General features: G+C 39.0%; 2 protein-coding genes across 3 annotated transcripts; one reads left to right on the top strand and one right to left on the bottom strand.

Moving 5' to 3' along the window:
* Positions 1–16869: 16869 nt before the first annotated feature.
* masp1 (MBL associated serine protease 1) lies at positions 16870–38108 on the top strand. 2 transcript variants are annotated; one of them, XM_072691302.1, is made up of 12 exons: positions 16870–16983; positions 18928–19159; positions 22577–22754; positions 24727–24858; positions 27232–27428; positions 29417–29564; positions 31489–31607; positions 31722–31800; positions 34392–34511; positions 34660–34731; positions 35334–35402; positions 36003–38108. In XM_072691302.1, exons 1-12 carry the CDS (start codon positions 16958–16960, stop codon positions 36902–36904), a joined length of 2274 nt encoding a protein of 757 aa, XP_072547403.1. In that variant the 5' UTR covers positions 16870–16957; the 3' UTR covers positions 36905–38108. The 2 variants fall into 2 exon arrangements, with proteins under 2 accessions (XP_072547403.1, XP_072547402.1); XM_072691301.1 differs by lacking the exons at positions 34392–34511; positions 34660–34731; positions 35334–35402; positions 36003–38108 and adding an exon at positions 32690–34265.
* Positions 38109–39020: 912 nt separating this feature from the next.
* On the bottom strand, positions 39021–48487 carry ostn (osteocrin). Its single transcript, XM_072691300.1, has 5 exons — positions 48402–48487; positions 45753–45851; positions 42507–42721; positions 39958–40071; positions 39021–39649 (listed from the first exon to the last, which is right to left on the bottom strand). The coding sequence occupies exons 2-4, from the start codon at positions 45849–45851 to the stop codon at positions 39987–39989; spliced, it is 399 nt and encodes a 132-aa protein (XP_072547401.1). The 5' UTR covers positions 48402–48487; the 3' UTR covers positions 39021–39649; positions 39958–39986.
* Between the last annotated feature and the right edge of the window lie 12461 nt (positions 48488–60948).

Here is a 60948-nt window from a genome sequence, read left to right as displayed (position 1 = left end):
TTGTTTTTTTCACCCTTTTCCAGTCAGAGAAACCACGTCGTGATTTGTGATTATGCGCATACGCCTTATTTTCATCCTTGAGTGATGATCACGCTAATGTTGTTGTTTTGGGTAAACAAAGACATTAGCATATTTAGCCATCATTTTACAACAGCACACATCTTTTTTCAATTTACTCTCGCTGTCTTACTTCCACAAAACTCTTAACTTTCATTAAACTACAGTAGGTTAATACGCTCTCACTTAATGTCATAAACACACACACACACACACACACACACACACACACACACACACACACACAGTGTATCTGTCTTCTGTAGAAGCTGATGTTCTTTGAGTCCCAAGAGCACATAGAGAATCACTTGCTTCATAATCTAATGCTATTCTTTCTTCTCGCATTCTGCTCTTAAACATACCCCAAATCTCTTTGATCCATGTGTGATTCATTCTTGTCACAATGTTGTCATCCGTCTGCACTTCTTTTTTCCATTTCATACAGAAGCAATGGGCAGCTGCTTCAGTGAAAGTATACCAGTTCATCTTAAATTCTGTAGATGTGAGTTAGCAATATGACAAAACAAAAATGTAGTCTGTAGTATAGATTTGGAGTTTCAAAACACACCGTTCACTGCAAAGTCAATAAAACACCAAATTTTTTATACATGCTGTAATTGCCTTCCACATACAGTCACGTCTATTCATATTTACAGGTATACAATGTTTGTCATTTTGCATCTGGATGTAAAATCAATACAAAATAAAAATATCAAAACATAATTACCGTGTACATATTCAGCTTTAATTCAAAGGATTTTGTAAAAAAAAATTAACTCAGGAATTAAAGCCATTGTCTGTACAGTTCCTATATAGTCCCACAGGTTCAAAAGAAATTAGACAACTGACCAATAAACCATTTCATGACAAGGTGTGGCCTGATCCCTCATTATTTCATAAGGCATTAAAGTCTGTAGGTATGGAGATTATTTCAGGTGTTGAATTTTTATTTGAAAGCTTTTCATTAGTCAGTAGTCATTAGTCAAAGTTCAAAGAGATGATGATACAGGCATAGAAGGCCATCATTAGGCTGAAAATACAAAAATTGGAAAGATGGCAAAAACTTTTAAAGGGCCAAATCAACAACTTACCCCTTAACGACTTACAAAAGTAGACCTGGAAAAAAGGAATGCACTGTCAAGCTCCGTAGCACCAAAAAGCCTCCCGAGGACAACTGATGTGAACACAGAATTAGTTCCTTGTTGGAACACTTTACAGCATCTAGGTAGGTGTATTACTGTCAAAGTCTACAATCAAGAGATTTATAGCATTTATATAAAAGTAAATACAGAGGGTTTACTTTAATATGCAAACTATTGGTAACATGCAGAAACTCAGGTAACAGTCAGACTGAAGTCTTCTCAGTTCTGGAACAAGATTCTTTGGACTGATGAAACATGGAGCATGGAGAAGGAAAGGAAGAGTTCATGATCTGAAGCATACTTCCGCATCTGTCAAACATGGTGGAGGCATTATTATGGCATTGACTTTGTATGGCTGCTAATGGAACTGAACCAATGTTGTTGATACAACTGCAGATGAAAAACTAAACCTTCTGCTCAGATTCAATTAAATGCTGCAAAGTACTGCAAAGGTGCTTCACAGTACAGATGGATATTGCTCAACACAGGTCTGCATGACTTTACTTACTGAACACTTTGTGTTTTTCTTCTGTTGCATTTGAGTTGGGTGGGACTCTGATAGAGGCTGTTTTTGTGACCAATCAATAAGTAGGGAAAACAAATCACATCTGCATAAATATGGCCATTCCATTAAAACAATGCACAGCACAACCACATCTTTTTTATTCTAAACACATATTAATAATTCTAAACATATTAAGACCAATGCTGACTTGCTTACTCACCTACAAAGACAAAAATATTCGCTTTATCAATCCACTTTCCAGCTTCTGAAACATCCACTCAGTACTAATCCGTTTTTCTTGTTTTATAATTTTTATTATACATTAGATGAATAGATGATCAAGTCTCATCTTTTCAAAGTGATTGAGATATTGTAATATTAAAATAAAGTGCTACCGAACTGACTGCTCCTTTAGAAGCACTGTAACAAAAACAACACTGTTTCTTTATTAATAATTGCCCTAAACACACAAAACAGTGAAGTAGTGATTAAGTTGAATATACTTTACACCGATCAACCACAACATTAGCAACACCTGCCTAATATTGAGTAGGTGCTCTTTGTGCCACCCCAAGAGATCTGACCAGTAAAGGCACAGACTCCACAAGACCTCTGAAGGTCTTAGGTGCCTATGATCAATCACTGGTTCACTGATTATTCTTGCTTGGAGCACTTTTGAAAGGTACTGACCCCTGCGTACAAGAAACAACCCACAAAACCTGCCCAATGTTTTAGATATGCTCTGATCCAGTGATCTAGTCATTAAAATTTGTCCCTTGTCAAAGTGTCTCAGATTCTTGTGTTTGCCCATTTCTTCGCAAAGTGATGTTGATACACTGTTGATTTTTGATCAGAATAATAATTTTGGTTGAGGTTGAAATTTTGATATCAGTATGGATGAAAGTAGCTGGTTCCTACCCTTGGCAGCAATGGCACTGAATATACATTTCTAAATGTAAAAAAAGTTTTTAATCTGGTAGTAATAATTTTGCAGCAAACAACTTTTAATTAGTAGTTCAAGTATTGAGAGAAGTTCAAAGCTTTATTAAGATTAAAAATTGTTTGTTTGGGACAAGTGTGTATACATAATGTCTGTATTTATTTACAGAAATGTATTTATGCATATATTAAGGCAAATTCTATTCCACTACTGATATTTCTGAAAAATAAAAATTCTACATTTCACTTTTCACTCCCTATTCTGCTTTTCACAAAATGACCCTTGCTACACATAAAACAGGGCTCATTGAACAGGTTTCACTGCATTAATAGGATTTTTATATGGTTTAAAGATGATTGAAGTAGTGTTGGTTTTATGTTGATGCTGTGTTACATTTTCAATATTTTTTCAATAATAATTAAGGGTGCAAAAGTGATGATGATTGAACATTAGATTGTACTGTTGATTGAAGGTAATGTTGACAGTTGAACATTAAATGATCTATTCAATGATTGCTTTCTGAGAACACCAAAGGCCAAAGGCAGATATGTAAACTCGGTCGGTCAATCCAACAATTGTACAGGTGTTGTGCTGAATTCCGACTCCCCTTCACATGCTCTCACATGGGAACATGGGTAAAAATAATTGTGCTCACATTATTGTTCATTTGCTTCATCATTTTCTATGTGTTGTGAACACAAGAAAACTAATTCATTCTCTCCTTTTCTTTTACATGTATCCATATGAAAAAAGAATCGTAATTTGTTGTTTAGTACGAGGAATGATGCCATTCTTTCTATACCTGGGTCCTGACGCTGGTCTGAGGATGTCCTAAAATGTACACCAATTTGTAAAATTTGTCATGCATCTAGACAAAACCACTGTATTTTTAAAAGGACCTATAAAGAACCCCTTGTTAAAGGGTGATATGAAGGTATGATGCTGCCCTGGGTTGTTTTTATATATGAACAATGTTTAAATTTGTTATTTTCATACTCATTACACCATTCAGTAACCCTTTGTGCCATGTGGATTGCATTTACATTACATTTATAGCATTTAGCAGACGCTCTTATCCAGAGCGACAAAGTGCTTCACTGTTTACCCAAGAATAACCTCAGCTAGTTAGCATAGACTAATAGTTCAAAGATACCTCTAAGCTTAGACATTACTAAACACAAGTGAATAAGGTGACCATAGTACTCTTCTATTCGTCCAAGTATTCTCGGAAGAGGTGGGTCTTCAGTCTGCATTTGAAGACAGCGAGCGACTCGGCTGTTCGGACACCCAGGGGAAGTTCGTTCCACCACTTTGGTGCCAGGACAGAAAAAAGCCTGGATTGGTAGAATTGTCTTCCTGACAGAAACCATTACAATTACAATCAGAAATGTTTCATCACAGGAAAATGGTGATTAGTCAGAGGGACTTTGTATTGATCGCCAGTGACAATCTAATAAGGGAAAAGGGAACTCAAACTATGTCAGTAAAATGCTCCCGGTACCATATTGTTGCATGAGTTCTGCTCTCCACACTGTTCTCTTGGTGTGTACTAGTGGTCACAAACCTTCCTGCTGGAGATCTACCTTCTTGCAGGTTTCACCTCCAACCCAAATTCAGAACCTTATTCAGCTAATATCTAACATCTGAAGGCACTAAAGCGATGGATCAGGTGAGATAGCTTAGAGTTGGAACTACAATCTGAAACATTTCCAGAAACAAGATCGATCACTCATCCACTCGCCCATTCACTCCCTCACATACCTTGTGTCATCAGCTGCCCCAGCACTTACTTGTGGAAAATATGGTGAGGAGTGACATATTGAACTGTACCACTTGTTTCCCCATCTTTATAATTCAGTGGCAGACGTTTTTACACCACTGAACTCTCAAATGTGCATTTGTATTTGTAATGAGGTATTTGTGCTCTGAAGTCCTGCTATAATAATTATGGATGTACTGTTCTTGCTGACACAGTCTGATCACGTCCTGCATTTGACAACCTTAGTCACTTGCAGATTATATATCACACGAACGCATAATCATCACACTCACTTAATCTCTGCCATTGACCTCAATTTATAACCAATTTACTGATGTCTCTCCCATAGATCTAAATGCAGATGTCACAAAAATATCTGTCCCTATGGAAACCATGGCCAGTTGAGCAGATTTAGTGACTGTAGCTCCTGCCATCTATTGCCCAGTAACGTAGCTTTTTCCTAATGGCATCGTGACACAAACTAGCGTGGATCCCCATATGCTCCATCTGGCTTTCATTTCATTGTATGCCGAGTTTGAGCTCCCCTTCTTTGGACACAGACAAAGTAAAAAGCCTGGATCATAAGGCCTATTACCATATCTAGCATTTTCCGCTTCCCACTTCTCACTTCACTAGTGGTCCATAAATATTAAGATTCAAGACTCTTTCACAATAGTGTTGTGATTTTGGAATGGGCCTGTTTTCAAGCCGCTTTCGTTATGCTGCTTTAGCTTATAGCTTTTTGAAGGAGACCACCACCTTTATTTTAAGGTTGACAGTATGCCAGTACTGAACTCCCATTATTTAACTTATTTAACTATGCCAAAGAAAATATGATAATGTTGGCATTCTGGTCCACCTATAATTTGTCACCACCCTCTACATATAATAGTTATAGGATGTGTTATTATTACATTGCACATACAGTAAATGAAGGCAATCTTTGTGTTTGTCTTGTATGTATGCATTTAATCATACCATTACTACCATTTTCATAGAGTGACCTTAGAGATGGAATGTGTTAGTGTGTGTGATTGTTTGCTATCTGTCTCAGCAGGTAGCAACCCTCTGGCTTAGCCCTAAAGCTATGTTTCCTCTTCGGCTCATTAAATCTGTGTATGTGTTTGTGTGCATCTGTGACACAGCACCTGGGACTATACACAATTTATTCTGTCACCAGTCCAATAATACTAAAAAATGTACATAACACATACCAAAACTATACAAAAATTAAAAGCTAAATATGGGGTGTATCATGCTATAAGATTACTACTGCGTGTCAAATATGTTACTATGGAAAACCAGTCCTGTCATGCTTCCATGCTCTGTGGAGGAATGTATATTTTTGCATAAATGTCTACATATGTAGACTGTTGTTAATTATAAGTAAGTTAACAGCTGATTATTATAAGTTTGAAATTACACGTTGAAGTTACAAAAACTAAAGAAATATTTATTTGAATATTGAACAGGCCTATTGACAGATTTAACAGATAATGTGGAACTATGCTAAATTTGGAAGCAATGCTAAAGTGCAGTTTGTCATTTTGGTGCATTTCTGTTCAGCATAAACTTTTGACACAATATACAACCTACAAGATTCAAATTATGGAAAAAATTAAACACCACAGACATGATAGGGCTATTTAAATTTGTAATGTGTATACCAATGTCTTGATATGGCCTCGATAAAGCTCTGCCCTTTGCAAGAAAACCACTTACAAAAGAGAAAACACAAATATAAAAGAGAGAATGCAAATACAAAAGAGAGAGTCGAAATACAATAGAGAGAACACAAATATATACAAAAGAGAAAACGTAAAAACAAAAGCAAGAATGCAAAAACGAGAAAAAGAGAAATAGAGAAAAGGAGAATGCAAATACAATGCAAATATAAAAGAGATCCAAAAAGCAAATCCAAAAAGCAGAATGCATATATGAAAATAGGCACACAAATGGGAAACAGAGATCACCAATAGGAAAGAAAAACACACAATTGTGTCTATTGTAACAGCACACTTACGAATAAGAAAACACGCTTACAAAAGAGAAAACACAAACATGAAAGAGAGAACGCAAATATGAATGAGAAAACACACTTACAAAAGAGAAAACACAAATTCAAAATAGAGAACTCAAACACAAAACAGAGAACACAAGTACGAAAGTGAGACTGCAAACATAAGAGCAAACGCACTTACAAAAGAGAGACTGCTAACTCAAAGTGCATGTTTGTGCATTCACCTTCATATTTGTTTGCGTTTTCGCTGTTTGCTTTTGTGTTCTATATGTTCTGTATGTGTTTTGTCTGCTTCGTTTGTTGTGGTATGAATTTGACCACCATTTTCATAGCTATTAAATGCTATTTCAAGTTTAAAATGATGAAACTACTGCATGACATACAAGGCAATATCAAAGGTGCTGGTTTAGCATATCTTTGTGCACATATCGCCAGTCAGTGATTTGACACGAAATTATGTACTAAGACCTAATTTCGCTACAACAATGAAAAACTGTCACTCTCTCTATCTCTGACTCTTCCTAATTTGTCATGTTGACGATACCCAGACTAGTCTAAAACTCACCGAATTAAACACATCCATTAGCTGTATTTACATATGATTTACATAACCCATTATCATAGTAGATTGGCAAGGCATCATGGGTGATGAGAGGAAGCAGGAGGAGAGCAGTGAGCGCTGAAAGCCTCATTTCAGCACAGTGTGTGTTTAACGGCTGACGATGGGAGTGATTTTCTGTGTGTGTTTAACTGATATATCCAGAGATTAAGGAAGCGATTTCTGCAGTAAAGTAATGAAGTTTCTATTTGCTCTGATATCTCCTCTCAGAAAATGATTATTACAATGCATTACTGACCCACTAGCCAGCTGCACCCACTCCAAAAACAGACTCACACTCACACCACCCTCCATTTACATTATAAAAAGAGGAATATGCTCACTTCACCAGTTTGTTGAGAAGAAGTAATACCCAAAGCTTCCTTCAAAATTAGAAGATTTTTTTTTCTGAGTGCGAAGTCTCTGCTACCCTAATCCCATGAAAAAGCATCCATAACACTCCTGGTCTTTACATGATATTGCTAATGCTTAATGGATCGAGTTGGCTTCAGTGGTATAGCAGTTTTTATTCTGTTTAGTTCTCTCAAGTGACCACCAGGGATCACCAGGGAACCCAAAATCATATATAAAAACAACACAGGGCAGCATCATTCCTTCATATCCCCCTTTAACAAGGGGTTCTGTGGGTCAAGTTAAGTCAAGTCAAGTCAAATTGGCGACAGTGGCAAGGAAAAACTCCCTCAGAGCTGGAGGAAGAAACCTCGGGAGGAACCAAGACTCACAAGGGGGTCCCATCCTCCTCTGGTCAGAACTATTTACAAATTATTGATAAAAGTTACCAAACCATCTAGACTGTTGAACTGTTCTGATCATAATCATAATATAATAATCATGGTGTAGTAGAACTTAATATAGTCATGGCAGTGGTAAGAGTAATGAGAGTAATGATAGATAATAGTGGTAACATTAATAGTGGCAGATAGTTAAGACTCCATTTAGGTTTTAACATGGTCATTAGGCAGGTAGCAGTGGTAGGAGGGTGTGCCGCTTGTCTGTCATGGGTGTTTGTGGGGGCAAGGCCTGCTGGTTGTACTGGTAGGTGGCAGCCGGTCTGATGCAGGTAGAGGGCACCTCAGCGAGCAATCTTTTAGCAGGTTGGGCTGGGTGACCATTTACTCTGAGAAAATAAAGAATTAGTTCTGAGAGGATTCTATGGAGAGCATAGAAGGGCTCAAGGGCTCTTTTTAAAAAAAATGGTTTTATCTAGATACATGACAAGTCAAAGAACCCTTTGAATTGTTCAATAACACTTTTACATTACTATATAAAACATTTTATACTGCTCAGAAAATGTAATTGGAGAAATATTGATCTTTCAGTATTCCAGATGACTCCTGTTATCCTGTTATATTACCCTACAACATCAGTCCATGTTTCTGTGTCTCTTAGCTTGTCCAAAAAAACATGAAGTGAGTCCTTAACTGGTGGCTCAACACGAGAATTACATTTCCCAACTGGGAGCCCAGGAGCAAGAAATATCAATTCTTGTGTAATAATGCTTTGACATTTTAAAACAGTATGAAATAGTGAATTAGACTGCAGATACCATGTAGGTTACGTGATCACAATAAAGCAGCATTATGCAAGAACTGAAGAAGAGAATTTTTTTGCCCCGGGATCTCCATACATTTGGCAAATATATTTACTTTTTAATTGAATTGTTAAAAAGCAAAGCTTCTATTGCATTGTCTATTCTATGTTTTATAGAACCTTTTAAACAGGGTTCCACCGTTATTTCAAGCACTATTTTGTTTAGAATGCACTTCACATTTACAAACTATGACAAACAGTTGCAGACTATAGCTTTTCAATACATGGTAAAAAAAATGAAACATGAAAGGGAATAATTTGTGTTTCTGAGATTTTTAATTGATGTAAAATATTGTTTTTGTTCATCTAATCTAATTTTGTTTTCATTCAAAGTATTTATTGAATAAAGTAAGACTAAGTAACTTGCTGTTGTGGCCACATGAATTCCTTTTTTAGGTTAAAGTCAACAAAAAGTAGATTGAATGGGATGAATGGGACAATGTGTAACATGAACAGGTCAATTCTCAAACACCCAGTGCCTGATTCTCAAATATTTTATCACATAACATTGTTCCTCCTAATGTTCTTATGACCCTTTTAACCTAGAACCACTTTGTCTGTTCAGCCTAAAAAAAATTTAATGACTTCATGTGGTAACAGGCAATTCAACCAGGTCTGTTCAACTCAAATGGCTACTTTGAAGAAATCAATAGCCCATTCAAAGTATTTACTTAATCTCAGGGATTCACAAACACCACAGTAGAAGGCTGTGCTTTTTTAACCACTCATCTGACCCCTGCATTACCTTGTACCTGCATCAACACACAAGTGCCAATTTGAAGCTGAGGCCAATCAATTGCCTGCTTATCCTGGCCCATCTGATTATTGTCTCAAATTACCACAGCAATGATTTGCTCTGTAACACTGGTGAAACACATTATGAGATGCAGATAAAGATCGGATCCTGCCTCACTCAGGACTTTATCTTCATATGCTTGAGGATAAGATTAGTAGATACTCTTCCTCCCCACCCTCCACATCCCATCTTCTTACGGGGTAATTCACAGTGAGGTGAAGGGAGTCCAACCAGGTGTCCTTGAAGGGGTATTAGAAGCTGGAGAAGAGTCTTGAAGGGGTAATGGCATCTGGGGAAGTTAAATGGACAGACGAAAAGACACATGTAATGCTCTCAAAATTGGTGGACATTCCATCTAAATCAAACACAGTATGCACATTCAAATCTCAATGTCAATCAGTGAGTTAAAAAAGACCAAATAATAAAAATGCACACTATATATTCCCTTTAATATAACCTCATAAATATTCTCAAAGAAGCTGCCTAACACTGAACAATATAACAGTTAAAGCTCATAAAGCATGATAATGCTATTACGAACAATCTCAGTTCGTAATGTAGAGAAAGGAAAAGGTCTGGAAGATAATGAACACTTTTAGAGAAAACTGCTTGTGGGATTGCTTGAAAGGCAAATGAAACCCCTTGTTTATCTGCAAAATACATTCGAGAATCTTCAGTAGATTCCTTCCTTGATTATCAATACAAAATTCAGCATCAAAGGAACATCTCAACAAGACAGATATATTCTTTAAAAGTCAGATGAAGTTAAAAATACAACTTTGAATAGGACATTTTTAAAGAAAAAAAGAGTTTCATGAAAAGAACCCCCCGTCAAATGTTATCCACAGGGTGGGTCGATCATGCTTTGGGCTTGTGTTGGAGCCAGTGGCACTGGGAACACTTAACTAGGAGTCTATACCAACAAATTGCAGAAGCTATTGTCTATGAAAAAGAAGAAAAGAGGATGCTTATACAGCAGGATAATGATCTAAAACACACCCAACATCCACAATGGACCACGCCAAGATGCACAAGCTGAAGATTTTGCCATGGTCCTCACAGTCTCTTGACTGAAATATCATCAAATCAATAAAAATCTGTAATTAGACCTCAAAAGAGCAGTGCATACAGGATGGCCCAAGAAGCTCATGGAACTAGAAGCCTTTTACAAAACAAAAAACAAAACAAGAACTGTAAGGAGATCAGGAGAGTCAGAAGAGCGTCCATAAGCTATAAAGTGTTGTTAAATACTGACCATGCTGGGTGTCCAAACTTTAGCTTTGGGCCCTTGTCCTTTTTGTGATTTATTAAAAAGACAATAAGAAAAGTTGATTTGCTTAAAATGTTAAAGAAATGTATCATCTTTAACTTTATGCCTCTTGGATAATTAGATTATCGTTTACTAGATTGTCTTTTAAACAGTACAAGAAATTTTGCCCACATTTTCGCATGCCACTGTGTGTGGGGGGGGGCATCATGTTTTCCTACAGGGTGAAAAATTGCCCAGTGTAGTGAGGGATGAAAGATGAGTGAGAAAGGGAGTGGGAGAGAATGAGGGAGGGGATGAAGGGATGGGTGTCCATTGTTGAGCTGTCTGTGTGAAGGAGGCCATTACCCTCACAAAGGAGACAAAGTCCTTTAATTCGGCTATTCACAAGACAATGCGGCCACTGCACGGACGGAACAGATAGCAAAGCCTTTTAACCCAAGTGCCTCCCTCCCTCACAGTCACACAAACACGCACAAACCCGCACACACACACACCACTGCTGCACACGGAACATCATCAATATCATCTCATGGTTATAATTTCAAGTCCCAAACAACATGCTAGTGCATTTGTGTATGTGTGAGGGTGTGTGTGTGTATGTGTTTTTGACACACAGTGCCAATCATTCTGTTTACAGCCATGGACTCACTCACGCTACAGTAATCCATGTCACTCAAGTGCCACATCGGCTCTTTATTGCAGCAAAACAATTATTGTCAACACCATTCTTACACCTGCAAAACAATTACGGGCAGCTTGGCCAGCACGACAGCAGTAAGTGAGAGTATGCCCTCGCCTTTCAGACGAGTATTGACCGACGGGCGGGCCGCTCAGGCTGAACGATCACTGGCCTGATACTGTTGGACAGCATTGAATATGTGACTAACATCTGATTCATAGCCCTCAAGTCATCCATGACTCATAATTAGTAGAGTAAAACAGATTTTGGCCTGCAATGTGTGTGTAAGAGTGTGTGCCCATTACTGAATCATTTATTTTAGCGATGCACTTATTAAAGGAGCTAGCTAATGAGGTAAACACTGCTTGCTGTAAACTTGAGCAATGGATAGTTATCATTATTGTTATTACCAAAGTTCTGCAGTCCGTAGCAATACGCACACACACAGCCTCTAAGCCATTTAAATGTAATCTAAACTTTAGAGTTTTAATGAGAATAATTAACTTAATTTCAGGTGAGGTTTTATGAGGTCTTAATGTGAAAGACAAGAAGAGAGAAATGCTGTGAAGTGTGTGAGAGGAATCTTGAGTGAATCTCAAGTGAACGAGAGAGAGACAGAGACTTTTTCCTTTTCTTTATTGTACAATTGTGTACTGTACTATTGCATATTTGTGAATGGTTTTAGATCTTTGAACAAAATGTAATATTAGACAAAGCCTGGGCCCCGAGGCTCCAGGATGGGTAGATATCACTTCAGTGGAATGCTGGCACATGACGCTTTTCTCAGAGCGCGTCGGCAGTAGTTCGGAAAACGGGACGAAGGAGGTGTGCACGTGTTGAAGGAGGTGTGTGTTGGTCTTCACCCTCCCAGTGTAGGAAGCATTGCATGTGATCGCAGGAAAATAACAGCTTCACTGACTTGTTCAAAATAAGAATAGCGTCTCTATAGTTGTAACTTTGGGCTCGGCATGCTGCCAACTGCACTATGTGATTACGAAGCGGGCAAGGCAAAGCTACAAAAACTGCATAACACTGCGAAAATCGTCATATTGGTGAAAAATCCTGTAATATTACTCTTTCACATGAGGTGCTGGTTCCGTCTCTTTCAGTTTTTACAGATGCATGTATAAGGTGTGTCCTTTAGGGAGACCCAAATCATGAATTACACTTCCTTTCTGTAAGGGGAGCCCATGAGCAAGAAATACCAATTTACCAATCAGTTTTTTTCTTGAACCATGCTTTTTATTATGTAGCTAAGATCCTCATCATTCACTCACAATTACACAAATGTCTGATTCCAATACTTAGAAGATATCATAATAGTACATACAGTAAAGTATAATAGTACATTCTCTGTCCTGGTCCTGCTCGACCATGCCAGTCCTTAGAAATGGATCTTAAAAATCAGTAAAAAGTGTATCAGTAGCATCAGGTGTGTTGGAAACAGAGGAAACGAATATGTTCAGGGCAGCGGTATCCAAGGACCTAAACTAAGGTTTTCGGAAAGCATGGCTCTTTGGTGGCAGTCAACATCTCCCTCTAGTGGTTAACAAAGTGCTAGCAGCTTGTGACACATGCAGAGATGCAGAGTAAAATAACCATTATTCCCTAAAACAGCTGTTTCTGATATCCAGATGCTACAATCCAATGTGGAACATGAGAACTAGATTCTAGATGTACATTTGTCACTGTATGATATAGAATGGAATTACACATGCCTACATTTGTACAGGTAGGTTAGTGGGACAGTACACAAAATAAGAACATACTGCACTATTTGAGTATACGGTGTGTTGTCTACTTTAAAATGCCTATTAAATTTAAACATAAAATGTGTATATCAGTTGGATATGGCAATACTACTAATATAATATAGTATATATAATAAACTATATAATAATAATAATAATAATAATAACACCAAGCCTCAGGCTTTAGGCCTTCTAACACACAATACTAACACATGCATCTGCTGACAGTATGTCTGTTGAATTTATCTCTCTGTGTCCCTCACACTCTGACCCTCACTATCTTTCACTCTCTATCAATCAGCCCACTCTCACACACATGCCAAACCACCTATGGCCAACAAAGATGTTATGTTGATAGACCAATTAGCACTTTGTGCCTGCCCCACAGTGAGACACATCTGTGAACCATGATGTATTGACCAAATAAAAGGACTTTTGAAGGTCTAAAGTGATCCCACCTCTTGAGTCCCCCACCAATCATGTTTGTGTTTTTCACTGCTAAAACTTGACAGCCAATTCACAAGCCCTTCGTGAGCGTAACATGAGTGTTCGTACTGGGAAAACACAAAAATGTGCATGCAATGCAGTACAACTCCAGGAACAGCAATCAGGAAACACTGGTGTAAAATATCCCTCTCTGGACGCCAGACATTCCTTCTCCCCCTTAATGATAAGAGCACTCATCCCAAGCTGCCCTATACAGCACCACAGCCCAAACACAATGACTATTAAAAAAGGACTAATATAAAGAAAGAATTTCCATCACTTTTTTAAAGCAGTAGTGTGAGGTGGCATGTAAACAGCATGTTTTGTATGCTCCATGCCAGGTTATCCAAGCTGAGGTCTGAAAACCAATAAATCCATCCAATTGAATGGCTAAATTTTTTTATGTAAAGGCACAAACCTGCAAAAGTCTTTTGTTTTAGTAACTGTAATATGTAATTTCAAATAAAATATTTTCAAAGGACAAACGGTGCTTGTAAAGGAAAGACCAATGAAATAAAACTGTATAAAAAGCAATAAGTCTTTTATTTTTTTAATGTCAGTAAATCATCTGGTGTACACACTTGCTAAAGCCTTGTCAAAAAAGGTAAATATAAATAATAAAAAAGGTTCTGAATTATTGGCAGCACTTTTCCTTAATAAGTGACCCCTTCCTGTTTCTTTATAGCATTTATTAAAAATTAAATAGGGAATTAAAACTTTTGATTAAAGCTTGATTGCACTTGAACAATGGTATTTGCACAGTTTCCATTAAAGAGATAGCAGTGTCTTCACCAAGGCACCTTAGAGTTCCTTTTATTGTGTAATTAAACACTGCACCCTTTTTTGCTCCACACCACTAGGTGGCGCACATCCAAAACTTTGGCACCTGAAACCAGTTTACTGGCTGAAACCGCTGGTCTCAGAACATCTAAACACAAATATATTGTGGAAACAAGCCCTGTGGACTGATGAAGTTCATATAGAACCTTTTGTCTGCAATGAGCAGAGTTAAGTTTGGAGAAAATATGATGCAGAGTTTAATGAAAAGAATACCTCTCCAACTGTTAAACTCATGGGTGCTTTGGACTTGTATTGCAGCCAGTGGCATGAGGAACATTTCACTGTGAGAGAGAAGAATGGACTCAGCCATATTCTGGAAATTCTGAAAGAAAACAAGCTGAATATAAAAAAGAATGTGGCCTCTACAGCAGGAGAATGAACCTAAACACACTTCACAATTCACAATGAGCTACCTAAAGAGAAGGAAGCTGAAAGTTTTGACCCTCATAATCTTTGACCTAAACATAATCAAAAATCTATTAATAGACTTCAAAAAAGCAGTGCATGCAAGATGGTCCAAGAATCTTGCAGAACTAGAAGCTATTTGCTAGAAGGAATAGGCAAAAATCACCTAAACAAGAACTGAAAATGTGTGTTTTTTAAATTATTATTATATTTTAAAAATACAAAAGTGTTACTGCTTGAAATGTTAAAAAAATGTCATCTTTGTACCTTTTGGAAATCATATAATTTTTACTCACTTACTATTGACAGCCGTAACACTAGTAGAGTAGAGTTCTGAGAGGATGTATCTCTGTGCTTTGGAGATACTTCTGTCCTCCACTTACATTACAATCATCTCTCTGTAATTCTTTGAGAAAGCATCCCATCAGTACCAAAACTAATGAGTTACAGGAATCATCTTTCAGGGATACATAGACATTAGGGATATATAGAGTGATCCATAATATAGCTTCAGATTGTTATTACACACAATGCACTATAATGCCAGAAGATATGATCTGCTGAGATGTCTTGCTATTAGATAATGGTGGGATAATGGTGGGCATAGTGGGATTAAGTGGTTCAGCAGTGAATTTATTTGATTGATAACTTGTTGCCAGGTGTTTAATGAGTGCACAATACCTTATGGTATGTATGTAGCTCTCTGGGGTGTTGAATAATGCGAGCGGATGTCCCTGAAGCTCATTTTTAATCACCTGTGCAACATGTCATGTGCTCTGTGACTAATTTTATATTGTTCCAGGTTTTTACACTAACCAGTTAAGGAACGCTATTTTGGGCTTGGAACACAACAGTAATGATGCAATTCTGATTCTGCTTGGAGCAATCTGATCTTGGCTAGATTCCTCGACAGCATCTTAAGACAAAAGTGATTGTCAAATGCTACACAGAGCATCACAGGGAGCATTCTCTCTGCCAGTTAAGATGATCTTAACATTAAGCTTTACATCATACGTTTTGGAAGCTGGTCTCGTTTAACATTCCAGTAAGACCCAGTTCATGCCCACCGTGCAGTGCACATAACTTATGCAGGGACGGGACCTCCACAGACTAGTCCTGGGATTTGTGTTGCTTCTGTTTCCAAGACAATAATGCATTCTTGGTCATGGATGGCTGTTGCATCTGTAAGGATTGAGGTCAGTACCTCCTAATGACAGGGTAACCCTTTCATAAGGCCCTCAACTTTTTAAGTTTTGTCTGTTTTTCATAATTCTCATACATACTGCACCCAAACCCATTTACTTTTCACATGGCTCTTTATCTGATTTATTTAAACATGTATTTAAATGGAAATGATCTTGTTTCTATTGCAGCTTGGGTTATTTACATTTATGGCATTTAGCTGGCGCTCTTATCCAGAGCAACTTACAAGGTTACTCGTATTACAGAGGTGGGCCAACCAAGTGTTAGGAATCTTGCCCAAGGACTTACTTATTGGTGTAGCGCAGCATAGTCACAGAGACTGGAAATGGAACCCCAGTCTCCCACGTGGTGTGGTAGTTTACTGGCAGGTGGTGGTGTTATCTGTTGCACCACACCGACCACACAAAGCCACTTTGTGGTTATATAGGCCTCTATATATAGGCCTCATGCTTAGCCACATGCAGCATCCAAAATGGAATTATTCACATTCAGTTACATCCAATTATCATAAAAAAAACCCACAACAGGTACAGGCATTATGAATATTGCATTAATGTGCAGACCTGACGTGCTCTGATGCAGCTCAGGCTGATGTAAAAACTGCCTAACTGCAAATGGGTTAAGGCTCTATTCTTCATTTTTATTCGTCATAAAAAAAGGTGTAAAAGAGGTTCATTCTCACTTCACAAGCCAAAAAGCCCTTGAAAATGTCATGCTGCACTTTGGTCTCTCTCTCGGTCTCTCTCTCTCTCTCTCTCTCTCTCTCTCTCTCTCTCTCTCTCAGCCCTCGTGGGGGAGACCGCGTCTTTTGTAAACAGTTGCAATGTGACGTGCATAGAAAGTGAGTGAGCGCCAGTGTGAATGCCACTACACTATACACTCCTCGGCAGCTGAAATGGGGCTAAACTTGGATCCGGCGTGGTGAGAAAGCTACATTCTTTCTGATTTCTGCCTTTTATTACTCCCTCTTCCTCTAACCTGTATCTGTGTCACTTTTGCTGTCTTTCTTGTGGCTGTGTTTAAGATTTGTGCAGTCTGTAGAGTTGCTACGAGTGCTCTGATTTATTAAACTCCTGTCTAGGAGCTCCGCAGGAACATCGGTCAGGATTTTAAGTCTTTTCAAGACTTATTTTTTTTTTTGTACAGCAACGACGAAGCATAAAGCCCCAGCAAAGAGGTTTGAGAGGCCACTTGTGACTTGTGGCCTTTGCTCGCTTTGCCAAATCTGTGCGCATTTTCCACTGCACTAAGCTAATATCTCTGAAGCGGGCAGATTAAGCATTGTTTTTACACACGAGCTCTACATCAAAGCTTGAGCACTTGAGTTAAGTGTAAAAACACTGTTCTGAAGTTTACAGTCACTGGTATTCAGCAGCAGGAACGCAGTGTTGCTGTAAATGTATGTCATTATTATAATAGTGTACAACAATGAGTAGCTGTCACAAAAAGAGCTGTAGATGTAGATGATGAGGTAGAGGACACTCATCAGATAACACTGATATTCAAAATATGAACCGTGCAAAGTGCTATTTCATTTCTCTTTAAGTACAGTCCATGAAAACCTAGGTAATCTAACTAAACACACACAACTGAAGAAATGCCCTTTACTAATGAATGAATGAATTAATTAATGAATAGAAATACTATTTTTCTGTGAGGACACCCACACATTTACTACTACTAAAAAAATGGAATCAGCTACAGATGAGTAGAACATGGTTAGAGAGGAACCTCAGATATTTAGTTTGGTTTGCTCTTAATTAGTGAGATCCAAAGAGCTTTCAGAGGTAGTAGATGCAGATGAGTCTGGGAAGGAGTTTAAGAAGATCTCAGAACACTGAGACCAAAAATCAACCGCTCCACTGTCTGCTGAACCATTTACAAGTGCAACAACTGCCAGCAGGGCCAGGTCAGGCCGTCTTAGCATGTTCAGTCCAACAGCAGACCACAAAATGCATAAAGAAGTCTCCAACAATCCTAACATTTCCTCACGGGATCTACAGGTAGCTCTTACCACAGCTAAAGCCAAAGAACAGCATCTACCATCAGAAACCATCAGAGACCACACACGTTAGATTTTCATGGGAGGTGTGCAAGCAGGAAACTCTTGCTGTAAAAGAAAAAACTCATCAAGACAAGACTAAAGACCAAGAGCAGGACATATGGACTTATATGGACATATGCTTTATAAAAATGAATGCAAAGTTTCAGAGGGCACTTGAGAAAAATGAGAGACCGGTGTAAAAACTAAAGCTAAAATCTCATGCAGCTGAAAGAATTCTAGTCTAACCAAAGTTATTTCAGCCAAGGGGGGAATATCAGCTGTTAGGGCATAGTGTGTCCACACTGTTTCCTCACAAAAATATTCTTCTATAAATTATATTTTACAAAAAAGACATTGCTTGTTCATTGTTTAAATGATGATTAAATGTCAATATGCTTTTATTGGGTGTCCAAACCTTTTCACATGACTGTAATTGGTCAGATGGTGAAATAACCACCATCACCATAAACACAACTACAATTTTTTTTCCAAATATTCCCAAAGCAGATAACCTGGCAAGTAGAATTTTAATAGGTAATTAGAATGGCAACTTAACAACTACCAAAATAGTTTTTAAAAAATGATGCACAAACAAGATAAGATAAGATAGTCCTTTATTAGTCCCGCAGTGGGGAAATTCTCAAAACTGGCCACTCAGCAATGACTTTACATCAAATTCAAATTATGATAAAATATCTCTTCTGCATACAAACACAAGCATGGCTGTACATACTTCTAATAGCTTTGTGTTTTTACATACAAGAAGTAGTTCCGTTATTCGAATGTGTTCCACTTGTGAATGTTTCCACTTGTTTCCCCAGTGTTCTGCTACCTGTGCTCTTCTCCTACCTGTGTGTAAGCCTTGTGGGGGCTGAAGTCTTGCTGCTGAATGACATGTATGGGAGTGTGCAGTCGCCAAACTTTCCAGAGCCCTACCCGAAGGAGAGTGAGATCCAATGGAATATCAGTGTTCCGGACGGCCATCAGATTCGCCTGTACTTCATGCACTTTGACGTTGAGCCATCATACCTGTGCGAGTATGACTATGTGAAGGTAAGTCGCCCCCCCCCCACACACCCATACACATACTTTGTAACAGACAAATGGCTGCAATAATGGTGCATGATATAACATTTACAGAAAAATGGGTCAATTAAATTACTGTTATTGGCCCAACGTTGGTAGCATAGCCATTAATACCAACAGAAGGTTAAGCAGACCACTGCTATATAAAATATTAGAAAAAGTTTAGTCTTTTAGCGAACTGTCTACATTTTTACACCGGTCTTGCAGTCAATGCAATTGGGTGGGTTAGAGTCTGAACCTCTGTTGAAACTGCTTGTTTGACTTTTAAAAAGTTAATCGTAGGCCTAATTTCTGTAGCACTGAAATCCTTAACTTGGAGGACAAACACACTCCTGATATTCACATCACTTTAAAATACCACAGTCCAAAAGCATGCATAATACCATTATGTGAAGAAAGTGAACACTTACTGAAAGCTTTGAAGTAGAATTTCAGGATTTCCGGGACCCAGCTGAGCGCCAGAGGGAGGTTGGCATCCACTGCTAATGTTGGCACAACATGCAGTGCAGTAGATTCTGGTGCCAGCATGACAGTCTGCCAGGATTTGTCTGCCACCCTGGTGCCCATTTTAAAACCCAGGGTGTGTACTCTAGCTTTACCATACCAATAATGACTTCTGCATTTTTGTAGCCGCATTTTGTCCCAGGTTCCTCACTGGAAGGAATTTCACCACAGTTTCCAGTGCATAATTAAATGGTTAAGATGTAAGCAATCATTGAGAGTGATGAAATGCCTTGTTCTAGAGCAACCTACCAAGTCAGAATTGTACACTGTGGTGGTCATAAGAGCAGTGAAGGTTATTGGGTCTGAAAGCTGCTTCACAGATAATTATTACATGCAATAGTTTATGCAAAAACTGTACAATTAAAAAAATGGGATGGGGCTAAGTAATGTGACTACACAAGCAATAGTATGTTATTAGGGGGCAGTACATGATCACACAGTGAGGAAAGTAAAATATATACATATAAAAAACAAACAAACAAACAAAAAAAAAACAATAACTGACATGAGCAAAATGGCATCAATTAGAGGTTCTGATTGTCAGATTCAATTAATTGCCCATCCCTAGGTTAAAACCACCCTGTGGTCATTTAGTATCACAGAGTTAAAGCTGTGAGATAACTGTGACTGCTCTTGTTCAGTCTAGGGACGCCTTGTTTAGGTTGTTGGCCATCATTGTAAGCCACAGGAGTTCTGCTTGCATTGTATTGTATTTTCTGTTAGATGGTTTTGATGGACAGATGAAGCAGATGTCTTGGTGCCCTGCCGATAGAGTTAATAGCGTTTATTTCACAGCAGCCAGTGGGCTCCCTGGACCACAGGGGGCATATTCATATTCAAATGCCCTGGTGGGTGCCACGGCAACCCGCCACCTCATTGCGCTGTGGCAATGGAACCGAGTCAGCTGCCAGACAAAAAGGTCACGGAACCCAGCCCTGCCCCCGCCGCACACATACAGCACACATACAGCACACATACAGCACACACAAACAGAAAGCATTTAACTTCTTATAATAAAAATGTATGCAACAAGTTTCTCTTGTGCATTCACAGGTACAGATTCATACAGTACATACACTGCACATATTGTTACAGGCATATCCACAGGAAGGTAAACAGACACACAGAAATCACATCTGTTTCATTTATCATGCAACCACTTCTGACGTTATCCAAGTTATCTAAGAAAATAATTGCATGTCACATTTAGTATTCGCATTCTAAAAAAACGATTAAATGGCAGTGAAGAATGTTACACAGGGATAATAGGAAATGTGAATGCTGTAGATGCTGCACCACCATTTACTTTCAGAAGTGTTTAATGATTATGTAACTGTAATATAAATAAATAAATAAATACATAATAATACTAACAATAATAAAATATAATATTTTTATTGCATATATACTATGTGATGCCATGTTGTCAGGTGGGTGTTTCTTCCTGTGAGGTAGTAACAAGTATTTTGAGCTTGATTAATATAGGACTGTGTAACGCTGTGTAACTAGAGTCATATTTGTGTACAAACCTTTAGTAGTTGTCTACCTGCTTGGACCACATGCTTCTTTTACTTTCAGTGATGGCTTTGTATATCTCAGAAGTCCAGAAATGCATGTAAGCATTCCTGCACAGCGCAATGAGATTAGGGATGCACCATGTGGGATAGACTTATGGCATCAGGATTGACTTAAACCTTACTTTACTAGATATAAATGTAGTAAATTGCTATTCATAACAATGGGGCAGGACCTTGGCACAGCATTCAAATTCAAAATGAAAAAGAAGTCAAACTTCTTAAAAAAAATATATTCAAATAAATAAATTGTTTCAGCCTAAACTGAAAATAAGTAGCTTCACTTTGTCAAACACACAAACAGTAATCAATCTTATTTTTAAATATTTAGTGTGAACAGTCATTCAAAATAAGATGAAGTAGTTAAACCTGAGAATAAATAAGTAACTTGACCAAACATACGAGCAGTAATCAAACATTGCAAACATGTAAACACTTAGTGCAGTCTCAAATAAAAGTGAAAGGATCAGTTCCATGTATCTGCCTAATTATCTGTTACCCGATCCGACAAATTTTGTTAATATCGTGCATCCCTAGATGAGATTCAATATACTGAAATATATTGCGATACTGTAAGCTAAATAATGTCACAATTAAAAAAAATACATTTTAGGAAAAGAAAGAAGTAAAGTTGGGACCTGAAGACAGAATACAACATCTAAAGGTCAATATTTAAACACTACACAAAATAAACCACAGTCTGCCACCAATCCTTGCATGTAAACTACTCTTAAAAAATTTTAATTGCTACAGGATAGCAAAACATAATATTGCAGTTTATTGATACTGAACACCCTTTGTCTGTGTGTGTAGTAATGTTTTTCTGCATCTTCCAATTGCATGTACCTAACTTTCCCCATAGAACATGGGTTTATGGATTGGACTTGCCTTCATTCATATAGTTCTTCTTTTATGTAGACTTCTTTTTGTCTACAAGAAATAGTAGAACTCATTCTTGTGTGGTTTTGGTGCCTGAAAAGAGCTTAACATACATAGCATTATTGCAGTTTTCTTAAGCTCTTTACATCATACGTCGCTGAAGTCTTACCCTTACTTCTCCTTTGCTACTTAGTGATGGTGTGTGTGTGTTTTTTCTGATAGTAGCACATGACCCATCGTTCACTGACATGTAGTGTAAACACCCAAACTAGGAGGCAGATAAGAGAAATGTTTGTCTGTGTATGCAAACAGCTATACTTAAAGGTAAGAAGCAAAATACCATTTGTTCTGAGCAGTTAAGAACTGTGTGTGTGTGTGTGTGTGTGTGTGTGTGTGTGTGTGTGTGTGTGTGTGTGTGTGCGCACAGGTGTACTCAGAGATGGAGGAGCTGGCAGTGTTTTGTGGCAGAGAAAGCACAGATACTGAAAGGGTTCCGGCTGATGAGGTTATCTTTTCTCCAGGGAGCTTGCTCAGTGTTACATTCCACTCAGACTTTTCTAATGAGGAGCGCTACTCTGGTTTTGAAGCACACTACAGTGCAGTAGGTAAAATTCACACACACACACACAGTCACAAAACCACATTTACATATATCCACCCAACCCTGTCCATTTTTGTTGAAATAATAGGGAGAGTTTCAGCCTTTGCTGCTTAAATAAGTAACACAGGGTAGTCATACAGATGATGTAAATACAGTTAGGCCTCAGTAGATTTGAAGCACTCAAGATGTGACTAAGGAGTAGACTTTTAGCTTTCATTTAAGAAATGTAAATAAATAAATAAATGTTGAGGAATTACAGCCATTCCCTCCACCTTTTTTTTTTGCAACTGTGGGGGCAGCACAGGAGTGTGAAATACAGCATCTGCATTAACTGATACTCAGGTTTGCTGACATAAAAGAATACCATTGCAAGTTCTACACACTAGATACAGGCTACTCTTCCTGCGCTGTTTGGGAGCCCTCTGCCATCTCTAATTTTGAATGTAGAAAAGGCCTACTTTATTTTCACAAACAAATGTTTGTTGTCATTTGTCACTGTGGTTGATGCATTCATGCACTGTTAAAGTTATCTGAGAAAGGCTAAGTAAAAGCATTACATTTTAGATTTAGGGCATTTAGCAGACGCTCTTCTCCAGAGCGACTTACAAAAGTGCTGTGCTATTTACCCAAGGATAACCTCAGCTAGTTTAAATAGACTAAAAATGTTAAGATACCTCTAAGTTTAGACACTACTAAACACACGTCAATAAGGTGACCACTCTGCTATTTGCCCAAGTATTCTCGGAAGAGGTGGGTCTTCAGTCTGGTTTTGAAGACAGCGAGCGACTCCGCCATTCGGACACCCAGGGGAAGCTCGTTCCACCACTTTCATGCCAGGACAGAAAAAAAGCCTGGGCGCTTGTCTTCCGTGGATTTTCCATGGATCAAGCTGTATTTAAAGCTCAAAGGGCTCTTGGTGCAGATCGGCTTTTGACCATTGCCATCAAGTATGGAGGGGCTGGTCCGTTCTTGGCTTCATAGGCCAGAGTCAAGGTTTTGAATCTGATGAGGGCAGCAGCTACAGGAAGCCAGTGAAGAGAGCGCAGCAGTGGAGAGACATTGCTGAATTTAGGAACGTTGAAGACGACCTGTGCCGCTGCATTCTGGATAAGTTGCAGGGGTCTGATGGTGCGCAGAGGGAGACCAGCCAGAAGAGAGTTGCAGTAGTTAAGTCTTGAAGTAACGAGAGACTGAACGAGCACCTGGGCGGCCTCTCTAAAGAGAAAGGGTCGAATTCTCCGGATGTTGTACAGGAGAAATCTGCATGACGAGTTACGTTTGCGACATGACTTGAGAACGATAACTGATCATCCATCACTACACCAAGAGCTTCTGTAGAAGGAGTGACCAGTGAGTTCTCAAAGGAGGTTCTCAAATGAACTTGTAAGCAGTTGCATGGCCTGTTGTTTCATTACAAATGAAGGAGAGTGCTGATGTTATACGCTAAAAGACCCTGTTACACGTTGCAGAAAAAGCCTGGCAAAGCGTCCCAAGAGAGGGAAAAGGATTAAGACTTCAGGCACTTGTAGATGGCAAAGATTTTGCATCCCAGTATTAACAATGTTCTGTTGTTACTAATTTGCACATCCTTAGTTTTAAAATTGGACAGGGAAAATAGATTGGAGTTTTATTTATTAATAGTTTATTTATTTCTTATATTAGCAGAAAAAGTCATTAACAGTCAAATGTCATTACATAAAATGTTCATTAAAAGTCATTACACAAGTCCTTTCAGCACTGTGTGATCTGACTAGTGACGTCTGAATGTGCACATTATGTGGTTTTGAGAACTTGAACTGTGTCCCACACAAGAACCACTATGGTTAAAATGATTTCAAAAAAGGTTACAGAACCCTGTTCTATCATTTTCTCATTTGCAAAGCCTTTAACCACCAGTAGTTGTCAGAACCTTCTATTCATATCTTCTTTCTTTGTCTGTTTGTTCTCTTTGTCTTTGTACCGCCCAACACCTGAAGATATAGACGAGTGTAGGGACAGAAATGATGAGGATCTAGCCTGTGATCACTTCTGTCATAACTACATCGGAGGCTACTACTGCTCCTGTCGCTATGGATACCAGCTTCATTCTGACAACAGAACCTGCAAAGGTACAAGCACAGCAAAGAGCAAAAAAACAAAACAAAAAACAAAAAACAAAAGAAGAAGCTTTGGCTTTGAGAAAATGCTGATGTGGTGTTGGTGTAATGATTTGCTGTTTTATTATTTTTTTAATGAACTGATAATTGGAGCAACATTTTTTCATGGGATTATAGTGTGACTTTCTTGTAGAATTTTGACTACGACAGGTGCTCTAATCAAAGCATGACACAAAGCTAAGCAAAACATTCACAGACAGAACAAAGTGGACGGGACAAAGCAAAAGAATTGTTAACGCAGACGTGTTTCTGCCTTTTGAAATCCTCACTAATCAAGAGCAAATATAGCTAAAAGTCTTTTTTTCAATTTTATGCATTGTTGGACTACAAACTACAAACCTAATGATGCTTTATGCCTAAGGCAGCACATCCTAGAACATGTCACATTTCCATTGCATTGATACTGGTGTTGTCACAAAGCAGCTTTACAGAATCTGTTATTAGTAAAAAGACAAGAAATCAACAACATAAAAAGACATAAAAACCTAAATCCCCCAGTGAGCAAGCCAATGGTGACAGTGGCAAAGAAAACACTCCCTCACAGCTGGAGAAAGAAACCTTGGGAGGAACAAGGGGGACCCATCCTCCTCTGGTCAGAACTGTTCAGAAATTATTGATAAAAGATTTAAAAAATAAATAAAAAAACACCAAGGCTGTTTTACTGTTCATGTGTGCAACATATTCTTAATCATAATATAATAATCATGGTCTAGTATAACTTCATATAGTCGTGGCAGTGATGGTAAGAGTAATGAGAGTACTGATAGTTAATAGTGGTAATATTAATAGTGGCAGATAGTTAAGAGTCCATTTAGGTTTGGTCATTAGGCAGGTAGCATTGGTAAGAGGGTATGCCGCTGGTCTGGCATTGGTGGTGGAGGAATCTGGTGGTTGGACCGGTGGATTGCAGCTGGTCTGATGCAGGTAGAGGGGACCCCAGAGGTCAGTCCTCCAGCAGGTCGGGCTGGATGAGTGGGCGACCAGTAATCAGATACATTAGCCTTAGTAATTAGCCTTACAAATGAATTAGCTTGTATTACTGCATTTGACTGTTCAAATATAGGTAACACCACCGTGACTCATGAATTTCATTGTAAACAAAATGAAAAATACATTAACTAAATAGTATAGCAAGTCTTGCTTCATTTTGTATGTAAGTACAGTTGTTCTACTTTTCATCTCACAAGGCAGACCTCTTACTATTGCCATGTTTGATTAGTCTTAAATATTCATGTCAGAAATATTCCTACAGACTGAGTGTATAAACTGTGATAATTTCCAGTGCAAATGTGAGTCTAGAGAAATGTTGCAACAAATATGTTTTTAATTTTAAAGTGTATGTTCCCTACCCAGTCTAAAGGAGTTTCCTCTTTAAAACGGGCCATTTATTATGAGCTCAGAGACATTGATAAGCTGGGATTAGAGGCTGGAATTCCTAACCAGAGTCAGTTGATTAAGGAAAGTCTTGCGGCAGACCAGATCAGCTAGGTTCTCTTGTGTAATTCAGACTGAGTATTTAAACCTGATTTACAGAAATGAATAGGAAGTAGGTAACAGGGCTTGAGAACTTTGCTCTCATTATGTGATTTGAATGTGGGGTCTGCACTGATTGTGTGTGTATGTGTGAGCGAGTGTGGGAGTCTGTTGACTACATGCAATATGCCCATACTGAAAAACAGCCCATACTGAGTACATTCACAAAGCAAGCATTATATGAAATCAGTATTATACTTTGTATACATGTGAAGAGATAGAGAGAGAGAATTTGCATGTGTGTGTGTGTGTGTGTGTGCGCGCGCGCAGTGTGATCAAATGTGTGTCTGTTTTATGTCCACTCTTTGCCCCTTCCATGATGATGGTAACTGAAAGCTGACTGGTAAATATTTATATTCGAGCTGCCAGTGATATCTGAGCAATGCTCAGGGACAGGGAAGCTGTGTGACTCACTGCTCAGCTTTTTGTTACAGTATGTGAGTTTTGTGTATGCAGAGGATTTGTTATAAACCATTCCTGTTACACAAAAACCTTCACTATCTATATTTTTCCCATTATGTTATTTTGTTTTATCATTTGAATCTGGCTGTTCTTTTTTCATGATGAATGCTCCAAAATGGAAATATTCATTAGCTGCAGCTGTCTAACATTAAACATTAATGTTACACATGCAACTTTATCCTTCAATCACAAAACTACCTTTTTGGGTTTAGGCATTTCTGATATGCCAACAAGCCTGGATAGTTCTGTAATCGGTGTATACCCTTCTCTCTTTCTGTGTGTGTGTGTGTGTGTGTGTGTGTGTGTGTGTGTGTGTGTGTGAGATTACAGTAGAGTGCAGTGATAGTGTGTACACAGAGCGTTCTGGAGAGTTCACCAGTGCAGATTTTCCAAAGCCATACCCTAAAAGCTCAGACTGTCTGTACCGGATTGAGCTGGAGAATGGCTTTCTGGTCACTCTGGACTTTGATGATAGCTTTGACATAGAAGACCACCCGGAAGTCAAGTGTCCATATGACCACATTAAGGTAAGGGTTCATTGCACGCAATTACAGAACTAAATGTTTTGGTCTTTGGTAATGTCCATCAGCATCTTTCAGTCCGGAAGGTCAGTAATCTACACACTGGTTAGGCTTGTCCATTATTGCTTTTAACCAGTCCTGGAGATAACAGTGGCCTTTTTGTTTGTTGACTATTTAGCTGAAACTACAGATATAGATGCATATTTTAGTGCTATATAGCGAATGACCACATGCTATGCGAGCGACTGTATATGGGAATTACAGATAATCGTTGTTTTTAATTAAACCGGCTGCTCTTTTATCTTTATATCTTTCATATCACTTCATAATAATAATTTCCTAACTTGATTTTAGAAGAGGATTGATGTGTTTTAGGCGCCGACACTGTGTTTGTTTGCTACTGGGAGAGTTCACCGGCTGTAAAAAGAAAAATAGCAAGTTTGGGGAGACCAGGATTAGCTTAAAGGAAAATCCCCCAAATGACTGTGAAGTGTTACAACATGGGCTCAGTAGAGCATAGCAACACAAACACACAGACAGACACACACACAAGGCCATGATCTTATTGCTAAGCTCCCAGACAAACAGGAATTAGGAGTATTAATGTGGAACTGCCTCAGTTTAGCTACTCCTCACTAAAAATAATGCATTATCATTTATACTTGATGGAAAAACTTTCTCCGCGCTGTGTCTAGACCGGAAAGGTCAACAGTAGCCTGTATTTGCCACGACTCTGGCCAACACAACACTGCTCCAACACACCTGATTTAGGACATGATTGGTTTGAATCACATTACTCCGGTATGGATGATGTAGACTATGTTTTAGCTATCACTATTGACTGGCTTAATAAAATGAGAATATACACTATCATCATGCAACTTACAAATCATTGCCAATTTATTGATGTGTGAGCTATTACAAATCCCTTTCAGGTTCTAGTTTTCATCACCAATACCCAGTGATAGAAACAATTATTGCAACCAACCAATATCCACCCCAATCTAAAGTTTGGGCACCCTGTTTTAGTAACACCACCTTTGGCAAGTATCATAGTTTGTGGACACTTTTTGTAACAGCCGAGATTCTTTCAATTCTTGTCTGAGGGATTTCACCCATTCTTCCTTGCTAAAGGCATTTAGTACTTTAAGATTCTCTGCTGAAGTCTATCTACAGATTTACATGACATTTAGTTTGAGGGACTGTGAGGGACTTGACAAATTTTTCAGCTTGCACCTCTTGTAATAGTCCATTATGGATTTTGAAGTGTATTTAGGATCATCATCCTGCTGTAGAAGCAGTTCTTTAGCCTTTTTCAGCCTTTTCTAACCCATCATTCCATGAAGGTCATATTTGTGGAGGTCCTGCTGCACAATAGAAAAGTGCACCATCATTCCAGAGTGTACCTGATTTGAAGTCAAACAGGAGTTTGAGGATTTGCTTTTTCTTTAGTACTCTCATGAGCAGTTCCCTCAAAATGTTCTTGGTCTAGACAGCTGTGGCTTATTAGAGTATTAGAGTTCAAAGTGTTTCTAAAGTAGTTATAGGACTTCAGTTTGTTCATCAATTGGTAATAATGATTCTAAAGAAGCCTTAGCCCTTACAAGCTAATTAAGGTCACAGACCTTGATAAACATATGTAATAGCACAAATTTTTGGGGGGTACCCAAACTTTTGCATTGTGGTTGCTCCTGAGAAAACATCTAGCTTTCCACTTTGCTTTCGCTAGTTGCTAGTTTGTTAGTTGCTGCTGGTTGATTTGTCCATAAGTCTTTCCGTAAGCACGGACAAATGGACTTCACAGAAGATGCCAAGAATGTTGCGCTTTGAGATGTTTAATAGCTGAATTTGAACTTAAGGGGAAACCGTGTACAGTGATGGAAAATACTGTAATATGACAATGATTATGAAGTACATGAGGATGATAATGCTGACAAACAATAATGATGAAAATGATGATGACTGTGGTAATGATAGTGATGTGTTCTCTTCAGATTCAGGCGGGAGAAAGAGAGCTTGGCCCGTTCTGTGGGGATCGCTCCCCAGGCAGGATCCAGACAGGAAGTAACATTGTGAGCATCTTGTTCCACAGTGACAACTCAGGAGAGAACCTGGGCTGGAAACTCACCTACACTACTACAAGTAAGAGCAATGAAAAATGGGTGCAGAAAAAAAGTGATGAGAGCCCTTTTCTTTTATGATATTGAAAATTAAAATGCTGGATTGGATATAAAAGGAAAAATCTAGACTATTGGTCTTCCAGACTTACAGATCTTTTTAGCTTCAGGCAGAATTGTACAGTAGCCACATAAAGTCAACATTAACATAATAATAAGATACTTACAGTGGTGGAAAAAAAGTATTTAGTCACTCACCAATTGTGCAAGTTCTCCCACTTAATAAAATGAGAGAGGCCTGTAATTGATACCATGACCTCAACTATGAGAGACAAAATGAGAAAAAAAAATCTGAAAATCACATTTGTCTGATTTTTAAAGAATTTATTTGCAAATAATGGTGGAAAATAAGTATTTGGTCACCTACAAACAAGCAAGATTTCCTGTATTAATGGCACCTGTTTGAACTCGTTAACAGTATAAAAGACACCTGCCCACAATCTCAAACAGTCACACTCCAAACTCCACTATGGTGAAGACCAAAGAGCTGTTGACGGACACCAGAAACAAAATTGTAGACCTGCACCAGGCTGGGAAGACTGAATCTGCAATAGGCAAGCAGCTTGTTGTGAAGAAATCTACTGTGGGAGAAATAATCAGAAAATGGAAGACCTACAAGACTGCTAATCTCCCTCAATCAGGGGCTCCACCCAAGATCTCAGCCCGTGGGGTCAAAATGATCACAAGAACGGTGAGCAAAAATCCCAGAACCACACAGGGGGACCTAGTGAATGACCTGCAGAAAGCTGGGAACAACGTTACAAAGGCTACCGTCAGTAACACACTACGCCGCCAGGGACTCAGATTTTGCAGTGCCAGACGTGTTCCCCTGCTTAAGCCAGTACATATCCGGGCGCGTCTGAAGTTCGCTAGAGAGCATTTGGATGTTCCGGAAGAGTATTGGGAGAATGTCTTATGGTCAGATGAAACCAAAGTACCACTGTTTGGTACAAACACAACTCGTTGTGTTTGGAGGAGAGTGAATGCTGAGTTGCATCCACAGAACACCATACCAACTGTGAAGCATGGGGGTGGCAACATCATGCTTTGGGGCTGTTTCTCTGCAAAGGGACTAGGACGACTGGTCCGTGTACATGAAAGAATGAATGGGGCCATGTATTGTGAGATTTTGAGTGCAAACCTCCTTCCATCAGCAAGGGCATTGAAGATGAAACGTGGCTGGGTCTTTCAGCATGACAATGATCCCGAGCACACTGCCAGGGCAACAAAGGAGTGGCTTCGTAAGAAGCATTTCAAGGTCCTGGAGTGGCCTAGCCAGTCTCCAGATCTCAACCCCATAGAAAACCTTTGGAGGGAGTTGAAAGTCTGTGTTGCCCGCCGACAGCCCCAAAACATCACTGCTCTAGAGGAGATCTGCATGGAGGAATGGGCCAACATACCAGCAATGGTGTGTGCCAACCTTGTGAAGACTTACAGAAAACGTTTGACCTCTGTCATTGCCAACAAAGGATATGTAACAAAGTATTAAGGTGAACTTTTGTTATTGACCAAATATTTATTTTCCACCATTATTTGCAAATACATTCTTTAAAAATCAGACAATGTGATTTTCAGAATTTTTTTTTTCTCATTTTGTCTCTCATAGTTGAGGTCTACCTATGATATCAATTACAGGCCTCTCTCATCTTTTTAAGTGGGAGAACTTGCACAATTGGTGACTGACTAAATACTTTTTTCCCCCACTGTATTGCACTGGAATTCTAAGTCATTTATTTTGAATAGTCCCTTTTTGCACAAATGTGTGCTGTAAATGATATTGCTAGTTTCTGTGCTTCAGTTAACATTAGCTAGTTTTAAATTACACAAGTTAGACTGGTATTCTCTGTTGCTGAAAATGTAAATGGCACTGTAACTTCTCTTGTCTGCAGGCAGCGAATGCCCAGTGCTTGTGGTGCCTCCAAATGGTCATTTTGAGCCACTGCAGTCTCAGTACTTTTTCAAAGAGCACATCACAGTGACTTGTGACCCTGGATATTCACTACAAAAGGTCAGCAACAGGCACTAATACATACAGTGGCAGTTCTTGTATCCTTTTGTTCGCTATTTTTATCACATTTGTCTTCTCCTTTTATGTCTCTATGTGTGTCTGATTGTTTTTAAGGACGGAGAAGAGTTTGAGCATTATCAGCTACAGTGTCAGACAGATGGAACTTGGAGCAGTAGTGTACCCCTTTGTAAAGGTAAGGGCTTTTAAATGTGCAGTCAAAACTAGATTTTTGTATTATAATATCTATCATTTATATGCCAGCAAAGTAAAAAAAATACAAATAAAATAATAATAATAATAATAATAATAATAAATAAAAATAAAATAGTGCACTATGTTTTACTCCACAGCTCTGCAGTCTGAGTATCTTGCATCAGGTCTCATCCATTGATAAGGAAACTCATGTAATTGGCTCTTATCTCATGCCACACTTGCTTGTTTCTCAGTCAAAACAAGCCCTTAATGACTCAGATACTCAGAATGTTTCCTGCCACTGCAGTTTAGGTACACAGATTTCATCCATTTCCTACATTCTCATACTTCTAACATTCTCGATCAACAACTTTTGGAAACAAATGCAAGAGAAGGAGCACAGCCTGTAGCTTTCTGGAGTACTTTTGTGACTACACATAGGTGCACCACTAACAAACTTCATCTATTTACTAGCTACTCAGTGGAATAAATGTTTCTTTGGCAGGAAAACATTCAGTATTGGCCTGATATCAAATATATATAAAAAATATAGGGGTTTATTTGTATTCTTTACATGAGTCGAATCGTAATAATGAATACATATTGAACATGTTTACCATTAAGTTTTAATTGATTTACATTATACACTAGGACAAATCTGATCTGATTTGTCCATGAGCTTTTTTTATCAGGCAGGCATCTGTGCACCCTAATTTAAAATGGCTATTGAGCAGACACCTGAGCTTTGGATTGAAACATAGGACTGAATTGCTCAGTTGTTTTTTTTCTCACTTTCTTCCTCCTCTCTTTTCTTGCACTTCCCTTCTTCCTGTGTCACCCAATTCTTTCTCCCTTGTGTCTGTTTCTTTTTTCTCTCCACTGTCCACCAGAGAAGGAATCTCAAAGGAGCCGCCATTCCCTAGCCGTTCCAACTGATTTGATAATGCATTAGTGATCTATAGGATTAGCAGTGAGGCGAACACGGTTGTTTCTGGCCATGTGAATGTGCATTTGTGATACAGTAAATTCCAATATTGACAACCGTTTGTCTCTCTGGATTGTTTGTACAGTTTGGGTTGGTGTGTTTAGCCTATGGAGTCTACTGTGAAAAACTGTGAATTCTAACCATATCTAAATTCTAAAATAATGCCAGCAAGTTGGGCATCACAAAAAAAGCTTTGTCTCCCTCTGCTGGTCAGGGAATTTTGTGACCGCATCAATAATGCTATTACTTTCTGCTGTCTTTTAAAACAGTTTTCTCTGTTAATTTGCTTTAACGTAAATGTGCATAATGCTAGTTCTAGGTTTAAAACACATATACAGCGGACATGCTTAAAAGCACAGGCATGATGCACTGCAAATTGATGCACTTCTCATGCACAGAAGATTCATTTGGAGATATGGAGGTACAGTTCAGTCTGATTCCGGTTATGGGTACATTATTACTAAATACAAATCCCATTAATCACCTCTACAATAATTTCAGTATCCATCAGTTAGGAGTATTTCATTTCATAGTTTTCATTCTTTAATTATTTCTATATCTATCAATTGGAATCATTTCATTTTGCACTCATTTCAGTATCAATCAACAGACCTCTAGTTCTAACTCAAGCCCATATTAGGACATCCCAAGCAGTTCTTCTCTGTGAGGGGGAAAAAAACTCAGAATGCCGTTCTCTCCCTGCTTGGTAAACAAACATATCACTGGATCCTTTAAACAAGGTTTTTAAGGAGTTGAATTGTAATTTTTGTTGTATGCACAAAAACACTGCTGTGCCCTGAACTGACATGGGAAGACTGGCAATCTTATCGAAATACCCTACTCCAACCAGAAAGCTTGAACAGGTCTGTATAGTTAAGTATCTGTGGCAGTAGTAGAACACTACTTGATTACTTAATTAGCTGGTGTTGTTATAGGATAAGCTTTTTTTCTATATGCATTCTTGTCTGTGCTTGTGTTATTGCAGACTTGTGAAACTTCATTAGTCGCAGCCCAAGTACTGTTCCATTCAAAAGTGGACCATGTGTGGGTTTGGGACAGCCAAATATCTCAGAATGCATTTTGCACCACGGTGCTGTTCCAATTGCAGAATGACCATACAGCATCCTCCTGTGCTTGGGGGTTTGTACTTGGGAGTCAAACTTGCAAAGTCTGTACAACCAAGTATGCAAGTCAAGTAATTTGTATTGAGAATTGGGGAAAGTGTTGCAGTTTTTAAAGTATTTTAAACATGTCAGTTCGGTGCTCAAGAGTGTTGCTTGTTGTGTTTTATTTTTAGTCCTTATGGTGTCCATAATTCTGTGAGTTTGTGTATCACAGGGTGTGATGATGGCGAGTTTCACAATTGAATTATTATGGACATCCTAATGTGGGCATAATGTTGATTACAGAATGACAAACATTTTCAGAATAATTTCAGTGTCCGTCGAGTAGTTTTCATTTCAATGCGCAATCATTTAAATACTAATGTATTTAAATCTAATTTATACTAACTTTTTTAAGCTCTTAAGCTATATGTTTAAGAATATTTCATGTAAAAAAAAAAAATAATAACTCACTCACTCTTTCTCTCGCTCTCTACCTCGTAGTGATTGACTGTGGTCCTGTAAACGGATCTGTAGGAGAGGTGGTGTATAAGAGCTCCACTAACAGTACTACATTTGGATCCAGGATTCTATACACCTGCAAGAGTTCTCCAACAGACAACAGTGCGGATTTCTCCATTACCAATAAATGAGAGAATCTTGATACTTTACTCTCCTTACCCTTATTCTCCTTACTCCTTATTTCCGTTTCCTCTTTCTTCAATTCTTTCCATTCTTATGTGATTTTTCTTTTCTTGTTTGTCTAATGCAGGCACATACACATGTGCTCAGAGTGGTCAATGGGTGAGAGATGACGGAGCCACATTGCCTTCTTGCCAGTCAGGTAGAATTTGTAAATTGTAAATGTATGTGGTGTATTGCTCTCACAGTGATTACCTTATACTTGACGAATTGGCATGATTTCATGACCTGAAGTTTTTCTGCTGGTCTCTTTAACCATAAATAACAAAACCTCACAGACACATTTATGTATTAGTATTTATTTATATATATACACTTTTATATAACTTTTATTTTTGTGCTTCCTAGTTTATCTTTCTACAATAAACCACTGTGAGGCACACTATATTGTAATAGTCCCCAACAGATAACCTACAGATACTAAAATCAGTATATTTAAAATTGAAACAGTTTAAGGGCTAAGGTATTCGGTTTAGGTTTCAGGTATAATGTCTGGTTAGGAATAGGGTGAAGTATAGGAATAGACTAATAGAACCTAACCTAATTGCAGTGATGGTCAATCATTATCACTGCTCAGTCGTAATGGAAATGCCTGCCATGCATCTGTAAAGTATATCTCTGTTGTTTATCTGGGATTGTCTGTCTGTGTTTTGTATCTGGTAAGACCTGTCTGTGTTATGCGTCTGGATTTTCTGTCTGTGTTGTGTTTTTGGAAGAGCTTATCTCAGTTTCTGTGCCTAACAGATGTGGAGAGTACCACGCAGCCACAGTTTGAATCTCAGCAGCCCAGTTCAACAGCTAGGACACAACCTGGTAAGCAGAAAGCTTAGTATTTAAGTGGAGCTAAGGAGTTCAGTGTCATTCAGTCTCAGAAGCTCATATACTCTACCGGTCAGAGTTTTAGAACACCCCTGGACTTGGTCCAGTGTTAATCTTTGCTACAAGGTCTTGTCATATGAGCTACGTATCGCACAAGCTGTTGACCCTTAGAAATTTGTCTTCTGATGCTGTTGTGGTTTTAAGTCTGTTAGTCCAGGCTAATAACTTAAATGTCAATTAACTTATTAACTTAAATGTCAGTAAATACTGGAATAGGAGAGATGGAACTCCATTTTTTCAACATGTCAGTCCAAAATCTATAAAAAGAGAACACTACAATAAGAGTATTAGAGAATACCACCAAAGCATTTGAATGGATTCATTCAAATGAAGATAAGAATTACTTCTTATCATCTTACATCATTACATCTTGAATTAAAAATACCAGTTATTTAGTTGCAGTCATCATGGTGTTTATGTTTAGTTCCTAGATTTGATGCCTTTCTAGAAACTGCGGGAAATCACTTTGTGTCGTTATGAAGATGTTTTGTATGTGTGTACAGTACAGTGATGTGTGATTGTGTATTATTTAAGCATGTGGCGAAGCTTCCAGGCCCCTCCCTTCCCAGCAGAAGCGAATCGTGGGTGGACGGACAGCACCTCCTGGTCTTTTCCCCTGGCAAGTGCTTCTTTCTGTGGAGGACACGTACCGGGTTCCTGAAGTGCACCGGTTCGGTAGTGGTGCACTCCTGTCCCCGTCATGGGTCCTCACAGCTGCTCATGTGCTGCGCTCCCAGCGCAGAGACTCATCCATCGTGCCTGTCGCACCTGAGCATGTACACGCCACCTTGGGACTGACAGACATCCGCGAAAAACAGCTGGCTGTCAACCGCACCGTGGACAGGCTCATCTTGCACCCACACTTTGACCCACGCAACTATGACAATGACATCGCCCTGATCAGACTCAGCCAGGAGGTGGTGCCAAATGAGCTAGTGAGACCTGTGTGTCTCCCCCCACCGTGGGTCAGAGGCCATGCTCTCACTCCCCTTCCCAACATGCTGGGTGTGGTTGCCGGATGGGGGATCAACACAGCCAATGCGTCCATCTCAAACAGTGGGCTGACCTCTGACCCTGGCGTTATGTCTGAGATGTTGCAGTATGTGAAGCTGCCGGTTGTGGCACAGGAGGAGTGCGAGGCCAGCTATGCCTCTCGTTCTGTCATCTATAACATTACAGACAACATGTTCTGCGCTGGTTTCTTTGAAGGAGGTCGCGACACCTGCTTAGGGGACAGCGGAGGGGCTTTCGTGATTGAGGACCCCCGTAGTGGGAGATGGGTAGTGCAGGGGCTTGTATCCTGGGGAGGCCCGGAGGAGTGCGGGAGTCAGCGAGTATATGGCGTGTACACCCGAGTGGCAAACTATGCTCACTGGCTGTACACACAGATGGACTCAGACAGAGTGCAGGTGGTGAGGGAAGGAGGCATTAAGTAAGACTTTGCCTTCATTCAGTCTCTACTTGCTTTCTCACTCTTGTTCGTTGTTTTTTTTTGTTGTTGTTTTTCTTTTTAAACCAGGCAATATCCACCTTTTCATACCAAGGTATTGTTAGTAGATGAAATAGATAAGGGCAAAAACTGAAGCATTGGCTCTGACTGGAACACTATTAAGCAGAAGCACAATTTTCATTATAGTATTGTGCAAAACATTCACTTTACATAACATTAGAATGAATGTAAATAAATTTAAATTGACAGATTTATGTTGATATACCATATGGCCAAATGTATGACCTTCTACACACCCATTTCTAACAAGTTTGTAAAATCCAACCAAAGCTTTGTAATCTTTATTGACAAACATTGGCATTATAATGGACAATACTAAATACTTCAACTTCTCATCTTCGTCACAAGTCATTTTGTGAAATGTCTGCCCTGCTAGATCTGCCCCAGTCAACTGTAAGTGCTATTACAATAATATCATAATAATTTAGCTACTTAACGTTTCACCCATTGCTGACGCAGATGTGCAAATGAACACACACAGACCGCTTGTCTAGTCCCTGCAGAGAAGCATTGCTAATAGAATAGAAATTTCTGGAGCAGATGAACATGAACCTATAAGGCCAGAGGGGTAAAAAGACCCCAGCATTGAGCTTTGGATCAGTGAAAATGTTATATCTTTAATGATGGTGCTCCACTCAATGCTTTTAGAATGAACTGGGGAGTTGGGTCATCCAACATCCTGACTTTGGCAATGACCCATGGCAATTCTCCAACCTTCACTGGACAGTAGAGACCAACAAAGGCAGGATATGCTTTTTAATACCCTTTAATACCCTTGATTTCAGAAACACCAAATAAGCAGGTGTCCCACTACTTCTGTCCATATAGTGTGATTCTGTTATTAATAATTCTGCTTAGAATTTCTTTAGTTTATTAACTAAATTCTTCTGCACACCTGCCTCTCATTTGAATATGCCATACACCCTTCTTTTTCATGTGTTCTTCATATCTATTTGACCCCAGTGATTACCACTGTTCAATACCAGATATAAGCTGTTTAGTAAGACTGTGTCTTTTGCCTCATATTTAGGTTTGTGCCATATCTACCAATAATAATCACAGTTTCTATCATGGTAAAAGCATTGTTTTGATTGATTATACCACTGTGTGCTTTGTATGAATACTTTAATCAGATAACACACTTTTAGCAAATAATGTTTACTCCTTTTGTATAATAACTAACTTGTTTAAATTGCCTTTGTACGTTTGTCCATCGGATGATTATTCAAAACAGTTAATGAAAAAATTAAAAAATATATGTATTTACTTCTTTATTATACATTTTAATTTGTTTATCTTGCGCTTGTAGCACAACATGTGGTTGGTGTGACTATGCAGCGCTACACCAATAAGAGTCCTTGGGCTAGACTCCAACCACTACGCTGTTCCACCTTTGTGCCATAAGTGACCTATAAGTAGCCATAAATGTAAATATAGTATGTCTTGACCCATAATGTACGGTCGCAATTTTGTTTCTTTCTGATTTTCCTTTCCTTACTATGTGCTGAAGAGCATTCTGAAATTCTGCAAATTGCTACTCATGGCTTTCTATTACAACAACAAATTAACAGCATCAGCATCAACAGCTCCAATTACTATCCAATTATTTGGTCATTCTAACTGTTTACAAAAGGTCCACTGTACGTTACACAGTATAGGTCACATGGTTGTAAAAAACTACACTTAAAAAGTTATTAAAAAGGGGTCTTCTCTTCAAGGGTCTTTAGGAAAGGTTATATACATACATATATATATATATATATATATAATATGTGTGTGTGTGTATATGTATGTATGTGTATATATATATGTATGTATGTATATATATATATGTATATAGTTCTTCAAAAAGGAATATAGACTATAGTATATAGTACTATAGTAAGATAACCCCTTTTCAGTACTTTACAGAGCCTGTTTTGCTTATAATACATTTGTATTACTTTTTTATGTATTAATGGAATTCTGAATGTCTTATTTCTAAAACATTAGTCACAACTCTGTTTAGTACAAGTCTAAAAGCAATAAAACAGACCAGGCAGTTAGCATCTGTTCATCTGGTTTAATGTTAAGGCAGAACTAGTGGTCTGCCTTCAGTCAAATCAATATATATAGAGAGTGTGTGTGTGTGTGTGTGTGTGCGCGCGCGTGCTAGTTGTAAAATGATTGATAAGTAGGACTTCAGCAGTGCCATTATGAGTAAAATGTGGTGTGGTATTTAAAGCATATGGAAGAAAGGTTAAGATGCTTTCTGACAGTATTTTGTGAGAGTGTGCCATATAGTGGAAATACTCAGGCTAGTGTGCAGATACACTCTTAATTATAAAGATACTACAAAGAGTCTATAAGTGATGGCATATAAGAAAAAGTTTGATGCACCCTTTGTAGCGTCGTTTTTTTAAGAGTGTCAGCTTACTGAATTACCTCTGCATGGTTATGAGTTGGTTATACTAGGTTCCAGAGAGGAAGCTGGCAGTATATCTTTGAGGATTATTCTATCTAGGATGCTTTAATGAAGTGTTGCTTTGGAAATGGAGCTGAAAATGGCAAAGTGCAAAGTTTGGAAAGGGTTGATGGTTGTACAGCTATAGTGAAGTAACAGTAATATTGGGATTGTTGAGTGATGATTAAGTGTGTTTTGGAACTTAAGTGCTTTTCATGCATCTTCTACCTGTGGAGTAAAATGAGAGCAAAAATAATTAGTGTTATTCATAAATATTATGAAGTTATTAGGTTATTTTTGGAATATTAATACCAGTCATAAGGTACATACAAGGGAGGAAAAGTGCTTAAGTGAAAGAACCGGTCAAAATATTACTCAGTTAAAAGTGTAGTTATGGAGTTAGATTGTCTGTGTATTTTACACTGATGTGAATTAGTATATTTTATGAAAAACAAACTTAAATGCACAAGAACTTGACCTTGGCACAAAAAAAACATTCTAGTCAAAGTTCAAATGATATAATGTTAAATATGTACCTATATGGGGGCGTGGTCTAAGGTGGGGTCTATCCCCGGCTATTGGGAAGACGGCCTACCCCAATTCGATCAATCGGAATGGTGACCCTTCGCCTTGGCAACTCAACCACCTTCCTGCAGACAGGCAAAAGCACAAAGATAATCTTCTGTAATGGTCCTACATATTAAATTAGAGTAAATAAAAGTAGCATGACTCCAAGTAAACTTTACTAGCATCTTTGTAAAAGTGTACTTTACAATTAAAAAAAGAACTTTCCAGGTCATTTTGAGGTCTTCTTAAGTTAAAAACAATGTTAATGCCAGTTCTTTTATTTATTTTTTGAAGACCCGGAGTCGAAACAGCGTATTGAGACAATTCAGCTTTATAAAAATGACCACTGCAAAAGAATATTGTAGAATTATGTCAAGGGTCAAGTAACAACAATGATATGAAAAAAGGTACTTATGAAGAAGCTCAAGGGGCAAAAGGCTTTGTGTCACTTTTTTCCAAGTACAGTATCCTAATTGTGAGCTTTCATTGCCTGTTCAGTCTGCCACAGGACATAACTGTCCTCTTTCTTTAGGTTTGAAGAGATAACCTTTCCCCAGGACAGCATGAGTATGGATTGTAAAAGGTTATTTTGTGGAATGACAGTGCCACTGGCAACGTGACTCATTCTAAACAAGTTTCGTGATATTTCATGTGTTTATCAGTGGTGTCAAACCTCCCTGAAACTGTTCCACAGTTCCTGATGACTGACTGAGTCAGATGGTCTGATTAGATAAAGCCAGAAGTGGCACTCATTGTGTTGTTCTTGGACTCTCTCCTGAACTTATCTGCCGCTGAAAATCATTTAGATGTGCTACGAAATGCCTGAGGCCTTCCTATTAAGAGGATAGTTTTTTCTTCGTTAAAGGCTGCTGAGAGATTGACTCTTCAAAGAGAAGATGACCAGAGCCATTATGTTGTGGTGACTACATTGAAGTTTCCATGTCACCAGAATGTACTTCAATCTATTGCCACTGCCAACAAAACCTTGTATCTTCAAAACATGAAGGAGAAGGACAAACTTTATACATTTTGTCCTAAGATTTTGTTCCATGTCATTTTTCAGCATTAATGTTGGTCATTATTAAATGTCCAGACAATATAAAAGCACAGCTGTGCAAATGATGTAATGGGATCTTGAGCAAGACTTTTGTGTCTACTTAGACGTATAGATTGGCAAAATAAACCAGATGAAATTGGAGCATAAAACCAGTTTAACATGATCAAGCGAGGCCTGAATCTGGTTTGCTGTAAAGCTGCCTTGTGATAACACCAGCTGTGAAAATTCCCATACAAGTACGTTTAAAGTAAATTGAATTGAACTACCATACAGATGTACATTTGGTGAAGTATGGGATCATGCAGATGGATCAACATAACATAAGAATGGTTGCTTTAAGGCTATAGAGTGACTGTTACTATACACCATAGCCACAACACTCTTTGGCCTTAGTGAACCTCAGACATCCACACACACACTGCTCACTCAGAGCATGGATGGACTTCAGCCAATAAAAACAGTCTGTTTTTGAGCTTCAGCCAATCAAATCCACCTACAATCGAGCACTGCTGAATAAGACCTGTTTGGATTTTTGCCATGCAGAAGGTGTTTGTGAATGAGCCCTAAGCTGTATGTCTTAATCTTATTCGAAGAACTTTAACCTTTTAAAATAAATGTAACTCAAGACTGTATAATGGAATTAAATAGTGATCAGTCAGTGTTATCGTTCTGTTTTCACCTCTGAAAAGCAGGCTGGACTGAAAGTTGAAACCTAGTGGGGACTTTGTTGGTTTATTCGCATCGTTTTGGCCTAATACAATTATTGGAGAAAGTGCAAAATTGCATATACAAATTCTGTTGACATATTGAACAAGATTTACAGAACACGGTCAATAGTCCTAGCTGATCTTTAGATAATCTGTAGTGCAGTTTGTGCAAAACAAAATATTGTAGAATGTGTTTATGTGTTATGCATGTCACACTATTAAAGTAGTTTCTTGTCAGAACAGAACTGTAGGGAATACAGATAACAAAAAACAGACAGCACACTGAACACACATTAGTACTGTAATATATGGATACTAGACAACAAGACAGCTGGTGAAAAATACTCTACTCTAGTACTTTGAGCCTACTTACTGATTTAGTTGAGTTTTTTTATTAGATTTAATAGATATTTGTAAAAAATAATAATCTTGGTAGGAAAAATAGTTGAAACATGCTTGTGAGAAGTAGTGGGATGGATGTAATTTCTTTTCTGGCAATGAGGACCTGATTACTGTGCGCAGGCTCAGATTTAAACTTGGCGGTCTGTGCCCAATTTATTAAAATTAGCTTGCTGAGTCCAGTGTACATTTGAGCTATTAGGTCTATTTGTGCTGTAGAGCTACGTGAATTAATGGACCGATTCATAAACAAAGAACAAGAGAGATTAGAGATTCCTCAGAGTGTTCTTCAGACTACCTTCTTAGAGTAAATTTCAACCCCCCCCCCTGTGACAAACTGTCAATTTGTTTGTACCTCTGCTTGTTGCTCTTGGGGTCCATGGTGCTGATGGACAGGCGGTCCAGTGGTGCGTTGGAGCCGGAGAAGCTCCTCTTTCTCTTGGTCTCAATGACATCGTTCTCCAGGCGGAGCAGCTGGTCAAGAAGGAGCAGCTTAGCATTGACCGAAGCCTTCTGCCCAACTGGACCACGCTGACCACCACGGTTCTCAGTTTGAGGAGGCTCCACATACTAGTGCAAAACAAAAAGGAGAAATACAGATACATGCTCTTTTTAATCTTCTGCTAGATCTTTAGCAGTGACCTTAACCTTCAGTTGTTGCTTGTCAGATGAGATGATGTCAGATGACTGACTTGGCTATTTAAGGCTTTATCCATCTGTACTCTGACTGAATCTAAGCAAAATGTATAGCCCTACATCTATAGCCATGAATGCCTATTGTACAACTGTGCTTACATCATGTTTGACAGATGATGAGGTATGCTTCGGGTCATTAACTTCCCTTTCCCTTTTCCATACTCAAGTTCTAGCTCATGCTCATGCTTTCCAACGTGTTCTAGTTCTCTATACTTTGTTTCTTATCAAGTAAACCCTCTATATTATTTTCTTCATTTAGGCATCTCTTCATCATAGACTTCAATAATAATATGTCTAATAGCTGATGAATCTGATGAGTGTTTTTGACTTATAGATCCTAAATAGTCCTTCAGGCTTGTTGGTGTTGTCGAGCTCTCCAGTACATTCCTACTTTTTAAAAATGTACAAATTGGCGATTTGGCCGCCCCTACAGTCTGCAATTTCTCTTGATGGTTTAGTTTTGTTTTTCTTCAGCCTAATGATGGCCTCCGCCACTTGCATAGACATCCTCGTTGGACTGCAATATAATGGAAATTGTCAGTTTCCATGAACAACTACCAAATGCAAATTCAGCACTTCAGAACCAGTTTCAGATCTGCTTAATCTGTTATGAAGTAATGAGGGCTCAAGCCTTACCCCAATACTTGGAACTGACTGTCTATGGTAGGCATTTCTAATAAAAAAGGCCCATGAGTGTAGGAAACAACTGACCAAGTAGAGGACATAGACATAAACTGAAAAAGACTGATAGACCCAGTTGACCCAGTGGAGCTATTTAAGAAACAGACAGACAGACAGACAGACGGATATACTTATTAGGAGGATGTAGTGCTAGCGTCTTGCAGTGTTGCTCTGGAGGAGTTCCCACTATATTTGCAGAGCCATCATTGTGAGTGATGACAAGCCATCATCCCCTTTTCGTTCCACATAATCTCATCAAGCTCTGTGTGTGTGTGTGTGTGTGTGTGTGTGTCTAAGTACAGAGTACATCCAGAATCAACACGTCCCACACACAGTGTCTTGTGCTCTCTCCTCTCTCTTTCACTCTCTTACACACCAGATACATTCATAACTGTGAATCTCCTATTCCACCATATTTCAAAAGTATTCTCTTAGATGCAGATCTTGAGAAGGATTTCTCATGCTCATGAAACCAGTTTAAGATGACTTTTGCTTTGTGGCATAATGCATCATCATGCATCATCATGCTGGAAGTAGCTATGCTGGAAGATGGGTATATTGTGGCCATAAAGGGATGCACATGGTCAGCAACAATACTCAGATCGGCTTAACAGGCCCAAAGTGTGGCAAAAACCACACCATCTACCCACTTTCACCAGCCTAGACTGTTGACACAAGAAAGGGTGTGTCCATGGATTCATGCTGTTGGTGCCAAATTCAGACCCTACCATCTGTGTGCAGACATCGAGATTCATCCGAGCAGGCTTTTTAAGGTCCTCAACTGTTCAGTTTTGGTGCAGCCTCAGCTTTCTGTTCTGTTCACCTGTTCTATTGTAGCCATCCACCTCAAGATTTGATGTGTTGTGCATTATGATATGCTTTTCTTTTCAACACAGTTGTACAGAGTGGCTATCTGAGTTACTGTAACCTTTCTGTCATCTTGAACCAGTCTGGCCATTCTCTGTTGACCTCTCTCATTAACAAGATGTTTCCATCTGCAGAACTGCTGCTCACTGGGTGTTTTTTCTTTGTTACACCATTCATTTTTAGAGACAGTTGTGTATGAAAATCCCTGGAGATCAGCAGTTCCAAAAATACTTATAGCCCAGCCTGTCTGGCACCAATGTCTATGCCATGTTATTTTTTTCACCATTCTGATGGTTGATGTTAAGCTGCTGGCCTAAATGTGCATGACTGTATGCATTGCACTGCTGCAACCAATCGGATAAATGAGTAGGTGTGCAGTTGTTTCTAATAAAGTGCTTGGTGAGTGTAAATAGGATATACACTACATGGATAAAAGTGTTGGGACACCTGTGCATTCATTGATTCTTTTGAAATCAAGGGTATTACAAAGGTTTATCCTGATTTTGTTATGATAATGGTCTCAACTGTCTAGAGAAAGGTTTTTGCTAGATCTTGGAGCATTGCTGTGAGGATTTTAATGCATTCAGCAGCAAGACCGTTAGTGATGTCAGGATGTTGGATGATCCCCTCCCTATCGCTCATCCAACTCCCCAACTGACCCCAAAAGTATTGGATGGAACATCATGATTACACAGATGAACACAGTTCCACTGCTCCACAGCTCAATTTTGGGGGCCTTTTTTACCCCTCTAGCCCACTCCTGGCATTAGGCACAGTGCCAGCAGGTTTATGTGTATCTACTCCAGAGAGTTATATTTATATTATATAGTTATATTTATATAGTTATAGTTATGTTCCTGGCAATACTTCTCTACAAGGACCAGACAAGCTGTCTGTGCATTTGCACATCTGTGTTAGCAATGCATCCAACTTAAAGTAGCTAAATGCATTCATTCATAGAAGGGGTTGTGGTTGGTGTGGTGCAACATATAACAACCCTACTGGCCAGTGAGCTACCACACCATGCGGGAGACTGGGGTTTGATTCCCAGTCTGGGTGAACATGCTGCACTGTACCAATAAGAGTCCTTGGGCAAGACTCCTAACACTACATTGGCTGGCCCACCTCTGTAATACGAGTACTGTTGTATGTAAGTTGCTCTGGATAAGAGTGTAAGCTAAATGCCATAATTGTTAATGTAAGGGGTGTCCACAAACATTTGGACATATATTGTATAACATATTGCACGTGTGTGCATTTTGCTCATCCCCATTAGGGCTGTGTATGTAAGTATGTAACTTAAAAAAGGTGTAGTTCTCTCTCTCTGTCTTTCTCTCTCTGTTTGTCCTCCTCTTACCTGTGGGTTTTCTTGGGTCAAGCGGAGACTTTCAGCACTGCAGTGAAACAACGTCATTGTCAGTAGACAGGAAAGCAGCACACAACTACAGCCCAGCATCTACAACACATACAGCAGAGCATTTGTAGAACAATATTAATTCATTTCATTTTTAAAAATATACACATTTATTACTAGTGATTTTAATTAGCAGAAACTACCTATATTATGCATTTTTTTTTTGCTTTCAAAAATTTACATTTGTGTAGTTTTATGTACCATGACCTGCTCACCCTTTATTCCTTAGAATTAAACAAGCTGTTTGTTTGTTACTGTGCCTTTAAAACTGATATGTAAATCTACTTTGTTCTGATCGCCTCATAGGCTGGCCTGTATTACGCCTCATACCAAAAGCAGGCTGAAACACTCCTTGGAACTTCAACAAGAATATGTGGGCTACAGCACTGGGGTTTGAATGCACAATATGTATAAATATACATGCATTGTACATTACAAAAAAATCTAAATTCACAGACAATAAATAAGCATAGACAGACACCACTTCCTCACGTGGTGTATATATTGTGTCTTCGCTGTAACATATTCTCAGACACACACATACACATGTAACCGTGTTGAGTTACTGAGATACAAAGTGGTGTTTACCTTTAGCTGGACTCCATCTGTCAAAATACACTCGGCTGGGCGGCCGGGCAAGCCGTGAGAGTGTGAGAATGATTCTAGTGCGTGAACACACCCCAACACACACCCTCTGCACAAACACATGAACTCAGCCCAAACACACAGTGGGACACAGCGGGGCCACTGGTCGCACCCCTACCTTTGTGTCCCCGTCCACCCTCGTAACACAAACCACGAAACAGTGCACGCAAGCCAAGTCCGAGCCAAGTCACGTTCACCTTGTTCTGCATGGCAACGGACTGTTAACCTTGTTAAGCACTTTATCCCGACTGATTCGTGTAATTTAGTCCAATTGGGACCCTTTTCTGCAGATTTTCACTGCCATCTTTTGGTACATGTGAGAAATTGCACTTTTTTTGTTTATTTCTGCGAGCCCTTGTTCGAGCACAGTGTCATGCAGTTCATAAAGCTATATGACACCTACATAAGCCTGTCATGACAATTGACATAGAGCTACAAAAAAAGGCTTATTCCCACAAAAATCATTTTTTTCTCAATTCTGATGTCATACCAAAATCAGCATGTGTTATGACAACTGATGCTTTTGGAAATAAGCCTTTCTAAATGCTTACATAGGTTTATGTCAGTTATCATAAAATGCTTATATACTGTACATGTTGTGTAGCCTTTGCTACCTATAAACTATAAACCTATGCTTCAGGAAAGTGTTACCTACTCAGGATTTGTTTTTGTATGATATATATCAATTAATTTACTTCTTTTTTAGTATTAATAGTAATAATTTCTCTAATCAGAAAGTCTGCACAATAATCTGCATCAGTTTATTGTATTGTAGTCTTTTGTACAATACAATAAGCTGTTTATTGTAAGCTATTGCATAATTCCAAACCTAACTCAGTAATCATTATTTACACTTTGCTTATGATTATGCAAAATCATTTTTTTTCTCTATTTCTACTTTTGAAAACAATTTAAAACTATGGCAATCAAAAATATGCCAATGCTTGTTGTAAAACAAAATCAACAAATATGATAGAATTGAGTTGCAGCTGTCCAGTATATATTAACTAGCATGCAAAAACCATGTATCACCAAAATGTCAATTTTAAGGGAGTGTAAACATATATTATTCCTAGTCCTTAGAGCATTTTTGTTGGTTCATTCTTCATGAAATTGTGACACATCACAAAGAACAAATGGCAGATTTATATTACATTACATTTACAAAAAGTAAAAAATGTCCAAAATGCAGATACAAGGATTTTGCATGACAGCGACAAAATACTTCACAATACCTGTGTGTAGTACAGAATCAGAATCGGTTAATCGGTTTGTCTGACTGGGTCTGCCCGTACACTTGTCTCATCTTACAGAGTTTTAAGGAGAGGGTAAATGTACTACATTCACATAGACCTCTTGACCTTGAGTAGGAATGGAGTGTATTTAGACGTGGGTTAGTGTGCAGGACGCAGTCTTCACGCTGTCCCGGTGACAGGGCTAAACGCATTGTCCAGCAACATGAGCTAACTTTAGCATTTTCCGTTCCCAAAAATAAAGCGCTGCCAGCCGCCACACACACACACTCACACACACACACACACACACACACACACACACTCTCTCTCTCTCTCTCCCTCTCTCTGCACATTCCCTGAAAGACACTCTCCCACTGTGGCCATTCCAGACATGAATACCACACACACTTTCACACCTCAACAGTCCATTTGGAGCTATGCAACATTGACTTTATCCTCCACATTGTTTTGATACTCTCAATTGTTTTGATATCCCTAAATCCGCTAACTAAGTGATGGTGAATGGATGATGTACACATAGGCACCGACATATACTAAGAACCAACTGATAATACATAGTGCCATTCATTAACTCCTCTCACACTATTTATGTATCTCCATACACACACCTGCATGAAGATCCTAGTACCTGTATGCTCACCTAGGCTCACCTAGATGTTGGAGAAGGTATGTGTCCTTCAGCTCCTCTTACCTTTCTTCACAACTCTGCCGTGGCCACGCAGGACAGGACGGACAGTCAAAGTTCCTGGAATTTCTCACGTTCAGAGTTTCCCTCCCTTTGCTTGTTCCTGGTGTTGTCTTTCACTGTTTTATAGCCTCTCACCGGGAATCTCCACTCCAATTGGTGGACGTGGTCACTCTGACATCATTTCTGCAGGTTTTCCACTGTTGCTCGCCCCAAAGCCTCTCTCTCTGACACTCTCATCCCTGATGCTATTAACTACTAATGGCAACCCAAGGGAACAGCTGGACCAGCTTTGTGTGCATGTGTGTGTGTTTTCTATGCGTGTGTGTGAGTGTGTGGTATGAACTAACACTCCACACACACTTGCCCACAAACTGATGTGAAAATGCCAACCTGCCTATGTCTGTGTATGCACATGTGTGTGTGTGTGTGTGTGTGTGTGTGTGTGTGTGTGTGTTTCTGTCTGTATGGTGCATGTGTGTGTGCGCTTGTGAGTGTTTCTATCTGTACAGTGCGTGTAGGCGGTTTATCTCCCTCATTCTGCTGAATCAGATCACACATGTATAAACTATCCTTTGCTCCATGGGGCCTTGCAATGCAGACTCCGAAATAAACTAAGGAGGTGTGTATGTGTGTGTACGTGAGAGAGGGAGAGAGAGAGAGAGAGAGAGAAAGAGAGAGATGGGCTCAGATGACTGTCTGCAAACCTCTGACCTGTATCTTTCCTATAACTCATTATCTCTGTCTTTAACTCTCTCTCTCTTTCTCGCTCTCTGACTCTCACCACCATACCTTCTTTCCTTTTTATTGAATCTATGAATCTATCGCATTATATTATATTATATTATATTATTAAAGCAATACGCCACAAGAGGTCACATCTTACAGCGATTTAAACACAGTAAAGAGGTGTTATATATGAGGACTGGTTATATATGTTTAATAAATCATTTTATAAATAATGAATTGAAATGTAAATATTTCAATTCATTTCAATTGAAAATTGAATGAAAATATTATTGGGGGCTTATGGGGGAAGGAATTAGAAGTTTATTGCCTGTTTCATGTCATTTATGGCTGAGCCTAGCCTAGCTCAGCCTGGCATTGTCTTTGACCTGTAGCAATATATATATATATATATATATATATATATATATATATATATATATATATATATATATATATATAATTTATATATATATATATATATATAATTTATATATATATATTTTTTTATGTTATTTTATTTTATTTTTTTGTAGGATCTGGTAGGGTTAGTGTTTAGCCTAGGATGGAACCTGTGAATATTGGCCTTCTTTAAATTTGGAAAATGTAGAAATGGGTGATGCACTTGGGGAAATGGGTGATATAAATATATATAAACACCTTCTATAGCTGTCTCACAATTGTCTTGTTGCATGACCCAACCCAATGCTTCAGCCCACAGACACAAGTCATCCAGGAAGTGATAAAGGACTTAAGAACAGCATCCAAGGAGCTGCAGGCCTCTTTTGCATCAGTTAAGGTCAGTGCACAGTGCTGAACTATCAGAAAACACTGGGAACAAATGGGATGCGTGGCAGAATAGCTAGTCAGATAAATGAGCAATGTGTGTGTGTGAGTGTGTATGTGAGTGTGTCTCAACGAGGGGCTCCCCAGCAGCCTGCCTATATTTACTCAATAATTCCACTATATTTACCTCCAAGAAGAGAGTGATGGACAACAGTAGTGCTCTCTCTCTTCCCTCTCTCCAGCCCCAGGCATTTCCATCCTGAGGAGAACCCCACAGCTTCAACAGCTGTTTTATAAAGTCCTGCGTGAGCGTGTGTGTGTGAGCTTTATTTTTAGGTGCAGGACTAGGTGAGTGTGAGTTTACACATGAGGAAGTGATTGTGTGTGGCAAAACACAATTAAGTGAAAGGGAGAAATTAGAGAGAAAGAGAGGAAGCCTGTTTCTGCGCTTATAGGAATGAGGTTCTGTCATGTTCCATTACCCAGAGTCCTCAGGGTAAGCACCGATCCGTGTGTATAGCGACGAGACTCAACATAACCTTCCTTAACTCGCGCACAGATTTTGTGTGTGTGTGTGTGTGTGTATGTGTGTGTGTGGTCATGTGAGTGTTTTATCCGAGTCTACCTGTTGGCTAGAGTTCTACTCATGGACTGCTAAGGTGCTTAAGGTTCAGGTTAGTGGACATTTGGGTGCATCTGATAGTGTGTGTCTGTGTGTGTGTGGATGAAGCCTGTCTGTTATGTCTTCATATTAAACACTGTGCTGTCAGAGGCATCTCCATGGTGATGTTCTTTTAAGAGAGAGACGGTCACGTCTGGACGCAAATGTCCACATCTGGCCCAGTCGCTATCGCTTACACATGATGATTTTCACAGCTACCCAACTGCATCTGTGAGTGTGTGTATCAGACATCAGTATGTGTGTGTGCATACCCAATCAAAACTGTAGCTATATAATATATTGATAAACAATATAAAATGCTAATAAAATCAGACACACATTTGCATGCATGCACTACTGAGTAGACGTGTATTATATAGCTGAAAAGAGTTACGACTAACAGCTAAGAACGCACACTAGGGGCAGTAATCACACAAGCCTGGAACACCGGGCTGGCCTTTCAGCACCCGGGGAGAAATTGGGATTAGGTGTCCTACTTTGAGGGCACCTCAGCTGTGGATGTTGAGGAAGGGAAGGGTGCTCCAATTTCCTGCCTGTCCAGGGGATCAAATCGCCAACCTGCTGGTAGGCCACATTAAGCCCTCTGTTTTAATCTATATGGCCAATCAGTGCTACACCCACTTCATCCCTTGTTAGCAACTGATGTTGAGACTTGACAAATCCCATAAGACTACATTTGTATACTGCAGATGTTTAATTAACCTTTTATAATATTTACTATGCTTTCTATTCTGTAAAGATTGTCAAACCTAGCAACAGTCGCTAAGAAGGCATAACAAGGATAGATTATATGCTCATTTACTTGAGGTGTGAATGTGTGTGGCAGCTCATTCATAATTATGATTACCTCTTTGGGGAGTGTGCATGCAAGTGTGAGGGGCTTCTGCTGTTCTTTCAGCAGGACCTTAGAAGGCCCTTGGCTGAAAGAGTTTTGTGTCTTTTGAGCTTTCCACCTCGTTCCATGTCTGCCTTGGCCTGCACAGTGTCCATTCAGTGTACCGGAGGATTTGCTCATTGGGAAAATACACCTGTGTTAATAATGACAGCACCAATAGGGCAGTAATATCACAGTAATGTGGGAAAAAGCCAGGCTCCTCTGTCATTAATGGGACCGTCTCCGCAAGGTGATGTCATCTGTCCCACCTGCTGTTGTTAAGGAAGAATTCCTGAAAGCTTTGTGAAGGCAGGGTCGTGGAGTCAAACGTGAGAGAGAGGCTAAACTCTATAATAATAAAGGTGCTAAAGGGAGTTCTTAGGAACAGTGCCATGAAGGAACCACTTGTGCTTCCTTAAAGAAAGATCATTATGTAAGTGTGAAAACGATATGATGTAATGTAATGTAATGGCTATGATATAAAAAAATACAAAAAATTCCATGTCAATTAAAAGTTTTTTTTTACCTAGAACCATATCCACAGTCAAGCTATATACCAATCAATAACCTAAAAAAAAAAAAAAGGGTTAGCAATGATCTGCAGACATTTAAAGCAGATCCACTACACATGTATGCTGACATAAATGTATATACAACATGGAAAAAAGTAAGAAGGACCTGTCCATGTGTGTATGTGTGCGTGTAATTGCAGTTCCGTGTGGTGCCAGGCCTGTGAAGGTAGCTCTCGGCTGGCCCCTGCCCCTCGGCTCTCTGCTCTGTTGTTTTAGTGGATTGATCCTAATCTCTTTTGAAATGTCAATTTTCACGTAATCAAAACACCATCTATGTTTAGTTTCCTGCAGGCAGGCCATTAACTTTTACAGGTTAGGCTTGATCGGGTGGCCGGAAACACCTCCTTCTGATATAAACTCAGCTTTGAAAACTATTAGCAGTAACTCCATGGGTCTAGACAACCTCCAAACACCTGTGGTCAGACACACTGCTCATGAGAAATCACTAAAAGATGACTGATGCAGGACAGGCTTGCTTTTGTACAGTTTCCAAACTGTGGCAGGCGGTACCTTATAAATACAGCTGATTTTATTATTGTATACTAGTTGTTATATATAAAGTAAACCCCTGACTGTGGTTGCTAAGCAACACTGTGCATCAATAAATAATTGAATTGATGTGTGCAGTCATGAAGGTGTATTGAGCATTATAAAATGAATTGTCTGAGACAAATGAATAGATGTTAACCCACCTTAACTGAATACTGAATTAGTGCAGTGAGCTGTTGTTATTGCATCATGTTGCTCATGGTTGTTTATGTAACCAAATCCTACTTTTCACACTTTTGCAACTGATATATTTTAATCACATTGTATTTTGCTGGCATTTTCTTAAAGCAATAAATAGATATGTTGCAGTGATATTACCACAGTTAAGGGATGGTTTTAGCCATGGCATGAACTTTTTAATTTTGAAACAACTTCAGTATGGCTTTGTAAAATCTGATTTTAGAACTGTCGCTCTTTTATTTTGAAGTTAAAATCCTAGAAAGAAAGCTATTAAGTAGTGCTGTTTTTCATTTCGATGTTAATTTGTTTAATGATGTTAACAGATTTGCTTCAACCTATCAATTAAATGGTAATATAATGGTATAGCTATAATTGTAGCTCCTTCAGTCAAATACAGATTTAATTCATTATCTCCCTCCAGGACTTTTCAGTATGGCAAGAGCTTTAAAAAAGCTTGGGAAAGGTTTTCTTTAGGGTCAAAATAGAGCATATGAAGTTAAAGTATTGTCTAGTAATTTGGATTTCCCAGAAACATTTGCATTCAGTGTTGGGCAGTGAGAGGGAAAAAAGATGACAACTATGAAAGAGAGAAATAGGCAGAAAACTGAATGAGTGCTGGGCCAGTAGAAGAGTGCAGCTGTGCAGGGAAACCTGATCAGATGAGAAGTCCGGAGAGAGCAGAAGCGGAGTGAGAGAGCAGAGAAAAGGACAGAAAGAGGGCTCTTTTGTTTCAGCCTGAAGATACAGCAAAACGCCTTCCTAAGCCTGTTAGTTTAGCCTCTGAGAGAAAAACCATGTGTGTTTTTCTGAGACTGTGTGAGAAGAGCCTGAGTTTTAGAGGGGTTCATACTCCTGCCTCACCCTGTCCTGTAATCAGACATGCCATGCGAGAGACTGCAGAATTTATGCTTGCTGCTCCTCTAAGGCCTGATCTCATATCTGTGCTTTTTAGCCACAAGCTTGATAGCAGAATAAATCTAACTGTTATTGTTGCCTGTAACTGTTAGTGATGCGACATCCATCTCGAAAGTAGCTTTAATGTCGCAACCTATTTTTGGGCATGTAGCCAGTAGTGTAGGTAGCATTTCTCTGAAGGGTAGCTGAGGGTTTACTTGAAGAATAACTCGTGGCTGAGCTTGCTTCTTTTTAATTAGCTTGGACACACTGGTAACTTAGCCCAACTTCTTTTCAGGTCTTCAGGTCCAGAGTGTGAAAGTAGCACCAATAGCAACAAATGTTTGTGTTCCTGAGAGGTTGTGATTTTTATCTTAGGCTAATAGTGTTAACTCCTTAAACAGACCAATAGGCCCACATTTCAGTCACCTCACATAACTACATAACTTTGGAGGTTGGAAAGAGTAGTCAGTGTCAATTGTGCAGGTAGTGCAGATGATTCTACATATACATGGCTTCTGTACAGTCTCATCCTGAGCTATTTTAAACAGAAAAACAATCAAATATGAAGTTCTAAAATACTAAAATGTCTGCAATGAAGAAGAAAAAGACGTTAAAGGAGATGTATGGCCATTGAACCAGTTAAGGCAGAAGGAGGGTGAACTTCCTGTGCTTGTCCAGCCACTGAGAGATGGATGAGGAAAAGCAGGTGGATTCAATGATTTGGTTAATCAGTTGCAACCATTTATCTCAAATTATGTCTGTCCATGTCCGTCCAACTGAATTTAAAAATTACACGAAGGCAGAATAATGATGCAACCAAGTGGTCCAGTCATAGATGTTGTGGTCTGCGTTGTCATGAGACATTATTACATTTCTGTGGATATGTGTGACAGGCTATGACATAAACTTGTTTTTAGAAAAAAAATTGTCTGATTGACAATGTTTTTTAACTACAGAATTGTTCACAGTTATGCTCCTATAAGGATGGATTCCATTTTCTTAGGAAATTGAGCAAATCCCAAATAAGAAAATACCAGTGAATAGAATTGTCCTGACAACTGCATAAGTGGGTTTAAAGGAAAAAAAAAACAATTGGCGAATAAGGCCCATTGTTCTTTATCAACATTGTCAGTAATACATTTATTGTTCATTTATATAGTTAATACAGTCCTATAGCTAAGAGTACAAACACATTAAGCAATTAAGTTCACAGCCCATTTTAAAGTCATAACTGAATAATAGGCCTGCAGTTAAGGAGTTCAACTAAAAGTCTGGAGATAGAACAGAACTGCTGTTCAGCCTTCTCCCTGCTCTAACACACCTGAATGTGATCAGGAGGGGGCCTGACGTAATGAGGTCTGTTAAATGAGGGGCAGCAATAAACTGTTTGAACCAGAGTTTGACATGGCCTGGTCTCATATCTTCCCATAATGTAACCCAATAATGCCACACCCTATAAGTCTCAGCACTTTCTGGAAGTCTCCTGTGTTGCTACCTGACCCACTTACCGTCAGCCTCTCCACTCTGCCATTGCTCTGAGTCATGCACCGAACACGTTGCTATTTCTCCGGTAAGTTGGTGACACCGAAGCACAAATTTCTTGAAGAGTGTGTTCAATATGTGTCTCCATCTGCATCCTCGGCCTGTCCATCATAGCATCACTTTCTCCGCTGTGGAGGGAGAGGAGCTGTGTGAAGCACTTTTTTCCACTTTTTACCTGTAATCGTTTCGCTCCTCACCAGCAGAAGACCGAAAAATGACCCGGGTGCACAGAAAGTGAGGGAGGGGGGGGTGACTTCGCACATATGGTCACTGGGGCATTTGCTATGGAAACCGGCACTGGTTTACCCCAGTTTAGCATAAACATCCCATCGCCCCACCTCTCCCACACTTTTCCCCCTCTCACTCTCACCCTCTCTGGGAGGAAATTGGGGTTTGTATGCTGAGCGCTGGGCCAAATCTAAAGTTTCCCCAAATTTAGACTGTACAGTGGAGCCAATGCGGTGCCTCGGGTTACGGACTGAAGAGAAAGAGAGAGAGATGGGTGGGGTAGGCTTGGAGGCTCCCTCATATCCACTGAGCCGTGTGATTGCACTCATTACTGGATAAACAAGCATTGGACACCAAGTGAGAAAGAAAACAGCAATGCTTCCTCTTTCCCAGAAAGCCAGTGGGGCTCCCCAAGAGAAAACACAGCTAAACTGCCAGATGTGTGGCTACTGAGGAACTAATCAAAGAGCATGTACAGAAGTAAAGATACTTATGTATATGGGTTGGAGTGGAGGGTATGTTATAGGGATAGGGATAGAAATCTCTGACCTCACATCATCATTTTTTATTACTGATTCTTTTAGGAACAATTTAGTGCATCATTAAAACTCAACATTGTCCTCTGGACAAAACCACTTATAAGTGACTATTAAATGGTAAAAAGTCACCTTAACACTCCATAAATCTTTTTTTATCAGTAGTAATAATAATACTAATACATGTAATGATGGTGGTAATAGTAGTAATAATAGCAACACTAATTATAACGGCATTAACAATCACAGCAGTTAGAAGATTATTAAGTAGAATACATGTAAACGTCAATGTAGTCAATAATGAAGGGTGAGCAACTGGTCAGATGCAGGTAGCAGTTGACCCTGTCGATTAAATTTCCATCAGTCTAAGGCCCGAGACATTAGCTCAGAGAAGGGTCAAGAGATGTAGTTCTGTTTGCAACACTGAAACATCTGAAACTGGCATCCATCCACTCAACCATCTATGAACCTACCAATCTATGAAGTGATCACGTGTAAGTGGTGGGACAACATCCCCAACACCAAAGTGACTTTCAATCTAAACTGTGTCTGAGTCAAAAACAATATGTAGAAGATTATTTCAAAGTTTGGGGGTTTTATAAGAAATGAATCTACCCCTACTGAGAATAGCTGTCCTATTAGTGTTACTGTGCAAGTTTGCAAGAAGTTGAAGAGCCTATGATAATGTTAAATAGCATCTGTCCAATCTTGTAGAAGTCGTAGAAGAGCAGGCCAGAACATCATTAGAATAAGAACAGAAGGGGAGTTCATTACAAGGAATAATCAGTAAGTTTTCAACCTAATCTTACTCCTGCACTTGTTGCTGATTCAACAGGTTTTCTGTTCTGCTCTATTTACAAATGGTTTATTGTCTGTGATAAAAGGCCATATTATACAGATGTGGAAGACCGATATTAGGATTTAAAAAAAATACTAAAATATTGTTTTTATAAAATAGCTTGAAGATGTTCTTATTACCTGTGGTAGTTGTAACGCATATTGTTGTCATGATTTTATTTTTAATATTGTGTGTGTGTGTGTGTGTGTGTGTGTGTGTGTGTGTGATATGTTCGTTTGTGTGTGAAAGATCAACATGTGCGTCAGCTGTAAATGTCCTGAGAAGCAGTTTCCTGCTGTCTCTTTACTGACTGTGATGATTTGCATTGCAAAGAGAGCCAGGCCGGAGGGCAGCCATCAGCATCCCCTTAACCATCGGCTGTAAACAGCTACTGTGACAGGCCATCATTTATGCACACTATATGAAAAATGGATTGCATTGAATTGACCAGTACAATGTATAACATAGTACAATGGGAAGTCTAAAGAGCTCAGTAAAAATGGGGGAGATGATTGTAGATTTACAGTTGTCTCTTCGAGCCATTTCTTAACGGCTGCAGATTCCAAGATCATCTGTTCAAACAATTGAGAGAAAACTAGTTCATATGGTCAGAAACAACCCACAAACCACTGAGGTTCAAGGTTCACCAAGCCCTGCTATGAACTGGAAGCTGCTGAAACACCAGTGTCGCTGCCTACGGTCAAACGAGTTTTACATTGTCATAGACTGGAGAGGCTGCCATCCAAGCTCAACTACCACATGGACAGAAATAAAGACTTCTGGAAAGATTTATGGTTGAGTTGTTTTGGCCACAATAACCAGAGGTTCCTTTAGAGTAAAGTTCCAAGAACACTGTACTGTTACATATGGTGGTGGTAGCATCATGCTCTGGGGCAGCGAATGAAATAATGAAGAACTACCTCCAAATTCTTCAGCATAACCTCAAATGACCAGCTAGACAGTTGAAACCTAGACACAATTGAGCATTTCAACAGGACAATAGCCACAAACACACATCAGAGATGGTTGTGGAATGAAAAAAAAAAACAGGCTAACATCAAGCTTTTGTATTGGCCTTCCCAGTTATGACCCCAATCCAAAGTATGAGGACTGTGGATCCATGCCACTGAAGCTTTTTACGTCTCAGTAGTTGTTATGTCTACCTGTTTTCTATTAGAAATGTGAAAAAGAACAGTTCTAGGAAATCACTGAGAGGTCAACATTCATGATCATAGTTAACTTACTATTTCATCTTCCATGAAAGAGTTTTTTTAAGACAGTCAGATGACCTGCTTTTCTATACAGCACCAACATTGGTACAATGGTCCCAGTGCCCAGTGCCACAGCAGCATTGCTGGGATGTTTAAACACCTCAATGTGTCTGCTGGGCTGAGAATATATATATTTATATATATATATATATATATATATATATATATATATATATATATATATATATATATATATCCTTCTAACCCATGCCTGGAATTAGGCACGGTGCCAATAGTTTCAAGTTCATCCTATTCTATTGGCAGTACTTCTCTACAGGGACTAGACAAGCTGTGTGTGTGTCAGAAATGGGTGCAACATAAAGTAGATTAATGCATTCATTGCAAGGGGTGTTCACAAACATTAGGACTAATAGTGTAGACAGACAGACAGCCTTACATTAGACCAAATAGCAACACAGTAATGCATGTAGAAAAAAAAATACACACCAGCCACACCCATTTTTAATTCAGGCTTTTTTTAAGCAAATAGCATTGTTTAGGAAACAGTGAAACTGTAAGCTCCCTCTTGGATGCAAATAAAAATCTGTAGTTTCCTTTTCTACCAGCAGATGGTGCCAGATTACAATCCGCTACTGAGAAACAATGAACATTGATGCACATCTACAGAGGAACGTGTGAAATGTGTACTCACGCTTCACCCCACTTCTCAATTTCGTAACTTAAATAAAATGAACCATGCTGTAGTTTGGCAGAAAATCATGCTTATGTTGAAATTACTGCTTTTGCATTTATAGTAGTGAATTCCTATAGATACAGTAGCGAGCACATCTCTCATCTTCCGAATGCCATGCCATGTAAATCAGTGTGTGTATTGTGAGTGAGTGTTTTTTGGTGTTGTTGTTGTTGTTTTTATTTAGCAAAAGTGTTTTTCTCCCATGGCCTTATAGAAAAGTATGGTTTTGTGTTTTTCTTTCTTTTATCCTTTTGAGTCTTTTCTGTTGCCCCTCTTTCTGCAGTATCACCCCTCCAGGCTTGGCTTGTATCCAGAGGCTGGCACTGTTTATGTCCAGCACCCCCAAAAAACAGTCACACACACACACACCCACACACATAAACACACAATCTACCACCCCCAGCTTGTTAAACCCCTCTTTGTACTCCTACACTTTGAACCCCCACCTGCTCTGTGGTAGCGATGAAGTGATTGCATGTGCTGTATTTTTAAAAGGTACATGTTTAGGTTGATGCCGCTAGTGTTGAGGTCTCAGAACTTACTACCTGACGTGATGTGTAGCCCTGATGCTCTGAGTAGCTCTGACGGTGTAATGCGTAGTGTGGTAGCTAGGCACACATCACCCTGCTAATTACAGACACTAGCAAGTAAGTAAAGTAAATAACATGGAAAATGGGTTTTCTGGAAACAAAAGTACACTTATTTTGGCTCTTTGGAGCAGGGCCGTTGGTCTCTTTTGGGGGTGCTGTTTTGGCTGATTAGGGTGAATCTGGGGCTTGAGCCAGGGCCCCCTCGAAGCAAGCGCTGAACAACAATCAACGGCTCTGATTGGACAATAGGGTCATCATCCGACCGCCCGCTGACAACCCAGTAAAGATGCACGCGTGCACACATGCATAGACCAATCTTTAATATGGACATATAGAAGACTACATGAAGACACTGTTTGTGTTTGCGTCTTTGTAGCTTGAATTGAATAATATATATCCCCTGTATACCATCTATACCTCCCCCACCCAGCACCCAGAAAGAAAAGAAAGAGAAATACCACAATAAATACAGAGACCCCCAAAAGTCTGAACCCCCTGAACTCTCTTCTCCCCACTTTCCCCTCCTTGGTACACTTCCCCAGCCCCCATGCAAAGGCTACTTCAAGAACATTTTTCAGTAGTGGGTTATTTCAGAAGAAGACAGACATGCTAGTGTCAGGCCGGACCTGACATGTTATGACGGCAAATCTGTTCCATAGACTTTAGCACCTCCTCAGAGTTTTACAACATGAAGCACTACTGAACATCCAGGTCAATAGAACCGAGAGAGAAGCCTTTACACCCTACAGTGCAAATACTCATCACCACGGAGAGATCATATACAAACAGTGCGGGACAAACTGCCACTTTAACAAGCTGAAAGATTCCCATGCCGATACACTGCGAAAAATAGCCATCATTTAGTCGTATTTCTTAAATGATTCCAAGCATGCTAAAGGCCTGTGTTACAGTACAATAATATTATTAATATTAAGTTCATTTTATAAAATAAGCTGTAAAGCTAAGAGCATTCAAATGAGCAAAATGACCAGGATTTCGCATTGATTTCACATCACACTTGCCTTCTCACCTGTCATAATTGGTCTATATATACCTGAATCTGCATGCATTCATTGGTCAAACTGCTTCCCAGAGAGAGAGAGAGAGAGAGAGAGAGAGAGAGAGAAGAGAGAGAGAGAGAGAGAGAGAGAGAGAGAACCAACTGGACCAATTAATCAAGAAATAATCAAATAATCAGTGTTTCACACACACACACGCACACACACACACACAATTATAGCCTGTTGGACACAAGTGGAGGATTGAAAGAGTCTAGTAAAATTTGTGTTTTTTGTGTTTTTTTAATGGTTTTATTTTAGTCATGGATTTATTTATTTTTCCTCTTCTTCTTTTATTATTATTATTATTATTATTATTATTATTATTATTATTATTGTTTCTTTATTGACATTTTGAAAACATGGTTTTTAAATGAATGTAGATATGTTGACCATGCAGACTACTGAGATAGCTAAGAACACTCAAATTAGCAATTTGAGACTTTGCTTTTCATTTTTTGAAAACCTTGATGATGTCTTGATGAATTTTGATGCTTCCAAGTCAACTCTATGTTAGCATTATCTATGTC

Source organism: Salminus brasiliensis, chromosome 11 (genome assembly GCF_030463535.1).
Source record: "Salminus brasiliensis chromosome 11, fSalBra1.hap2, whole genome shotgun sequence".
Classification (NCBI taxonomy): domain Eukaryota; kingdom Metazoa; phylum Chordata; class Actinopteri; order Characiformes; family Bryconidae; genus Salminus; species Salminus brasiliensis.
This window is presented reverse-complemented; position numbering and strand designations above follow the sequence as displayed.

Coding starts and splice junctions, on each gene's coding strand:
- ostn (XM_072691300.1), bottom strand. CDS start 45,851: ATGCTGGGCTGTAGTTGTGTGCTGCTTTCCTGTCTACTGACAATGACG. Junction 42,722..45,752: donor TGACCCAAGAAAACCCACAG/GTAAGAGGAGGA, acceptor GTTTTGCACTAG/TATGTGGAGCCTCCTCAAAC. Junction 40,072..42,506: donor CCCAAGAGCAACAAGCAGAG/GTACAAACAAAT, acceptor GCCTGTCTGCAG/GAAGGTGGTTGAGTTGCCAA.
- masp1 (XM_072691302.1), top strand. CDS start 16,958: ATGGGGCTAAACTTGGATCCGGCGTG. Junction 27,429..29,416: donor GTCCATATGACCACATTAAG/GTAAGGGTTCAT, acceptor TGTTCTCTTCAG/ATTCAGGCGGGAGAAAGAGA. Junction 29,565..31,488: donor ACTCACCTACACTACTACAA/GTAAGAGCAATG, acceptor TCTTGTCTGCAG/GCAGCGAATGCCCAGTGCTT.